Consider the following 67,434-nt stretch of genomic DNA (forward strand, 5'->3'; position numbering starts at 1 on the left):
GCATCACCACCACCCGGCTTAACCAGTTTGTTTTTTAATATGTTCTGAAGTCCAAAACTACTTATCTTTGTGACTGAGAAAACTATTCCTTTCCTATGTCAGTCTGGATAATGAAAAATACCCTAGTGTTATTTCTATTCATCAGAATTATACAGATTAAGCAGAAATCATCTTCCTGACCACCCAGCGTTATATGTGTGCTCAATAGATGGGATATTTATATGAGATAAACACACAAGCAGTGGGAAAACACCCATAGCTGTTATTAGGGAAGAAATGAAGTGACACATGAGAGAAATTACAGACAGGAGCAAGCGGTCATTTACAGCCAGCGACCCATGGCTTTGTCTAGTAGGGCTCCACAACAGGGAGTTTTAAGTCTGGTGGGTTGACTGGCAGAGGCAGGTGGATCTCTGTGAGTTCAAGGCCAGCATGGTCTACAAGAGCTAGTTCCGGGACAGGCACCAAAGCTACAGAGAAACCCTGTCTCGAAAAAGAAAAAAAAGAATTCCTTCTTTGAGCTTTAGTGTCTGAGTATAAACCTGAGATAATAACTTCTCAGAAATTTGGAGGGTAAATTAGACACATTGATTTTCTTAGTTCGAACACACCTTAGTTCAAATAAAACCTCTATGGTTTTATTTGCTTGTTTTTCAGACATGATCTCAAGCCCAGGCTGGCCTTGAACTCCTGATTTTCCTGCCTCTGCCTCCCAAGCCCGGGGATTACAGGCAAGCCCCATCACCCCCTGTCTTTTTGGGTTTTTCGAGACAGGGTTTCTCTGTGGTTTTGGAGCCTGTCCTGGAACTAGTTCTTGTAGACCAGGCTGGTCTCGAACTCACAGAGATCCGCCTGCCTCTGCCTCCCGAGTGCTGGGATTAAAGGCGTGCGCCACCACAGCCCAGCCCCATCACCCCCTGTCTTGTTCAGTTATAGATACTGAAAGAATCTGACACCAGAGAATTTGATCTTGGAAAATCATTGGTTTAGCTGTTGTAGATGGCCTATATTTAACTTACCTTGAAGGCCATCTTGGTTTTGGAAACATGGGAAGCAAGGCAGACCTTAAAAAAGAAATAAGATTGTTTAAGAGGTAAGTTTTTTTTAACATGATAAAATAATATTAGGACTTGGGTATAGTTTAGTGGCAGAGTGAATGTTTAGCTTTAATGAGGCTGTTGGTTTGGTTCTTAGCACCAAAAGAGAGAGAGAGAGACAGAGATGGGGGGACGGAGAAAGAGAGAGAGAGAGGGAGGTAAGGAGGAAGAGAGAGAATATTAACTGCCTTCAATTATGCCATCACTGAGGAGAAGGCCTGGAAATAAACAAGACGAAGCAAAGCATTTTCAGGACACGGCATGTGGGGGATGTGGGTGTTGTAGATCAAATCAGCCAGAGGGACATTTCCGATTACAGGAATGATTAAAAACATTTTAAGAATATAAATGGCAGCTGGGCATGGTGTCACTTCCTTGCTGTCACAGGAGTGCGCGTGCGCCACCAGACAGCTTACAAGGGCTCGTCCCTGATTTCCTATCTACTGCCACTCTTGGGTATTCCCTTTGCTTCCCTGTCACGGGGAGGTGGCGTCTTCCCTGCTATTTAGGGCCACGTTTCTCTGCTCCTGGAGTCTTTAAGACATTATTTTCTAATTGCTACCTGTTCCACCTCATAAAAATTTAACACCTTCAACACGTTTACCTACTGTGCGCTTTGGGGGGGGGGGCACAACCTACGGGAATAGCTAAGATGTTTTTTGTCCTGCTTCCCTAATGAGAATTCATCACTGTGAGCTCATTCTTCTTCCACACATTCTCAGAATTTTCTCTCCGCCTACAGCAGTGGTTCTCAACCTGCGAGTCGCAACCCCTTTGGTGCTGAACAATCCTTTCACAGGTATCAGCTACCCTATATATCATATGTATATCATGGTCCATAACAATAGCAAAATTACAGTTAGAAGAAGCATCAGTGAAAATTATTTTATGGTTGGGGGTCACCACAACATGAGGAACTGTATTAAAGGGTCCCAGCAATTGGAAGGTTGAGAACTGTTGTGCTACAGGGTCTTCCACCGCTTCCTACAGGGTCTTCCACCGCTTCCTACGGGGTCTTCCACCGCTTCCTACGGGGTCTTCTACCGCTTCCTACAGGGTCTTCCACCGCTTCCTACGGGGTCTTCCATTCTTTCTGTCTCTTGCTCGTCCTCCCGATCACCCTCTCCAGCTCTCCTCCCGTCTTCATCGTGGACTTACTTCCTGGAAGACTCACTGTGTGTCTGCCTGCCCTTTGCCTCTGTCTCCAATGAACTCTCCTTCTCCATGCACGGAAGAGCTCAGATCTCCGCATCACCCTCAGAGACTCATCCTTCTGCGCTCCCAGGTGAGAGAATGTTAGCTGTGTTAGCCCGGTAAAAGCAAAACCAGGTGCCGAATGAAACTTTGCCCCTGCTCTGTGGAGGCATGATGGGAAAGTGAGAGTTATATTTTAATAGGGCATGTGTGATGGTTATGTATACCATAACCAAAATAATTAATACATCTACATATCATCTAGCAGACATTTTATTCTTTGTATGCCTGGTATTGTTTATATTATGCTTATTTTAAAATGAATACTGATTCCTTATGAGAACACCTGAATTCTCGTAGTAAAATTCAGGCATATGTTATTATGTTCTGTGCAGATTTATGCATCTTATAAGTAAGGTCTTGTATACTGTGACCAATATTTCCCCTTTTCTTCTAACCCGAGTGCTGCTGCTGGTGCTTCTTCTTTTTCTCCTCCTCCTCCTCCTCCTCCTCTTCCTCCTCCTCCTCCTCCTCTTCTCTTTCTCCTTCTTTTCCTCCTCCCCGCTCCTTCTCCTCCTTCTCCTTCTTCTTCGGTTTGTTGAGTCAGGGTCTCTCTGTGTAGTCCTGGCTGTCCTGTGACTCAGTCTGTAGACCAGGCTAGCCTCAAACTCACAGAGATCCACCTGTCTCTGGGGCATCTTCTTTGATTACTAACTTTGATGTAGGAGGGCTCGGTCCACTCTAGGCAGTACTGCCCCTAGGCAGGTGAACCTGGGGTCTACACAAACGCGCTGAGTAAGGCACAGAAAGTGACCCAGTGAGCAGCTTGCCTCCATGGTTTCTGCCTCTGCTCCTGCTTGAGTTCCAGCTCTGCCTCCCCTCAGTTCCGACTATGATCAGGGTAAAGAAGCAACAAATGAAGAAACAGAAAACCAAAAAAGAAAAAAGTTCCTTTCTTCCTCAAGTTGCTTTGGGTCAGTGTTCCATCACAGCAATGTAAATCAGATGAGGACATGCTAGCTCCCAGGAACCATTTGACTGTTAGATCAACTTTTCTTTTCTTTAGGTTCCATATAAGGTGGAAAGCAGCTAAGGAAGTCACCAGTGTCTGTCTCTGCCCACACATACACACACCAACCAAACAACTGATTAACAACAACAACAGCAAAAAAAGAATGAATCAGATATATAACTACAGAGCTCCAAAGATTTCTGTAAGACGAGTCAGGCCACACACACACACACAGAGCCCTTTGTCTTTGAGACAAGGTTTTACTATACAGCCCAGCCTGGCCCTGAACTCATAGAGATATGCCTGCCTCTGCCTCCCAGGTACTGGAATTAAAAGTGTGAACCAACCACGCTCTCTAAGAAAGCTACAGGGAAAAAAGGGGAGGGCAGTATAGCATGGGTTTTTTTCTTTTCTTTCCTTTTTCTTTCTTTTTTCTTCCATGTTCACTATTTTATTTATTTCTCTTTCATATATTACATCCTGACTGCAGTTTCCCCTCCCTCTTCTCCTCCTAGTCCCCCTCCCCCATCTACTCCTCCTCCATTTCCCCTCAGAAAAGGACAGGTCTCCCAGGGATATCAACCAAACATGTCTGAACCAGGCTTTTTCTTTTGGGCCACAAACCAGCTCCCAAATCATACCACAGAAACTCATCAATAGCTGTTCCTGTTTGGCCTAGCTTCGGCACATTTCCAGCTAGCTCTTTTAACTTAAATTAACCTGTTTCTCTTTACCTTTTACTCAGAGCTTATTACCTTTCTTATTTCTGTGTATCTTACACTGCTTCTCTATGTCTGACGGCTGGCAGTTGCCTAGCTTCTTGACTCAGGCGTGTCCAGCATGTCCCTCGTTCTCTCTTTCTTTTCTCGTTCTTCCTCTTCTCTCTTCTTTGGAGCCTAGATTTCTCCTATTTATTCTCTCTGCCTAGCACCCTGCCTATCCCTCTTCTGCCTACTTATTTGCTGTTCAGCTTTTTATTAGAGCAATTGGATGTTTTATATAATTAAACAAATGAGGCATAAAAAAAGTAACACACCTTTACACTTAAAGTAATAGAACACAGCTTTGCCTAGTTAAAGTGATAGTCTACGACACGTGGCATATCAAGCTGCAATAAGACTAGGCACCTTCTCTCGAATTAAGGCTAGGTGAGTTAACCCAGTGGGAGGACAAGTGTCCCAAAAGCAGGCAAAAGAGTCAGAGACCACCCCCACTCCCACTGTCAGGAGTGCCACATGAGCACCAGGCTAAACAAATGTATAAAATAATTTAAAACAACCCACCAAATAAAAACAACCCTCCAAAGGCACACAGTGCTCTCCTTGCTGGTCCTTCCTTTTCCATGCCCTCTTCTCCACCCTAACATTCCCATCATACAGAGTTGAGGGTGAAGGAAAAGGGAAGAAATCTTCTACATCGTTCAATATCAAGTCCTCTCCGAAAAACTGAGACCGTCTCAGGAGAGGGCTGTATCAGCAGAAGAGCACCCATGATCCCAAGGGAGAACCCTCCGCAACTGGACTCAACTCCAGCTCAGGACACTGTCAGAAACCAGCCGACCTGTTCAAATGTGGAGGTGGAGTTCGTCCTGAAAGGTGGAGTAAGGATTGAGGAAAGAAATAGACAAGAGACAGAAGACAGAGTTGGGAGGGCGTCCACTGAATACTGTTATCTGCCCAAATTTATTTCTCATAGCTCGAATATACCCCAAGCCGAAGGGGAGGGCAAAAAGACCTTCCTACCGTGACACAAGGAACAAACGAGTGTTAGCTAATTTCTTAACCCTCAGAACGGCTAATGGCCACACCCTAAATCAAACATCCTGTTATCTGGGCCTTGAGGATCAAGGCACCTAGCAACCACACCTTAGATCAAATATCCAGTTATCTGACCTTAAGGATCAGATAACTTAGGTTTGAACTCTCTAACCTTAAGTCAAGATGGAACCGAGTCAAATCTGTGGGCTCCACAACACTGTGGATGGATGGACAGAGCCTTGACACAGCCATCTAGTGCCACAGTCACGCTTGGGGACTCTGTCCAAACTCGTGTGAACCCGGAGTTTGGAAGCTCTAGTTTGTGTCTCTGCTGTGGTCTATTCAAGGCATCCCAGAAGCACGAGGGAATTGACGCTATTAGATTTCACAGGGCAAAGTTTCCCCCGCCACACCACCAGACACCAGATACCAATGACCACACTCGGAGAGGGAAATTATGGTTGTCCTGCAAGTAGAGACAGGTGGGTATCCAAATTAGTAATTAGAAAAGTAAATATTCCATTATCTTCTTTGAAATCATATCCTATGGTCACACGCTTAAAATTACATGGTTAATAATGACTTTCTTATGAGCAAATGCCTCAAGAAACTAATATGAGTTTATATAGCCTATTGCCATACATGAACTCCAAGGAATAACACAGCAAAGACACTAGAGGCATCACCCCAAGAACTGACTGCAAAGTGAGGCACACTGGCCTGGGAGAGAGAACAAGGATGGGACTCTTGTGTTTGGAAAAAGTTTTAAGAAGCATCTTTGGCTATGGATTCAAGGGTCACCCTGCTTGTCCACATTCCCGGGGCATAACCCAGTGAAAGAAGCTTTGATCAAGAAGTTAAAAGTTGCAGAGACAGGTCATGGGAATGTAGGAGTTGGCTTTTGGCGCAGACAGCAGGCACTGGAAGTCTGGACCGAGAGTTTAGCTTTGAAGTGTACACCCGTGCCAACGTGAACTTCCCACTGCAAAGGGCCAGACCAAACCAAGGCCTTGATCCTTCTTGTGCCAAATGGAGGTAGATCATAGCATCAGAGGACAGATTTCAAATATGATGATGAATTTTCTCGATTAAAAAGTAAGGAAAGGAGCTAAGCATGGTGGCACACACCTTTAAGCCCAGCACTCTGAAGGCAGAGGCAGACGGATTTCTGTGAGTTCTAAGCCAGTCTTGTCTACAGAGTAAAACTCTTTCAAATAAATAAATAATAAACAAAAAAATAAATAGGATGGGTGGGAGAGAGGAAGGGAGGGAGGGAAGCATCTGAGAGGATGTATTGGAAAGTTCTTTTCTATTTCTGAGGAAGTTGTGTGAATCTACGAACCTCTACAAGCCTGGAGCCAGCTTTATTATTCGGGAATGTGCGTCTCAAGGACCTGGTAGATTTGCAGTATGCGTGCAAAGGGAGACAGGGCCTCGGTGTCTAAGCTTTGTTTGAGGGGGTGAGATCCTACCTAACTCAGACAGGCACTTCCTTTGCTCTGTGAACTAGTCTCCTCTCAGAAAAATACAGGAGGAGCTGGTTTCCTCATTAATCCATCTAAGCAGACACAGATGCTCACTCCAGTTCCCAAGCGGGTCTAGGATGTGCTGTGTAAGACACAGGGCATCATCAAGTCCTCGTACCTGAGGCTTGGAGGAGGGGCTCGTCTGTTTTATTTAGAATTTGTTATTTGTTTCTTTATTTTAAACTTTGTTTTTTTGTTTTATGTGCATGAGTATCTTGCTTACCTGAATATCTGTGTACCGCGTGCAGGCCTGGTGTCCACAGAAGCCAGAAGAGGGCATCAGATCCCCTAAGAGTAGAGTTGTAGATGATTATGAACCATCCTGGAGGGTGATGGGAACATCCAGTGCTTCCAACCTCTGAGCCATCTCTCCAGCACCTGTAACCCAGACCAGCCTGGAATTCCCTATGTAACATGAGGGTCTTTGAAATGTTGACAGTCCTCCTTGTTATGGTTTTGGTCCCTTTAAGAGACAAGCCACACCCATTCCCCTCCCCATCCGCTGAGGCAGGCTGATCTTCAGCTTCTGGCCTGAGCTCGCTCTCTTTTCCACCTTCCTCTCGGAGAGGCAGCTTCGCTTCTGCCTCTCTCCCCACTTCTCTGCTTCCCCCCTTCTCTGTCTCTTTCTCTTTCTCCTCCTCCTCCTCCTCCTCCTCCTCCTTCTCTCTCTCTCTCTCTCTCTCTCTCTCTCTCTCTCTCTCTCTCTCTCTCTCCCTCTCTCTCTGTCTCCCCCTTCACCTCTCCTCCATAACCCCCTGAATAAACATTCAACCTCACCCTGCATGTCGTGTCTATCCATGTTTCTGTCTTCTGCCCGCCCGCCATGTGTCTCCCTGCCTGGGACCAGCCATTGCTCTTGGACCAGCAGCCGTCTCTACCTGGGACCCACTGCCTGCTGCCACATGGCCCGCCACCACTGCTCTGGGACCAGCAGCCGTCTCTGCCTGGGACTGGCTGCTCCCAGGGCCCGCTGCCTGCCACCACATGGCCCACCGCCACCATTTGGGACTTACAGCATTTCTGCTGCCTACTGCCACGGGGATCTTGCAGCATTTTTTAAAAAAAGAACAACACTCCTGCCTTAGCCTTTCAGACACTGGCATTCGATGTGGGGTACCTGCCTTGGGGTTAGCTGTCATTTACTCTGGGGACTGTAGTGGGCTGTACCTGTGTGTCTGTATAACGTTCCTCTCGTCTTCGCAATTTCTTCGCCTGTGATGTACATCACACTCCCGTTTAAGGCTCGCTCCGTAAAGAAAGTTGTCTTCTTCCTCTGCTACTGTGATGGAGAGGTTTCGAGGGTTGGGAGAAGATTTTTATATATATATGCTCCCCGACTTGAGGCGTAGCTCAGTGGTAGAATGTCTGTGTAGCATACATGAGTTTCTGAGTTCAATACTCAGCACTAGAAAAACAATTACAACTTGAACGTATCTTCCAAATCTACCACATTGCTTGAAAACCAGTGAAAAATGAAGGAGGGAGCAGGCCTTGGGAAATGAGGATCCTAGTGGGAGGCAGGGTCAGTGGAGGAAGCAGTGGGTGTAAGAAATGGAAGGGACTTCCCGGAGGGATGCTGACGACCCATAGTGAACAACAGTCAGTTAGGACGGAGGGCTGTGTGTCAAACATTGTACCAAGGGTTTGAACATACTAACTCATCACGCTTCTGCAGCATCTCAGGACCTCATAGCACACAGAAGCAGCAGAAAACTGGTCCCAAGGCGCTAGAGAAGCAGTTTTGAATTAAGGAATCATTTAGTAGATGTGAACCGAAACTCTTCGAGAAGGCAAAACGGGATCTATGAAAACGTCTGTGGAAGAGGACCACATCCTGCAGATATGAACCACGGGGAATGTACAGAAAATGTGACACCAAGACATTGAAAAAGGGGGGCTGTCACTTGACAGACACCCACTCCAGAACACAGAACGTATAAACAGAAATGGGCCTAGATGTGGAACGGTAATCTACCCAAGGACCAGGCATGCCTTAAGGTCTGGAGGCTAGAACCCCTGCAGACTGTCCCTACCAACAATCAGCATGCCAGGCCCAGGAAACGGATCTGCCTGGCCCTAGCCTATCCCAAGCCACCAAACTATAGCAAAGAATCCCTAGCAGCATCCCTCTAAGTTCATGGCTTTCTGAGACCCAAGACCAGGACATCGCTTGGGAAGAAAATCCAGCCTGCGATCCACTGAAGTCTCACTTTCCTCACTGAGAGGAATAAATTCACGGGACCCACCCATACCTGCTGGATGCCAGGCTGCGGTTCTTGGGTGCCTGTCCTTTACTGCACCCACTGTCTGAATGTAGACATCTCCGTTGAGAGGTCTGGCCCGTGATACCTGGCCTATTTGAAATGTTAAAGTCTTGATTGATATTCAGGTGAGTGGGGGAGAAGCTAAGGGGGGGGAAGAAGGGAGGGGTGGGATTTTAAGTCTGGAAATGCTGTCTTTTCAGGCTCAAGGCAGCCTGGGGATCCCTGGGGATTTATTGAAGAGCAGATTTCAAACGCAGTAGAGAGCAGGAACAGGGGAGTGGGAGAACCGCACGCAGCTGGTCTAGCAACTGGGGCATCCCCCCAGATCCTCCCAGGTTCACCTTCTAGAAGCAGTCCTCTGGTTTCAGCCCAGAAAAGAGACATTTCCCCCCTCCATTTGAAAACTGGGTTCAACCCCTCTGCAAGTTCTCCTAAAGACCCAGAGGCCTTGGGAAAGCTCCTAAGCCCTCTTGGCTCCAGCCAGGATGCTCCAGCCCTGAGAATCCCCTATAAGTCTAGGGCAGCAGTTCTTAACTTGAGTCGCGATCCCTTTGAAGATACTTTCACAGGAGTCGCCTAAGACCATTGGAAAACAAGATATTTACATTACAGTTCATAACAGTACCAAACTTAGAGTTATGAAGTAGCAACAAAAATTATTTCATGGTTGATGGTCACCACAACATGAGGAACTGTATTAACAGGTCGCAGTATTGGGAAAGTTGAGAAACACTGATCTAGAGAGTCCCCTGTCATAGCTAACTCTATCCCTCCCCCCAACACGCGCACGCATGCACACACACACACACACACACAAACACGGCCAGAGCACCTTCAGTTTCCCTCCCACCATAGCTAACTCAAAGGCACAGCCTTTCCCCAAAGCCTGCTAGACTAGCAGGTTCAGGCTAGTCTAGGGCGGGGACTAGGGAGGAGTGCCTAGAATTGTGAGGGCGGGGACACAAATCCATCTTTTAAAGCCTCGGAACTGGCCCCGAGGCCACGGTGGCCCTGGGCGGTCTTCGAATTGAGCTTCACTTGGGTTGCCTCCGGAGAGGCCGGAGGGCGCCATGGGCCGCTACCGCGTCCGTGTGGTCACTGGGGCCTGGCTCTTCTCGGGATCCCTCAACCGAGTGGAGCTGTGGCTGGTTGGGGCGCATCGGGAGGTGAAGCTGGAGCTACCGCTGAGGCCCGCGCGGGGCAAGGTTAGCGGGCAAGAGCTGGGTCCCCCAGTGTCCGGGCTGGGCGTGGGAGGTTGGCAAGGGACAGGAGGCTAGGGGCTGTGACCTCACGACCACAGTGGAGTTTTGTGGAGGTAGGACACCGGGAATGAGGTCAACAAGTGGCATGGGCTGGTCTCCTTTTCCCGGACCCCAGCCCAGGCAGCCTCTGATTCCTCCTGAATAAAGTGCCCCAAAGCCGATGTAAATACAGGACTTGTGGTCAGTCATGAAGCTCTTCAGAGCTCCAGCGTGGTGGGAGCTCAGCGAACAGGAGACAGGTGATGATGATGCTCCCTGGTCAGCGCGCTGTTGGCTCTAGACTCCCAACAAAAACGGAATTCCTTAGACCCACCAGACAGGTTAGGGGTGGAAGAGGGAGGGAGAGTGGGAGTGAAAGGTGTTTGACGGCTGCGGTAAACTGAGGCTCCACAAAGGGCGGTTCCGTCTCCGAAAGGCTTCTCCCAATTCCTGCTACCAAGTCTGGCGAATCTGGTCCCCACAGGAGGAAGAGTTTGACTTCGATGTTCCTGAGGACTTGGGGCCACTGCAGTTTGTGAAGCTGCACAAACAGCACACAGTGGTGGACGACGCCTGGTTCTGCAACCTCATTACCGTTCAGGGGCCCGGAACAAGTGCAGAGGCGGTGTTTCCCTGCTACCGCTGGGTGCAGGGAGACGGAGAACTGAGCCTGCCCGAGGGGACTGGTGAGCAGGCAGCAATTCACCTTGGGCAAGTGGGCGAGCACCTGAGGGAAAGGAGGTGGGCGGGGGCGGGGGAAGGAGGGGGAAGGGGGGAGAAGAACCTCAAGAAAGGATGGACAGGCGCTGGCTGGTACAGTGAGTTTCCGGGATGCAAGAGGAAATGGGAAGAAGTTATGAATTCCCCAAGGGTCTCCCAGAATAAGTGATGTTGCACTTGAACTAAAGAGGGTACTAAGCGATCTGGAGACCCTGTTTTCCTAAATAGGAAGTAGGTCACACAAAGAGAAGCAAAGAGCAGGACGAGTTCTGTGATTCAGAACAAGTTAGGACAGGGACAGGTGAAGAGCTCACAGAACAGGAGACTGCCAGCAACAGACAGACAGACAGCTAGGAAGGGATGACGGGCAGCTGGTTTGATTGGAGTAGTGGGGACCACCTGGCAGCAGAGAGCATGCACAAGAGTCACAAGACTTCAAATATTTACCATGGGAAACAAGAAAAGGGGGGAAGGAAACCCAGGGTGGTACAGGTGAAAACCGGAAACAGCACGTTGAGACAAGGTGGCAGCAGGGACGAGTCAGTAACTGGAGAGCGGTGATCTACTTTGAAAAGTGAAGCCAGGTGAAGAAAGCAAGGGTGAGGGTGTCTGGATGCTTACAGTGTGAGGTCAGCCAGAGCAACGGGTAGCAATAGATCGCTGCGGTGTCAGGGACCAAGATTTTATTACCTAATTAGGGTGAGATCCCCCAATTCTAGACATCGATGAAATAAGGTCAGGAAGGAGATTGTGAGCTTAAGGTATGAGGAAACATGGCAGATATCTGGTCTGGAAGGAAGATGTGGGTTGAAGTCAGTGAAACTGTGAGCCCAGGCAAGACCCGGATGAATGCCTGGGGATCAGTCAAATGAGGCAAAGCCAGAGATAAAGACAACAGAACCCAACAGAAAGCATGGACTAGCTGCAAAAAGAGGGCAGGAGACAAGCGGAAGCGTGCTCAGAACCAGACAAGAAGTATGGCTAATTCTGACTTTCCCTAGCCCGCCTGGCAGGAGACAATGCCTTGGATGTCTTCCAGAAGCATCGAGAAAAGGAACTGAAGGAAAGACAACAGGCCTACTGGTGACTCTCAACCCACAGCCTCCCAACTGCCCACACCGCTCCCTGCCCCACCCCCACCGCTCATCTCAACCCTTTCCCTGAAGCGTTGTTCCCAACTTCTAGCTGGGCCACCTGGAAGGAAGGCTTACCCCAGACCATAGCCGCAGACTGCAAGGACGACCTACCTCTGAATATGAGATTCCATGAGGAGAAGAGGCTGGACTTTGAATGGACGCTGAAGGCAGGGTAAGGAAAGGGCTAGGAAGCTTCGGGCATGGGAGCAGGGGGACCAAAGCGCGGTGGTATTTAGTGAGAAGCTAAGGGTCAGATGATGGGGTCATGTCTTAACACCTGTCCTAGGGTTCTGGAAATGGGTCTCAAGCGTGTTTACATCCTCCTGAGAAGCTGGAACCGTCTGGAAGACTTTGATCAGATCTTCTGGGGCCAGAAGAGTGCCTTGGCTGGTGGGTGGCTTCCCTGGATCTCCATAATCTCCCAGTGGTCCCTTTACATTACCATGCATGGTTCCTGGAGCTCCTTGGCAAATTAACATATATCACGACTGATATTCTCACAGAAGCCCCCAAAATGACAAAAATTAAAAATGGCTGAGCGTAGGATATTCTAAATCCCTGAGGTCCAGTGGGAAGAACAGAGACATCTAGGCTGCAGTAAATTCCCTCCTTTCTGTGCCCCACCCCTGCACCACAGAGAAGGTTCACCGGTGCTGGCAGGACGATGAGCTTTTTGGCTACCAGTTCCTCAATGGTGCCAACCCCATGCTGTTGAGACGCTCTACCTCTCTGCCCTCCAGGCTGGTACTGCCCTCTGGGGCAGAGGAGCTCCAAGCGCAGTTGGAAAAAGAACTCCAGGTATCTTCCCCCGGCCTGGCACTGCTCTCTCATCACTAGTGTGTAAGACCTAGCGAGGTTGAGATGCCAACGTCAGATGGCAGAAAAGAAGGGACCCCCTGGTGCACGCCTTTTGCTAGGAAAAAGAGTGTCTGAAGAATGGTGACGTCATATAAAAGCCACAAGGACTCCTGTATGAATGGGGGAGAGAGATGGATCCCGAGGGCACAGACTGGGTGCAGAGATGTTGAAAGGAATAACGATTCCAGTGATCTTGGCAGGGAAAAGGCAATGCCTGCGCTGTGGAGTGGGGAGGTTTGGGAGGTTTTCTGGAAAATTTCGGAGTTGAGTTTGGGAAGGATGGACTGGTCACTGGAGGATAAGCCACAATGTGCTCATTGACAAAGAAAGCACAGGAGGCTCTCTGGAATCTTCCTCACAGAGCGGAAGAGGGATTGTTGAGCTGATGGGAGCCAAGAACAGAAGGCCACCTGGGAATGATAGGACAGGGGGCTGACCACCTGCACAGGGAGTCAGGGCGCTCGTGCTTGGGAGACAGACTGGACTGGGCAGGCCTACTCCGAACCCAGATCTGCTACACATATCCCCACACAAGGCGTCTACCCTCATCCGGGTGGTTTGTGTTCTGAGCTGTTACCTTAAGATTAGAAGAACCAGACCAACCAGACACTGTAGCTATGACAATGGGACTCGGGAACCAATGGACAACAACGACAAGAAGCTGGTGTGTGACCTCTGAACTCTAAGAATGGATGCATTCCTTTCTCCAGAATGGTTCCCTGTTTGAAGTTGACTTCATTCTGCTGGATGGGATTCCAGCCAACGTGATCCGGGGAGAGCAGCAGTACCTGGCTGCCCCTCTTGTCATGCTGAGGATGGATCCCAGTGGGAAGCTGCTGCCCATGGCGATCCAGGTAAGGCTCCTTTAAGTGCCTCATTCCTAATGCTGGTCTCGGTCACTTAAACCTCTGCATCCGGAAACCCGATGTCCAGGTGCTTGGCTCCCCGGTCCTGTCTCTTCTGAGAGCTACCCTCCTTTCACAGCCTAGTCCCCCCAGCTCATCCAGACAGAAGTGCTTGTTCACGAGTCACAGAAGCTGCAGGGTGTGGTGGTGTATACCCCAAATCCCAACACTCTGGAGGCAGAAGGATCATGAGTTCAAGACTGTCCAAAGATAAATGACAAGTTTTTGGGCCAGCCTGAGCTACATAGTAGGATCTTCAAACAAACAAATGGCCTCTTGAGTCCTCACTCTATCACTAACAATACTCAAATATCAGCATGCATCTCATTCACCTCAGGTACTCGTGAAAAGCACAGGTTTCTGGGTTGGTGTAGCTCAGTGCACAGCACTTATTGCTCGCGGCATCTAGGTGGGGCAGAAGGGGGTTTGTTAAGTCCCATCCCCAGACTTTCTGGTTCAGTGTATCTGAAATGGATGTAAAAAGTGCTTTCCTTACATGTTCCAAATTAATGCTAAGATTAAGTAGCTGAGGACCACACTGAGAACCATTCTTTAATCTCGGTGTCCTCTGCGTCTAAATATCCATGGTTGCTGGACTCTTTCACCTACTCCATCAATCATTGACGAGCACTGCCAATAATCTTCACATCCACCTGTTCAGGTGTGCTGGTCTCTGAGACAGTCTCACTGGACTTTCCCATGTAAACCAGACTTGAAACTACAGAGATCCACCTGCCGCTGCTTCCTGAGTGCAGGAGATTAAAGAGGAACCGCCACACCTGGCTCCCGTCCTCGCAGCTTCCGCTCTCCTTCATCACCTGCTCTCTGAGCCTCACGTTTCCCCCACACCACCACTAGGACCTCCTTTCTGGACCCCTGCTTCCCGTCTGTCCTGTCCTGCGTTCAGCCTGCCCATCTTGGCACTCCAGCTAGGAGAGCAGAATGTCAGGTTTCTCATTCCTTCCACTTGAGTGTGAGGCACTGGAAGGAACCAGTTTAGCTTAGTCAGGGGTTTCTCCAGGAACTGTGGCCACGTCGTACACAGAGGGGGAGTTCCATCAATACTCAATTTCTATTTCTCCCAGATTCAGCCTCCCAGTCCCAGCTCCCCAGTTCCAACATTGTTCCTGCCCTCAGATCCTCCACTGGCCTGGCTCTTGGCTAAGATATGGGTCCGAAGTTCAGATTTCCAACTTCAGGAGCTCCAGTTCCACTTGCTGAACACTCATCTGGTGGCCGAGGTCATCGCTGTCGCCACCATGAGGTGCCTCCCGGGACTGCACCCTATCTTCAAGGTACCTCTGTCCCATCTCCCTTAGAACCTAAGTAAGATGTTCTGAGACAAAGTCTCTAGCTGGACCTGGAGCTCACCCTTGTGGCTCGGCTGGCTGGCCAGCAAGTCCAGGGGATCTGCCTTTCTCCACTCTCCACAACTCAAAAGAGGTAGATACAACAGCAAAACTCTTCATAGCAATCTCTGAGTGAAAAGCGGGGGACAGAAACTGTACCAACACCTTGGAACTTACTTTAGTCAAGCTGAGTCATTTAACATCTCTTAAGGACCATGATGAGGGCAATCCCTGAAATTCCCAAACATCTGGCAGTATCTCTGTGGGCTTACAATATAGCGGAGACACTGCTAGCTGGGAGTGGAGGGAGCCAGGTGGGGGTGGGGGAGATGGCCAGTGGATACAAGGTTTGCTGCTCAAGCCTGAGGACCTGAGTTTGAATCCTCAGCTCCCATGCAAAACCCAAGCATGGTGGCTCACCTATAGCCCGAGCAGCTGGTGGTGGGAGGGCAAAGGAAACCAGTTCCAAAGGTTGTCCTCCCACCTCCACAGGGGCACAGTGACACACACACAGTCTCAGGCAAATAAAATAATGTAATATAAATAAAAAGATTTGAAAAATCTTGATAACATTTCACATACAAAGATCACAAAACTGCAAGCATGCCGGGCGGTGGTGGCGCATGCCTTTAATCCCAGCACTCGGGAAGCAGAGGCAGGCAGATCTCTGTGAGTTCAAGGCCAGCCTGGTCTACAAGAGCTAGTTCCAGGACAGTCTCCAAAGCTACAGAGAAACCCTGTCTCGGAAAAACAAACAAACAAAAAAACCCCTGCAAGTATATAAAAGGGGGTGATTGTCAGGCTAGTATAAAGGAAAACAGGGTGTCTGTTTTAGCTACATGGTGTAAGGGGGTGATTGTCAGAGCTAGGGTAAAGGAAAACGGGGTGTCTGTTTTAGCTTACATGGTGTAAGGGGGTGATTGTCAGGGCTAGGGTAAAGGAAAACAGGGTGTCTGTTTTAGCTACATGGTGTAAGGGGGTGATTGTCAGAGCTAGGGTAAAGGAAAACGGAGTGTCTGTTTTAGCTACATGGTGTAAGGGGGTGATTGTCAGAGCTAGGGTAAAGGAAAACGGGGTGTCTGTTTTAGCTACATGGTGTATAAAGCACTGTCGGAGTATTCAAGGTAGGAACGTGGTAAGGAAGACAATTAAGTCCCAAGCCCGGCCAGTCTAGCTGTGACCCCTTCGGGTAACACAGGCTGATTAACAGAATCCTGGATTTCATTTCCTCCGTGTTGCACCTGCACCTGCTATTCCGTGTGTACAGTTAAAACCTATATTCACACTTGACACTTTCCCCTCTGGCTCAGTCTCCTTCAGTCTCCATCCGCCCTAACAATTACATCCCATGGCAAACTGCTGTCTGTCACAGGACACACAGTAGGGCTAAATGTGCTGATGTCCCAGGGGTACCTTACTTTGACAGTCAGGGTCTAAGTCCTAAATCATACCTTAATATTTTCCAAACGTCCACTTTCTTGTTTTGTTTTGATTTTGAGACGGGGGTCTCACACAACCCAGGCTGGCCTCCAGCTCTCTCAATCCAAAGACCTCCTCGGTCCTCCTCCGTCCACCTCCCTCACGCTAGGATCAGAGGCATGCACACCACACCCAGATTAAGGAGTGCCAGGAACTGAACCCAGAGGCTTTGTTCGTGCTGCTCAAGCATTTTGCCAAGCAGTTACATCTCCAGCCTAGCTGTGCACATTTCAACTGTGACAGAGGGTCTGTCAGGTTGTTAAGGGACAAACGGCATAGGCTGTAATGTGCCACATGCTAAATGCTATCTAAAAGTCCTTGAAATTTGTGTCCGGAGTTGTTCCCAGTCATCTTTTCTTCTCCTGTGACTTGGGGCATTCTGTGACACTCAGAATCTTGTGTGAGTTGTCCAAAAATATCTCAGACTAATGTGAGTTGCCTTGATATCTCAAAATCAGAGAGATCACTTGGGCCATTCCTGTGTTTGGCTTGAGCAATTCAGATAAATACCAAAATTAGACGAAATATGAATATTAGCTGTGTAAAAAAGAAGACAAAAAAGAATGCATGAGAATGAGGTGGAGTTTTTATGAGAGCCGAGGAAAAGGAGAGAGGAGACCCAACAGTACCATCAAGGCTGGGGGACAGAATGGACGCTGAGACTTCTACCGTGCAAGCAGACAGCCTCATATACCCTCCCCACAAGCCACTCCCGAAGAAACCCAAGCGTCAAATAGGCAAAGAATAAAGGTGCAGTTTTGATAAGGAATATTCAGGCTAATTTAAGCTATGAGTATATAAATGACAGAATATAAGAAAACCAAAAGGCGCTGAGAGCTCCTACACTCAGGGTGGAAATAAAGAGAATGAATAACAGCTACTATTAGGTATTACAAACACATCACCTACATAGTTACACATGGGAACGGCTCCCTCAGGTAAGAGCCTACTGTTGCCCCCTGTTGGCAGGTTGAAACATTGCATGCTAAGTAGTAATTAATTTGGTACCAGAGTGGTAAGGTGTGGTTTGAAATCCTCGTCACCACGGCTCTAGAGGACAACTCCTGAGGAATTTAGAGAATGTGAATAAGTGACCAGAGAAGGCCTCGGCATGAACGAAAGCACCAAGAGGACAGTAGGACCTTACACTTGGTGTCAGGTCCTACAAGGAAGGTCTCGAGCACAGCCCCCTTTAATCTCCACCCAGCTCCTAGTTCCCCACATCCGTTACACTATGGAAATCAACACACGAAGCCGGACCCAGCTTATCTCAGATGGGGGAATATTTGATCAGGTAAGGGTCGGGGGGTATGGTGCCACCTCATCACCCGGATTCCGTTGATGGCCTGAACACTTAGGGATGCCAGACCAACTTCTGTGAAATCTCAGTCTTAACCTATGAGTCCTGTCCATTCATATGTGTGACTTCAAACCTGAAAACTCCATGCCTGAGCACCGTACAGCACTTGGCTTTCTATCCCCGCTTCATCAAGACTTGTCAACTTTCTTGTCCCAGGTAGTGAGCACAGGTGGAGGGGGCCATGTTCAGTTGCTCACTCGGGCAATGGCCCAAATGACTTACTGTTCCCTCTGTCCTCCTGATGACCTGGCCAACCGAGGCCTGCTGAGAATCCCAAGTGCTCTCTATGCTCAGGACGCATTACAGCTCTGGAAAGTCACTGCCAGGTGAGTGAGATCTGGCTTGCGACAAAAAGTGTCTCTCCAGGTGGGGTCAGTTGTCAGGTTTAAAAGGAGAGACTAGACTAGACTAGGGGCAGGACACAGGAGAGGAGCTGTCAGAGCAGAGGCTGGGGATCTGGAAGAACCAGGGTTTTGTCTGGAGTGACTAACAGTCATGGGCAGTTAGAATGACTAACTTTTACCGCTTTTCCTTACATCGATATATCCAAGTCCTGGGGTGTTAATCACAGATGCTTGCTTAGCACGAGCAAACCCTTCATTTTGATCCCTAATGCTGCAATAAATTAATTACTTGAATTTTTAAATGAAAATTAAAACTTCAAAACACAAATGTGATAGGATCCAACCCTGGCGCAGTGAGAGCCAGCTGAGAGGTGGCCCCAGAGGCGAGAGGTTGGAGCCCGTGTTCTCAGCTCAGCTTCCTTCTCTGGGCAGGTACGTGGAGGGAATGGTCCACCTCTTCTACCAGAGTGATGAGATTGTGAGGGGAGACCCAGAGCTGCAGGCCTGGTGTTGGGAGATCACTGAGGTGGGACTGTGCCATGCCCAGGACAGAGGTAAGATCTGTCCCAGCGACAAGGGTCCCTCCCCAGACCTGGGGGACAGAACTCTCCAGTCACACCCGCCCTTCCGTTCATGACAGCGTCCTCCATGCCTCCAAACACCCAGAAGCATCCTATACCTCGGTTGTTCTTCTAAAGAGGCCCCAGCCATCAGCTGACAATCAGTTATATCTAGAACCTGCCATAGTTGTATATTGGACTCAGCTAGAGCAGAACCACAACCTGCTGGGGTTTATGGAGCTCTGCGTTCATGGTTCCCTATTTTTCTACTTGGAGATATAAATGGAAAAAAACTTCCCACCAAAGCCCATCATGTCCCACCATGGCTATTCCTTTCCCTCCTGCCGGCTACTGTCCACGCACAGAGGGTTCTGGCACGCTGTACATTTGCCAAAGTGCGATGTCATTCTCGATGCCAGACAATACCATCTGCACGCTATGGCTCAGATCTGAATTCAGCGTCCCGATTCTTGGGGCTCAGGTTTCTTCAGTTAATCTGGTCCTCACTCTCCAGCACCCCTCCCACCAGTCAGGGTGCAACCACTGCTTACAGTCAGCTTCCATCCTCCTCCCTAACTCCGGAACGAACCAGCCTTTCCTGGGCTAAGCAGGCTTCTGGCTCTGAGGTTTCTTCCAGCCACTGCCCCTCCACACTTGAGACTACCACCTTGAATCCCATCCACTGCGTCTTAATGGCACAGTGGAACCACCACAGCCAGACCCTGCAGTGCAGCAAACACCTGTCCCCTAAAGAAAACCTCTCCTTGAGGAAGCATGGGGTTTAACACCCCTACTCTTGCAGGACCAAGCTCTCTCTAGTTTCTCAGTCCTGATCCTTTGGCTTCAGATGTCCAGAAAGACCTCTCCCTTGCCATCTCCGCAAGCAGTACTACATCTTGAAATTCACAATAAATATTCAGCGTCTCAGTCTGCTGGGATTGAAATAATGAAGGGGAACAAATGGTGTGGCTTACACGTCAGAAGTTTATTTCTCACCATTCTGGAGGCTGAAAGTCTCAGGTCAGAGTGCCAGCATGTTTGAGTCTGGCAGATGCTCTTCCAGATGACACAGGTCACTCTCATGGCACCATGTGGCATAGAAAGAACAAACTAGATCTCTGTCCTGTCTCGCAAGGACACTGCCATCACTCATGAGAGCTCTAACCTCTGACCTTATAAACTTCCAAAGCCTCCTCATGTCCAGACCTCATCACACAGGCAAGCAATTTCAGGATAATAGCTTAGGGGTGGAAACACATCCATTCCGTACCATAAATATTAGCTTTATCCTCACAAACGGCGTCTCAGCCCCTCCTCTCTCTATTCTCTCTCAATGCACAGCTCACTTTTGCCACATGCGCTGCTGCACTTAGAGGAAGTGTGCTAAAGTTAAAACAGTGAGAGGAGAGCCGCCGGGAACTGCGTTCAGAGTCAGTCTTTCTCCCCCTGGACAGCCTCAACCAGCATTTAGCCTCCCTTTGATGTTCTTATCAGAAAGCAGATGTAATTACAAGAACCAGCTCAAATCAAAGCTCCCACACACACTGCAAAATAATTGGCATAAGACAAACTCAGAATTTTATTTAGTTTTCTTGTTTTTTTCAAGACAGGGTTTCTTTGTATATCCTAGTTGTCCTGGAACTAGCTCTGTAGACCAGACTGGCCTCGAACTCACAGAGATTCTCCTGCCCCCCCCCCTCCAGTGCTGGGATTAAAAGCATGCACCACTACCACCCGGAAGGACTTTGTTTTGAAACAGGGTCATTTAGCCTAGCTGGGTCTCAGACTTACTTTGTAATGAAAGCTGGCCTTGAACTCATGTTCTTCCCGCCTCAACCTCTGAAGTGTTGGGTTACAGGCATGTGCCACCAGGCCCAGCTCAGGACTTCTCTTATTCTCCATTGTATAACTAAGAGACTATAATTCCTTATCTAGAAATAGGAAAACACGTTATTATTATCGTTGTTGTTATTATTGTTATTTTGGTTTTTTGAGACAGGGTTTCTCTGTGTAGCCCTGGCTGTCATGAAATTAGCTCTGTAGCCCACTCAGGCTGGCCTTGAACTCACAGCGATCCACCCACCTCTGCCTCCTGGGTGCTGGGATTAAAGCGAGTGCCACCACCATCTGGCACATCATTAATTCTTTTTTAATTGGTTTATTATGCATACAGTGTTCTGCCTGCATGTATCCCTACAGGCCAGAAGAGGGCACCAAATCTCATTACAGATGGTTGTGAGCCACCATGTAGGTATTGGGAATTGAACTCAGGACTGCTGGAAGAGCAGCCCGTGCTTTTAACTGCTGAGCCATCTCTCCAGCCCCTACATTAACCGACTAGGGATGACTGACTGCCCAGCCCTTAATCTTCCACAATAACAGTATCTATTATTTGCTGAGCACTATCTAAAAACAGATCATTTTGATGCTTTTTTGTTGTTTGTTTAAAGACAGGATCTCACTGTGTAGTTCAGACAGTGGTGCGGATGGCCAGGAACTCACTGAGCCTCCTGCCTCTGAGCTGGGGTTACATCACACACCACTGCATCCACTGTGCAGATGGAAACTGGAGTGTGGAGAAGTTAGGTGACTGACTGGTCTTCCGACACTGTCCCTATGTTAATGCAGTTCCTATGTTGTGTGACTCCCGACTACAGAATTATTTTGTGGCTACTTCATAACTGTAATTTTACTACTGCCATAAATCAAAATGTAAATATTTGACATGCAGGGTATCTGATATGGGACCCCTGTGGGGGTTGAGACCCACAAGTTGAGAACCTCTGATCTAAAGTAACCAAGATGGAAGAAATTAGGCCAGTGCTGAAACCTATATCTGATACAAATATAGCTACATAAATTAAACACACACACACACACACACACCCGTCCTAAAATACACAGCATCCTGCGTTTCTTTCCTCTTGCTCTGTCTCATTTAAGTCCTGTTCTTTCCCTGGCCAGGTTTCCCTGTCTCCTTCCAGACCCGGGCTCAGCTCTGCCATTTCCTTACGATGTGTGTCTTCACATGTACGTCTCAGCACGCCGCCATCAACCAGGGCCAGGTATGGAGTTCAGGGCCCAGGGCCCAGAGAGCGCGTGTCTGGACCTTGGGCTATCTAAGGGAGAGGTGGGAATTCAAATCCTAATGTCTGGGTGCTAGAGTAGCTTCTTTTACCAGCTGGACTGGTATGGCTGGGTACCCAATGCTCCGTGCACCATGAGGATGCCTCCACCCACCAACAAGGAAGAGGTGACTATGGAGATGGTGATGGGGTCGCTACCTGATATTCAGAAGTCCTGTCTTCAAATGACCATCACATGGCATCTGGGTCGCCTCCAGCCAGACATGGTGAGTAAGGACCAAGGAGAGGGAAGTAACAACTGGGGAAAAGGTATCAGCGTGAGGGGCTGGGTGTCTTCGGGCTGGAAGCTGAATGATTCATTCTGTCTCAGGTACCTCTAGGACAACACAAAGAAAAATATTTCTCAGACCCCAGGACCAAAACTGTGCTCAGTCAATTTCAAGCAGATCTGGGAAATTTGGAAAGAGAGATCATAGCCCGGAATGAGCAACTCGACCTGCCCTATGAATACCTCAAGCCCAGCCGCATAGAGAATAGCATCACCATCTGAGCCCGAGCTGCCAGCACTCAGAACAATCCCATCAGCACCAGGGCTGCCACTGCCCTCTTGATCCTGTGCCTTTTTACGTCTGCTGCTAAGACTAATCTCTCCCTCAACTAAACACACTCCACATCAGCATCTGCCACAGGGCACTAGATGTCCTGCTGTAAAGAGGAATAGTTTCATCTCTGTAGGCCATACACGTTCTACCACTCTTTCCCAGCTCTCTCCCTGTACCACTAAAGCAGTCACTGACATCATGAGTGTGACGATGTTCCAATAAAACTGTGTGTGGACACTGAGATGTGAACCTCACAAGTCACCAGATAGGATTTTGGCTTGTTTTCCTTCAGCCATTTATAAGCAAAAACAACGTCTGGTGGCGGTGGTGATCAGCTTTAATCCCAGCACTACAGAGACAGAGAGGGCAGACCTCTGGGTTCAAGGCCAGCCTGGTCTATGGAGAAAGTTACAGGGCAGCCAGAGCTGTTACACAGAGAAAACCTGTCTCAAAAAACAAAACAAAACAAAAACAAGCAAACAGATGAAGATAAAAGTGCACAATTTCAGATTAGATCTGGTCTAACCTCATACAGGCCTCAGGCCAAAAATTCCAGTTTAAAAAGCATCCAAGAGGCTGAGGAGAGGAAAATGATATTTCTGGGTGAAGTCAACTATTACAGCTTAGTCTCTTCTGCCCTCATATTCGATGGCCAACATGTAAATTCCTGACTCTCTTCCTTGACAATTTCCCCTCCAGCCCTATTTTTCCAGTTTGAACAAATACCCTGAATATCCCTAAATAAAGGTGTTACTGGTCCCAAATAAAAAGCTTTCTCCAACAACTTCCTTCTGCAACAGTCACTAGGAGAAATGGAAAACCCCTGTCTCAGGCCTGTAACCCCAGTAATCACTGTTTCACAAGTTATCCTTCACAGCCATTTTGAGACTAATATCCACAAAATAAATTTTTAAAATGCCACAAGATTCTAGTCCATGACAGTGTTCCTCGCTTTGGTCCTGGAGTCTTGAGATTAAAATGTATTCTCGCAATCATTCTGTGACTATTGTCCTTACTAGCATGGGTACACCAATCTCCGTGCAAAGTTTTTATTCATTGGTGGCTTTGAGCTTGAACCCCAGCCCTGGAGAGGAGGGAGTGTTCTTTAAACATCTGATTACCCTCAAATTATTACCAAATTTGTTTTGGAAAGGAAGGCTTTGTGTGTGTGTGTGGTTTTTTTGAGTTTTTTTTTTTTTTTTTTTTTTTGGTTTTTCGAGACAGGGTTTCTCTGCAGCTTTGGAGCCTGTCCTGGAACTAGCTCTTGTAGGCCACGCTGGCCTCGAACTCACAGAGATCCACCTGTCTCTGCTTCCCAACAGCTAGGATTAAAGGCGTGCGCCACCACCGACCGGCCTTATTCTTGGTTATAACATATCTTGTGGTGGGTTGGATGAGAATGGCCCCATAGGATCATGTATTTCTGGTCACCAGGGAGTGGAACTGTTTGAAAGGATTACAAGGATTAGCAGGTGTGGCCCTGACAGAGGAGGTGTGTCATTGGGGTGGGATCTGCCAGGCCCCATCAGTGCTGCCCTCCCCACCAGATCAGGACGTCTGTCTCAGCTACTGCTCCAGGCCATGCCATGGGTGCTGTCACGCTCCCCACCATGATGAGAACGGACTAAACCCCTGAAACTGTAAGCCAGCCCCTGTTCAATGCTTCTTAAGCGGTACCTTGGCCATGGTTTCTCCTCCCAGCCCTGAACGGTAATCAAGACACATTCATCTTACGTCCTGTCTTACTCGGTGTGCCTGCAGCATTTTTAGTGGAGAGAGAGGCAACAGCGACTTCTTTGTGTCTTTTCTCCTTTCTCCCCCACATTTAGCAACTCCACTGAGCCTGCTTTTCTTTTTCTTTTTTTTTTTTTATTTTCGAGACAGGGTTTCTCCGTAGCTTTTTGGTTCCTGTCCTGGAACTATCTCTTTTTTTAAAAAAAATATTTATTTATTTATTATGTATACAATATTCTGTCTGTGTGTATGTCTGCAGGCCAGAAGAGGGCACAAGACCTCATTACAGATGGTTGTGAGCCACCATGTGGTTGCTGGGAATTGAACTCAGGACCTTTGGAAGAGCAGGCAATGCTCTTAACCACTGAGCCATCTCTCCAGCCCTGGAACTAGCTCTTGTAGACCAGACTGGCCTCGAACTCACAGAGATCCCCTTGCCTCTGCCTCCCGAGTGCTGGGATTAAAGGCGTGCGCCACCACCGCCCGGCGAGCCTGCTTTTCCTAGCCCCATATTTTTCCTGAACGTGACGTCTGGAATGATACTGTATTGCAAGGGAAGCATTTCCAGAGTCAAGAAGGCCGAGACTAATGAAAAGCGTTCCTTCAAGCAGGATGTTAAGGCTCAGGAAGGGGCTCCTCTTTTTTCCTCTCAAAGTGTCAAAGCATCTTTCAGAAGGGAGACCAGGATAGAGGCGACAGACCTGCCCAGAGAGTAATTTCACCGTCTCGCTTACCGTTTTCCCCATTACAGAAGACCACCGGAGGCTAAGGTATGTGTGTGGGGTGTGGAATTAGATGATCCCGAGCTTCTCGACCTAACGAAACAGTCCCTTACTGAACTCTGCAGGCCCCTATTCTGAAGAGGGTCTTTCCTGATGCCAGGTTAAAGCTAGTTCCTGGTCATGTGATCTGTCAAGTCGGTCACGTGAGATGCCCGCGCCTTCCATTGCAAGACGGGGTAGGTGAAGAGGAAGAATCATCAGGCCCTAGTTCCTGCAGCATTCACGTCCCTGCCACCTAGGTCAAGGAGGATTTGTAAATTGCTGCTTTGGCTTCTGACACCGTGTGCTCCGCCTGAGGCTCGGCCCGCCGCGTGGCGCAGCGCTCTCTTCCAATCGCCCCCCTCGGAGTGGTCCACGCCTAAGGCCACGCCCCCGCCGCTCGGTTCCGCGCAAGTCCCCGAATCCAGCAACCTGTCCTCGGCGTCTCCAGGCTTCCCTCTCGCCGCTTCTGCGCCTCGCTCAGCCTCTAGCGGTTCCTCCCTCTCTCCTCCATGGCGTCGCTCCTGTGCTGTGGGCCTAAGCTGGCCGCCTGTGGCATCGTCCTTAGCGCCTGGGGCGTGATCATGTTGGTGAGCGGGCTGCCCCGCGAGAATCGGAGCGGGCCTGCGGGGCTCCGGGGTTGACGGGTTGGGAGGCCAGGAACCCCCAGGACTTTGGAAGTGGCAGACAGATTAAGGGTCTGGCTAATGAGCCGCTGGAAAACGAGCCGGAACTTAGATCGAAAAAATTGAGGACTAGAGCGAAAGGGTGATGGGGCAGGACCCTGGGAATGGGTGCCAGCGCCGGTAAATTTGCGGACCCCTTGAGGTAAGCAAGAGGTAGGCTCCCGAGACATGCTTGAGTTGGATGAAGATGAGGAAGAAGTGTGCTTGCTCCCGAAAATGCTAGCTGAGGCCTTGCTTTTCCAGGGCTCACCGGGCTTCACTTTGGAAATATGAAGTGCTGGGTTCCCCTCTTCTCTTCCGCCTAGTCCCATGATAATGACGCGTCTTGGAGAGCTGCTTGCTATGCCTCCTTGAACCCAGCCCCTCTTTCCAGTGTCCCACCTGACGCCCTATTCCAGACTCCTTTGAGGCCTCCGAAACCAGCTACAACCACCCTACTCCTAACCCTTTTTACTGTTCTGTTGAGCCAACATTAGAAATGGGAGGAGCTTAGGAAGCGACCAAGAGGTAAGAATTTGACAACCTGCCTATTCCTTTGTTCTTTCAGATAATGCTCGGGATATTTTTCAATGTCCACTCCGCTGTGTTAATTGAGGATGTTCCCTTCACAGAGAAAGATTTTGAGTAAGTGGTCGGGTACTTAGGTGAGGCTGGGTGCAAATGAGAGGGAGCCGGGTGTAGGCTCAGAATTATGTGGGGGACACTGCTGAAGGTTGGGGAACTGCAAGAGGAGAGCTGCCCTCTATAAAGCAGTTCCGTGGCAAACTGTGCTTAACATGCAAGGTCCTAGTTTCAATCCCCAGCACTAAACCGTTTTAAACAAAAAGCACTTAGGAGCAGTCTTGCAAGCCAGGCTTCCGTGGCCACCCCAATTCTACCAGCTTAGACGTGACCTCTCCCAATATTCTGCCTGCTTGCGCCTTAATCTACCTCTGCAAAATGGATCCCATGATAGAGCTGGCCCGGCATGATTGTCAGAAGGACCAAGAGAAGTCAAAGCGTTTAGCGTGGTGTCTGGCTCGCGGGCCGTGCGCACTGGTGCTCTGAGTGACTGACATTTCCCTGCTTGACTCGCCACCCCCAGGAACGGCCCGCAGAACATATACAGCCTGTACGAGCAAGTCAGCTACAACTGCTTCATCGCCGCCGGCCTCTACCTCCTCCTCGGCGGCTTCTCCTTCTGCCAAGTTCGGCTCAATAAGCGAAAGGAGTACATGGTGCGCTAGAGCGCGGCCCGGCTCTCCCTCCCCACCCGCTCCCCTATTTAAAGACTCCTCAGCCCGTCTGTCCCACCCATCTGGCGTCCCCTGGGACCTGCAAATTCTGCTCCGGGCCCGAGCGTGCCCTGGACTACAATAAAAAGAAGCGATTCTCCTAAGCCTGGTGTCCGTGTTTGCAGGGAGGGGGCGGGCCTGGGCTTTGAAAGACTGAGCACAGCTTCAACGAGCAGTCCTGACCCTTCGACGGAAGTGGACTGAAGCCAGCCGGAAGTGAGGCGACGTCTTCCATCTCGTCTTCCTCCGCGCAGCGAGGCGACGCGAGTGACGGGGGAGAGGTCGGGTTTTGGCCAATCGACTGCGAGGAGGGCGGGACTTCCTGCGCGGGAGCCCAGCGGCCGGCCGCCCGGCTCTCCGTGGTTTCCAGCTCGCGTGGTGGTGGCGGCGGAGCGTCTCCGTGAGGAGGTGCGCGGGGCCATGACGTCAGCGTCCACCAAGGTTCGACCTCCCTCGCGGACTGCGCTCCCTGGCGGCCACGGGAGGGTGGGCCCCCTGCCTGGTTCCCGGCTGGTGCGCGCTGGGCGGGGGGCGGGCGGATCCGAGGCTGGGCTGGGACGGCGCGCCGCCGGCCCCCCGTAATGCTGCTCCGCCCCCAGGTTGGAGAGATCTTCTCCGCGGCCGGCGCCGCCTTCACGAAGCTCGGGGAGCTGACTATGCAGCTGCATCCAGTATCGGACTCTTCCCCTGCCGGGTACGTGAGACCAGCCTAGGACCCGGACGCCGCGAGCAGACGCTTGGATTCAGTCACAGACACGACCCTCTCTAGATCTAGCAGGGAGCTTGTATTAAATCCCGTGTGCCAGCGCGGTGTAGTTGCTAGTCATTGTTGAGTTAGTGAATGGCAGGTGACGATACTGCCAGATCCGCAATCCCCCACTGCAGACCGACAAACTGTCTCCCACCCACCCCGAGCCGCGTGGAATCCCACGCTGCTGCTACACATCTTTCAAGGGTTCCTTTTGTAAGGCCCCTACTTGTTGCATTCGTTTCCGTGGGTTGTTTAGAGCAGCTGTTACGTGATGGAGAGAGATGTTTTCAGGTGGCTCTGGATGCAATTTCATGTGGCTAGCGGTTTGTCCCCAGGGCTTTTCTTAGGGAGGTCCTCTTTAGGAATCTCTGAAAGGTGCCCCAGAGACTAGGGGAAAGAGGCTGTTTGGCTGTGGACGGAATAGCCTGTGGGCTGGCGCCACACACTCCTCCTTCCATTTTTGCTATCACCCTTCTCCCCTTCCGACAGCGCCAAGTGGACCGAGACGGAGATAGAGATGCTGAGGGCTGCTGTCAAGCGATTTGGGGACGATCTTAATCACATCAGCTGTGTCATCAAGGAACGGACAGTGTGAGGGAGGGTGGCTGGCAGAGAAAGGGGAGGGGCGGGCAACTTTCTTCTCCTTACCCATTGTTCTTTCTCCGACTCCCCAGCTCAGCATCTTTCCTACTTTGTTGCTAGTTTCGTTAGCATTTCCTTGAAGACTGAAAGACCATAATAATTGTGGCAATTGATCGGAAGTTGAGGAAATGCAATGGTAATTAGGACCTTCAGAGAACTTTCTTTTCAGGTGCCCAGATACCCCATGGGTGTATTTGATGAGGGTTCCCTGGCTATTCTATAAATCCTTTGAGACTAGCATTTCGAGGGTTGCATTCTGAACCGGTTAGCTGGTCAGGATCCACGAAAAAGTCTCAATCTGCCTTTATCTCACCACAACATACCTGGTGGCCTTACACATCCACATCTCTCTCCCAGAGGTTCATGAAAAGGGCTTTTCTGGCTGCTCTGTTCAGGCAGGCCATTCTTCATAACCCTGAGTGGGCGCAGAGCTGCTGGGGTGGGGGGGAGGCCCTTATTACACATGGATTAGGGCCTTGATCTGGATACTTACGAAGAAACTCGTAGAATTCCTTCAGAATGGCCCATTACTCCTCCCCTCCCCTCTTCCCTCGGTTTCTCTGATGACTGCCTCCCTAATCTGCTTCCTCTTCTCTTCAGGGCTCAGATAAAGACCACTGTAAAGCGAAAAGTATATGAAGATTCTGGCGTCCCTCTGACAACTGAGTCCCCCAAGAAAGGGCCCAAGAAGATGACATCTGGGGTCCTCTCACCTCCAGCCGCCCCTCCACCCAGCAGCTCCAGTGTCCCTGAAGCTGGGGGCCCTCCCCTAAAGAAACAGAAGGCTGGTGAGGGCTGTGGAGTTGCTGCCTAGGGTAGGGGCTGAAGGTCCTATTTGAGATTCAATGAGAACTGGGCCTGGGTCAGAGAAGGACAGGTGGTGCTTCTGTACTCTGGTGATCCCAAAATGGGCAGAGGGCTGTATAGAGCATGAAGCTTTGAAGACTGGGAGGAGGGAAAGCAGTCAGGAGACCTAGAACCTAGCCTATGCCCCTCCCAGATGTGACACTCAGTGCTCTGAACGACTCCGATGCCAACAGTGACCTGGTGGATGTAGAAGGGCTAGGAGAAACTCCTCCAGCCAAGAAACTCAACTTTGACCAGGGTAGGAGTCCTCCTCCTCCCACACTGGCTGGGGTGGGGAAGAAGTACTCACCTGGACGGTAGGGGAGGGACCAGCAGAAGCCCCTTTCTTGTGCAAGGGCTTCAGAAGGGAAGGTACTCAGTGCAGGGGGTTGGGTCAGTTAGTGATGATGCTTGAGAAGGTGAGGGTTTTCTTAGAAACACATCCGTGCTTGCTCCATCCCGGTCCATTTCCTCCCTGTTCCAGACAGCCTGACCCTAGACTCTGGTCTTCTCTCCACCTCTGCTGATGCTCCTCTCCTCTCCTGCTGAGCCTTCCGACTCTGGACCCTCCCTGTTCACCGTGGACCTGTGGATCACCTGGGACTCTAAGCAAGGACTGCATGAGAGAGGGTCAGAAAGCCGCTGGAGCTGGCCGCCCTGTTCCTGATAAACCTGTGCCCTCACCCTCTGACCTCCGTCTGCCGATGGACATTTTTATACAGAAAACTATAATAAAAAACTCTCTCAGTATGGTGCTGCCAGCTGCCGTTCCCTCTCCTCTGCTTCTCCCTCGGGGCCCGGCCCCTTCTCAGTAGCTCTCACCACCCTGCCTGGAGCAGCACAGCCAATACTGGCAGACTCGCTTCCCAGTGCCAATATTTCTGTGCTGCTAGAGCCAGGAGAGCTGGGTGTGGGCAACAAAGACTCTACTTTGCTCTGGAGGCCGGAACTTATTCCCAGGGTTGCTGACAGCTAACATGAGACTACCTGGGGGTTTAGAGGGGCTCTTTCCGTGTTTCATACCTCCCCCCTAGCCAGGACCTCATCACTACCACAGATGGGTTTTCTTGTGCGGCTTCTCCAGGGTGGCCTCCCAGGGCCAGGCCTCAGCGGTGCCTCCCCCACCCTCGCTCTAACACCACAGTGTGGTTTGGACGTGGCCACAGTGCCGTACAAACCACAGTGTGCTGCTGGGGCGGGAGCAGGACTTGGATGGGTGGAAAGGAAGATGGCACAAGACAGTGCCATGAAGACCCCCACCAAGAGTGAGAAGATGGAGAAAGTGTGAATGGCAAACATGGCCCCAAAAAGGGTTGGAAATACTGGGAATCTGCAATAGCTTAGCAGGCAATAGGGAGGCTAGGGTTCAGTCTGATAAGCTTGGAACATTCTTGACTTCTGTAGAAATTCAGCTCGGGATCCTTAGGTTAGGGGCAGAAGAAATAGGGGTGACTAGGGAAGACCAACAAACTGCCTCCCGACAGAGGCAGGGACCCAAGGCTTCCTGTGTCCATTCCTCCCTCGCTAGGTCAGAACCCAAGAGAAATGCTAGAAGAGACAGGGCCAAGGACAGCAGGATTGGGAGTTGGCAGTCCAGAGGTGGTGGGGCTGGAACACGGTTGAGAGAGGGGGGCCGGAAGTCACCCTGGGCCCTGGGCCTGCCACAAGATGGAGGCCAAAGGCAGGAAATGGAGGCCAGGGAGAAAGAGGAGCAGCAGAGCCCAGGAAGAGGCCCATCTGAACCTAAGGGCTAAGAATTCAACCCCAAGTGCTGCTGCTACTCCCCATGGTCCCCCAAGACCCACGCCCCACCCCCACAGCAACACTCATTAGCCCATTCACCAGGCCCAGGCAGGCAGGCCCACCCCTGAGAGCCACGTTTAAGCAAAGACAAACATGTCTCTCCCCACCCCCAACCCTAGGCCTTCCCTTAGCCTTTTCCTTCTGTCCAAGATTTGATTTTAAAAAGAACCTCCCAGAAGGCAAAAGTTTCTTCTAGAAATTAAAAACAAAAAACAGTGTAATACGCAAATATTAACCTCCCATCTCTCATCCCACCCTTCACCACCAGCACCACCAAGCTCCGACACACCCCCAAAACTCTTAGCAATCAAAAAATCTAAGATGGTGAGTGTAAGCAGTCTTTTTAGGCCCCCTGAGGATGTCAGACCCTCTCCAAGACTACTACCTGTCCTATATCCATCCCTGCCAAGGCCTCCTGCTCCTTACACCCTCCAGAGCCCCCCAAACAACGGCTGCCCTCAGCTCCCATCCCAGCAAAGCTTTTGTGGGGGTAAAAAAATCAAACACTATCCTAATGTCTGGGGATATTGGGGGACTCTCAAGTCTCAGGCTTTGGTTTCAGTCTGGAGGACTACATCTTAGGGGTACAAGAGAAAGGTTCTCTGGTCATCCCCCCAATTTCAAGAGTTACAGAGCCCAACCCCACCCCAGCACGCACCTCCAAACCTCCCCCCCAACCGCCACGTCTCTCCTGAAAACAGGGGACACTTTCCTCCCCACTTACCTCAGCTACTCTCCCCTGAGATCCTGGTCCCCTATTTTGAAAGGAGCAAATTTGGGGGTGCATCCCTCACATTTGGGGTGCAGGAAAAAAGAGCCGCCCCAGTCGCATCGCTGGCCTCCTTCCTCTCAGCTGGCTCAAGGACTGGGGTGTGCCCTGGGGAGGGGGACCCCCACAAGAGAGCTCTGGAGGGGTTCCTCCACTCCCAGTCAGAACTGGGGACACCCCCCCAAAACCCGTCCCAGCCCATCCGTCTCCAACTCGGCGGGAGAGGCAGCTGCAATGCCCCAGTCAGATTCCCCCAACACTACATTCCTCACCCCATCTAGAGGGGTCCCGGGGCCCCCAAAAAATCCCAAAAAAATCTAGGATGTTGGGAAGACGGTTCTGGACTAGCTACCCAAATTTGGGGTCCTTAGATACCCCCGTTTTTTCAGGAAAATTCTGTCTTTCTCCTGCCTCCCGCCAGCCCTGCTCTGTCCCGATGCCAATTTTGGAAGTCACTCCCTCCTTCCTCCTCCCCGTTTCTCCAGGCCCCCCCGCTTGGGGGCTAGGGTCCAGGACACCTGGCTTCCAGACCGGGGGACACTCTTTAGAGGGCTAGGGGCCAAGAGGTCAAGCTCATTGCCCCTGTCTCAAGGAAGCAGGAAAGCCCGATTCTCCCCTCCCCTCCCCTCCCCCCTGGCTGGTCTCGGTGGTGGTTTAGGAAAGCCTGGAGGACTGGAATCTGCCATTGCTATTGCACAGGCAGTTTTTTTTTCCTTGGGTTGGGGGGGTGGGCGGTGGGAGGGAGAGAGGGGTGGAGAGCCGAAGAGAACAGGGACCTAGGCGGGAATATCTGGCCTGGCTTACCCTCTAGCCCCTGCTGCCGTTGGGAACCCCTCCCCCCTCAGTTCACCCTCACTCCTAGTCCTCTGTCGGCTTTCTGTTTGGGGCTTTTATCCTAAAAAACCAGGGTGCAAGAATCACCTCCTTATAGTCCACTACAGTCCCTCCTTGCCAGTTTTAGCAGCACTATATTGGTCAGAAGCACCCACTTTAACATGAGACACCCCATTTTCCTCCACAGATTTTTTTTCTTCCATAAGAAATTGGGGTTCAGAGTGTGAAGCCACCTTTCCCCCCTCAGCTCTATAAGCCACGTACTAATCATTCTATGATGAAACAAACTGCTTTTTCCAGGCTTCTCCCTTCAAATTCAAACTATTTGGGGGTTCACTAAAATAGAACTTTCTGGAATCTGGGGCGAGAGGGGGCTATCAGCAAAAGATAACCTAAACCAGAAATGCACCCTAGAATAGGTGAGCCTCCAAATCAATCTCAATTTACGATCCATCTCCGCTTCACCAAGTGTGGCCAATGACAAAACACCCCGAAGTCGGACACCCCCAAACTATCCTACGAGGGGGGGTTCTCATAGTCTCTCCTCTGGAAGAGCTCCAGACCTAAACAGGTACACAGGAATATCCTCCCCTCAAAATGAGTTTCCACAAGATTCAAATATAAAACTTTGTCCCCCTATCAAGTTCTCAACTATTAAAGCCTTCAAACTTGCTCCTAGCTTCCTGCTCTGCCTCCAATTTAATGTAATTTTGCTTCCTAAAAGCTCCAAGTTCAATTTTATGTCCCCAAACAATCTCATTTAAACCTTGAAACAGAGAGCACCTGGAAGACTCTCCCAGTAGACCAAAATAACAGAGATGGATAGTCTCAAATCATGGTCATCGGAACCCCCTCCCCAAACCTTTAAGACCAGTCCCATGCTTCCAGCTTGCTCTTAGCTCTCAAGACTAAAAATCAGGCCCCATGGACTCTATTAGCATCCTATGACACCCCAAAACTGACCACATACCTAATTCCAAGCGAACATCAAAGGGAGCCCTTGATGTTTACACCTCAAAATTGGAGGTAAAAATTGGATAGAGACCAAAATAACCCTGATAAAGTAAAGACACATTTTCATCCCGAATCCTTAGGTTATCCCTGATTCTCAGCTGGTCTACTGTTTTGTTTGTTGTGGATCTGCTCAAAAACAACAAACAAAAAAACAAACAAAAAAGTCCCTGGAACAGGAGAGAGAGGTCTCAGGCCTAGTTACGCTGCTCCACCGTGAGTGTTCCCTCATTCTAGGCCAGCTGCGTAGACTCCTGACCCCATAACCACAGAGCTCACGCTCTGCTCCTGGGCTCAGCTCTGACCTCTCTTTTTAAAACGAACCTTGTCTTCCCACCACAAGGCTCCCCAAACAAAATCTAAGGGGTGTGGTCCCTGCCCATCTCCTGGATGGAGGACTTAAAATAAGGTTACCCGCGTTCTTCCTGCCTTTCTCCTCAGTCCTCTCGTTTACTCCACCCGATGTTCAATTAATGTTCACTCAAAACTCTACAGACATCTGGATAGCAGTGTCTGTCCAATTAGAAAAAGATAACCCGGTGTTCCCAGGCTCAAGACCCCACTCCTTGTCCCAACCTCTCCCCTCATTCCAAGGTCAATTCCACACGGGTTCCAACTCGAGTTTCCTTCGGAGATCCTAACTCTCCTGTCCTCTACCTAGTGCCACACTAAGAGACAGAGGTGCAGAGTAAACTCTTCGCCAAGAGAAGGCAGCAGAAGGTTAAGGTAGCCCAGACTGCAAGCATCCAGCTCTCTGGTTTGAGCACATCCCCAGCCAGGAGGAGACCTAGGGGCGAAGCAAGGCTTGTGCTCGTCCGCCCCCTCGTGGAAGGATGCAGACATTGCCGAGCTTTGCCTACTTGCCGCGCTGGACCCCGGCGTCCCGCCAGACTATAAGCGCAGCCGACAGGCGGGTGCTCGAGGCCCTAGTGAGCTAGGACTGACGGAGAGCAGCAGAGCTTTGGGCGGGAGTCTGTCTTTCTGGATTCCTAAAAGGGTTCAGAAAAGAATCGGGAGTAAGAGGCCGGACGCCTAGGTCTCCCGAGCGTCTCTCGGTCCCCACCCGGGGCTTTCCCCACCTCCTCGAGGGGAAGCAGCTGCAGGAGCCGTCCGGTCGCAGGACAATGGAAGGAAACGAACTAGAAATCATATCCGCCCTCTTCTTACTCCGCCTGGTCACCCCCCCCCCCCCCTTTGTGGACCCTGCCTGTCAATCACGCCTCCTCCCACTGTTTGAGATCCCCCTCGGGAATCCACTACTGCCTGCCCAAACCCGAGAGCTTGGGCTCTCTATTTGCTCCCTGAATTCAGTACATTAGAAAGCGGAGGTTTACGGTATCCCCTTTCTCCTTCAACAGGCTCTTCGCATCCTCTTCCAAAAGCCAAAACTCAATTCTCGCTGTCCCGGGTCCTCCGACGACACAAGGCTCCCATATTACCACCTTCCATACCACTAACCGCCTCCCCAATTCTAATATTCTCATTCTCGGGTACCCATTTAACGAACCAAAGCCCCCTATGATACGACCACCCCGCGATACAGCGTTTGAGACAGAGACCCCGCCCCAGGCTCACCATCTGGAGAGCGAAAGAGGAAGGAAGGATACGAACCCACGGGTTCACCCCACCTCTACCCCCGCCCCCGACATCCCGGCCGGATAAAGGAGCCGAGGCCGAAAGAGAAGAGAGACCCCGCCCCCCTCGAGGAGAGAAGGCGCAGCCCCTGCAGGACAGGGGTAAGAACCAGACCTTGAAGAAATCAGATTTCTGGGTCCCCAAAGTGGGTAGGGGTTTGTTGATGGTAATAAGACTTGAATCCCAGAAATTGTTCTAAAAAGAGACTGGGGAGTATGGGATCTAGCAATGGCAGTTGCATGGGCATGGAAGGGTGTGGGCTGCAGATCATATGAGGTCCTCGGGCAAGGTCTGATACCTGTGACCCAGGCGCGCCAGAAAGCAGGGAAAAGGAAGGTAGTCGATGAGGTACCTAGAGTGAACCAGCGCGCGACGTGTGGGAGTGCGGGAGCCCTCGCGCCCATCCTCCAGGCGGAGGTACGAGAATTTCTAACTTGCTCTAAGAACTCTGCGATCCAGCAAAGGGAAGGAAGCTACCGCTGAAGGCAGAATGAACGAGATGAATTAAGTGGGGCTGTTGATGCTGGGCCCCCTATCTGATGGCGTTGGCTCTATGAACACCCCGGAAAGAAAACATCAGCAGAAAAGGGATTGTGTCCTAGGCGTGCCTGGATCCCCTAACTTTTTTCGTGGCTGGCGCAGGCCTGGGTCGCTATGGGTTCCACAGCGGCCCCAGAGGGAGCGCTGGGCTACGTCCGAGAGTTCACGCGCCACTCCTCCGACGTGCTTGGCAATCTGAATGAGCTGCGCCTGCGCGGGATCCTCACTGACGTCACGCTGCTGGTTGGCGGGCAACCCCTAAGAGCGCACAAGGCAGTTCTTATTGCCTGCAGGTTCGAGGGGGTAGGGCTCCTGGGGCTAACTGGGTAGAGAACAGAGTCACAAGGCCGTTCAGAGGCAATCCAATGCGGGAAGGAAGTTAGGAATAATGGTCAATAATGGTCCGCACCTGTAATCCAGAACTGGGGAAGCGGGGGGGGGGGGGGCAGAAAAGAGAAGCATGGGGAAGCATCCAAGAATTGGGGTAGCAATACTAGTGGGGCATCCTGTGTCTCCTTCGGTCTCCCACCTCCTAACATGTCCCAATTGCCCTCTCTCCAGTGGCTTCTTCTATTCAATTTTCCGAGGCCGAGCAGGAGTCGGAGTGGATGTTCTCTCTCTGCCCGGCGGGCCAGAAGCCAGAGGCTTTGCCCCTCTTCTGGACTTCATGTACACTTCCAGGCTTCGCCTCTCTCCAGCCACTGCTCCAGCCGTCCTGGCGGCTGCTACCTATTTGCAGATGGAACATGTAGTCCAGGCATGCCACCGCTTCATCCAAGCCAGGTGAAGGAACCATGGGTTTTTCTGTTCTCCGTGAAAGCGGTGCTCCGGGTATTATGGGCAAAAGCAACGATTAGGAAACGGTGTTAATGACCGTCATACTTTTTCTAGCTACGAACCTTTAGGCATCTCCCTGCGACCCTTGGAAGCAGAACCCCAAAGCCCCCCGACAGCCCCTCCACCAGGCAGCCCCAGGCGCTCCGAAGGACACCCAGACCCTCCTACTGAGTCTCGAAGCTGCAGTCAAGGCTCCCCAAGCCCAGCTAGCCCAGACCCCAAGGCCTGTAACTGGAAAAAGTACAAATTTATTGTGCTAAATTCTCAGACTTCACAAGCAGGGAGCGTGGCTGGGGAGAGTTCTAGTCAATCCTGCCCCCAAGCCAGGCTCCCTAGCGGAGATGAAGCCTCCAGCAACAGCAGCAGCGAAGAAGGCCCCACGCCTGGTCTCCAAAGCAGGTAAAGAATCTGTAACTCCCAAGAGTTTTAGAGGCTGGCCTCCTTTAGCAAGCAGAACCATTAACGTACTACCTGGGGGTGGGTTTCAGAGAAACTAACCCACTTTAGGGACCTGACCAACTGCCAGAGGGGATGTGACTTATTGGTCAGTATTAGTTCCCTTCCAGAAGATATAGGTCCATATTTTCCATGAAAAAAGCACCCCACCCCTGTGTGTGTGTGTGTGTGTCCCCTAACCTTTTCTATGGCTCCTACCATCTGCCTAGACCATGTCTAGCTGCTGCCACTGCACAGTTCAAATGTGGAGCTCCAGCAAATACCTCCTACCTCTTCACACCCCGGGCTCAAGAAACTTCTGGATCAACTTCTAAGCACGCTCACCCACCACCAGGTCAGAGCCCTTCTTTCTTTCTCTTCCGGCTTCTCTGTATAGCTGTGTCAGGTCAACCTGGATCAGAAGACCTCAGAAAAGACCTGTTTAAAAGTCCCCAAACTTGACCGCATGTTAGACCCTTCTGTGATGTTTTCACCTCGTCAGTCAGAATGTCCGAGAGTGGGGACCAATCATAAAAAGGAAAAAAAAAAGATCTCCGTGTCCTTCCAAAGAACAGTACAGTTTGGGAATTTCTGGCCTAAATAATCTGCCCAGAGTTTGGCAGGGCCTCTCTGGCAGCCTGTCACCCAGAGTGAGGGAAGAAGGAAAAGAAACAAAGCTCCACCCACTTGCAAGAACCTCCACATGGTGTCACCACTATCGACAATTCTAAACATACTCCTGAATCAGACACCTCACTGACTGTACGGCTGGGAGTAAGCCAAACGAGTCCTCAAAAGCCTTCACAGGAACTTAGGGGTTAAAAGGCGCACAAATCCTGCCTGGTACCTGGGAAGGCCTTAATAACTAAGCTTGTCATTGCTCTCCAGGAGGTGAGTTTTTCAGCTGCCAGAACTGTGAAGCTGTGGCTGGGGGCTCATCAGGGCTGGACCCCTTAGCTCCGGGGGACGAGGACAAGCCCTATAAATGCCAGCTGTGTCGATCTGCCTTCCGCTATAAGGGCAACCTGGCTAGTCACCGCACAGTGCACACAGGTAGGAGGGGGTCTTGGTCTCGGTGCCCTTCGTTCTCTCGGGACGCTCTGACTGTCTTCCTCCCTACTTGCAGGGGAAAAGCCCTACCGCTGCTCCATCTGCGGAGCACGTTTTAACCGACCAGCCAACCTAAAAACGCACAGCCGCATCCATTCTGGAGAGAAACCGTACAAGTGCGAGACCTGCGGCTCGCGTTTTGTTCAGGTAAGGAGAGGGCAGGAAGGCAAGTGGGAGGAGTGGAGAGGGTTCTGCCCCTCCCCGAAGCGATCTCAAGGCTCCGCCCCCCTCAGGTGGCACACCTCCGCGCGCACGTGCTGATCCACACTGGAGAGAAGCCCTATCCGTGTCCCACCTGCGGAACCCGCTTCCGCCACCTCCAGACCCTCAAAAGCCACGTTCGCATCCACACGGGGGAGAAGCCATACCATGTAGGTACCCTACAGGGCCTAATCGTTATCCCCACCCCCCAAATGCAGGCAGGGCCAGGTCTTGCCACCGCTGCTAGGTTTCTAAAGAATCCAAGTGAGTCAGGGACTTGGACTGGGGAGAGGGGAAGGGATAATTATATTCTTGGACTAGGCAGTGTTGTCCCAAGGGGCTAACAAGTGTTAATGTGTCTGTTAAGTAAGGCAAGGCCCATCTCCTGGGCGCCCCAAGGGAATTAGGGGTGTGAATGCTAAAGGGCTGATTGTCAGCGAGAGCTGGACAGTTCCCCCTTCCCATCCCAACTGAAGGTGGTTGGGGGAAGGGTAGGGCCCTCACAGATCTGTCCTCCCACAGTGCGACCCCTGCGGCCTGCATTTTCGGCACAAGAGTCAACTACGGCTGCACCTGCGTCAGAAACACGGGGCTGCTACCAATACTAAAGTGCGCTACCACATCCTCGGGGGACCATAGCTGAACCCCCACCAAGACCACACTGACTGCCAAAGGGGGCTGCCAAAGCTGCAGGCCCAGGCTTGGCTTCCCTGGCAGTCTTGATATGAGTGTGCCAGGCCACTCTGGTATCAGGAACTCGTCACCTAATTTTGTACTGAGGAGAGCAGGGGTGGCAGATCCTGGCTAGATCTGCCTCTGTTTTGCTGGTCAAAACCTCTTCCTCACAATCCAGGTTGGAGCTAGGGGCTGGGGAAAAGGAGAGACGCAAGGGGCTTGCTCTCTTCCCGGGAACCTTCCCCTACTCCCCTCCCCCACTCCAAATGGTTTATCTGTAAATATAATTTATTAAGGCCCGTGGGTGGCCCCAGGGCCTTCGTTCTGCTTGCTTTTCCGACTTCCGTCTTCCGAGACACGGAAGGTGAGGGCCCCGCTCTGCTGGCAGGGCTTCCTAGCGCTTGGCTCTCTCCTTTGACATGAGTGTCTCGCGTTGTTTTCCTTGTAACCGTTCTCTCTGGAATCGTCCTTTTTCTGTTTGTTTGCTTGTTGGTTTGTCCCTTCAGTTCTAGGATGCGACCTTTTGCTTTCCTAGGGCAGACCCTGAGAACATGTAAGATTGGGTAAGGAATCCTCTCTGGTATTCTGGATGGTGCAAGTCCGGTAGCAGACCAGACATGGAAAGAGAACGTTCAGCTCTTCGAGGGTGATGGGAACCTTTTTAGGTGGATAATAAATTCCTCCTGAAGGCTGGGAAAGTGGGGCCTAGATTCCTCGTCATTCTAAATGGAGGTGGGTAGTCTCTCTGGCTAGAAAGCATAGCAGCTAAACTGAACCATTGCTCTTTCCACCCGGGTTTGAATGCACTGTGCCCATCTCTCAGAGTCTGCCTCAGGGTCTGAGCTGAGCCCATGATCCTCCCACTGAGGTTGAATTGGTATTTTCATGGGGAGAGAGCTAAAGATCTGTACCAGAGATTATAGAACCTGTTCTTATCTGTCCAGTTCCTGAGAATGTCACGACCTAGGGAGAATTCATGCCATTCCTTGCCTTGACTACCAGTCTGACCCATCCTTTGCTGCAGGAGAAGCTGCAGCAAATGTTCCTTGGGGTTCAATATGCCCTTCGTCTTTGAATGTGTGTTTTTGTTTTGTTTTATTTTGGTTTTGGACAGCTTCTGGAAAGTGACCAGATTCTAAAAATTTCCTATTTCACGGGTGCTTGGTAATTCTCTTACCTGAGAGTCTGGGTCTGTGACTCAGTCTTCCTCCACTATGTTCCTGTCTGTGACATTGGACTTTACACTGGAGACAAAGGGGCTGAGTTCCATGCTGGTCATTGAGGACTGTCATTGGAATTACATGTTTCAAGGCTTTCAAAGCCTGGTTGATGGGTTGGCCAAAGACCCATCCCATGTGAACAGGTTGCCAGATGGTGCATGAGGTTAGCCGAGGGCTGCAGATTCTGGTGTAGGCCATGCAGATAAAAATGTTAGGGATGGAGTTCCTTGGTTAGATGGAGTGTCTGGAATGTTAGATGATGTTCGGGAGCCTCGATTTGTAGTCCTGCTTCTTGCTGCCCCAGGACCTTATTTGATGATAGGAGTTGAGTAAGAAGACTTGAATCTGTAAGGAATTAAGCCGACAGCTGGGGGCTGGTGAGAAAGCCATTCCCTTCCCCTCCCCATCACCTGAATACAGAATCGAAGGGGGGGGGCAGAGGAGATATTGCGAAGATATTACGGTTTCTGTTCAGCAGACTGGATGGGCATGTGGGAAGTGCCAGCGTGAGATGTTTGATCCTGCAAGATCAGATCCATGGAATAAAGAAGCCTCTCTTGCCCTCTGTGTCCTAGCTTGTTTGTGGGGGGAGGGTCACCTGGGAACTTGGAAAGCGGTTCCAAAAAAATAACAACTTGGATTCTGTGTTCATTTCGCTGTTGTGTCCCACTCGCCCTCTTCAATGGTCCTTATTCTCCCTTCCCTGCCCTAGCCTTCCGGCTCATTGTGTAGGAACCAGTGACTTCACGAAGCTTATCCGGAGCCACCTGCATCCTGCTGGTCTGAAGTCACTTCCTGGCCGAGGTGTGGAGGCTGTAGAGAGAAAGTAGGAAAGCAAGAGCCTGGGAAATGTATCTGCAAGCACGGGTTCTTGTGACCCAGGCACCCCTCACAACCATCACCAGAGAAAATGGGTAGGGCTCGGGTCCCCTAAGAACGACAGAGGCGAGTCAGAGCAGCTAGGAGAAGGCCGAGTACGTTAGTGCCCGTGTGCCTGCTCATTCTCCCAGCCCTAATATCTTGGGATCTAGCTAATGTCCAATACACAAGTCTTTTCCCCCTGACCTGTGTGTCCAGGGTGGACAGGTGTTTTCTAGCCCAAGGCTAAAAGTCACTGATTCTAATGTTGCCTCCCTCTGGACATTGCCTCACCTGTGGCAAAGGTGAGTGTGATTGTGCTTCTTCAGTCTGATGTTCTCCCTGATAATCTAGTTTAGTGACTGCTTAAGTTTCTCTTTCTTTCTTTCTTTCGTTCTTTCGTTCTTTCTTTCTTTCTTTCTTTCTTTCTTTCTTTCTTTCTTTCTTTCTTTCTTTTATAACCTAGGTTATACTTGAAAAACAAAAAAGCAGCAAAAGTCCCCGTGACCTTCCATTCTAGCTTGTCCCCCACTGAAAATAAGACCAGCTACTATTACCGCCTATTGAATGGCAGATCCTAAATAAAGCATTCTAGTGAAGACTTACTCATTTAACTCTGGGCGGCCCTAAAAAGTAAAAAGTATTCTCCCCAGTTTACAGGTGAGGAAACCAACTGAGAAATTAACTGTTTTGACCAAGTAATAAGTCATAAAGTTGGGCTGGAAAGATGGCTCAGGTTAAGAGCACTGACTGCTCTTCCAGAGGTCTGGAGTTCAATTCCCAGCAACCACATGGTGGCTCACAACCATCTGTGATGAGATCTGGTGCCCTCTTCTGGCCTGCAAGTATACATGGAAGCAGAACACTGTATATGTAATAAATAAATCTAAAAAACAAAATAGGTCATAAAGTCAAGGTTGGGACTGTGCCCTGGATCTAGAGATCTCAAGACTGGACTCCTGACTCCTGAGATCTGACTATTTCCTATACCACTGGCAGATCCCTTCTTAGGAGTCTACTTATAACAAGACTGCAGACCCATAGTGTTTTGGTATAGTTATTTCGTTTTCCATCTATGCAACTGAAAAAATATGGTTTGGTTTGGTTTTGCTTGGTGCAAAGGATTGAACCTGGGGACTTCCACATGTTAAACCAAAAACCTCTTGGGTTTAGGAAGGGGGCTTTTAGTTTTATAAATTTAATGAGCTAATTTATTATTGTGCATATATGTATGGTGTTTTGTGCACATGTACATAGCATGTGTACATGTGGAGGTCAGAGGACAACTTTGTGGAGTCAGTTCTCTTTTTCCATGTTTCTGTATGTTCCAGGGATTGAACTCAGGACATCAGACTCCCAAAGCAAGTACTTTACCTGCTAAGCCATCTCTCCAGCCCCTCCCTGGGTCTTTGAGACAAACTTATGTCCCCCAGCCCCCAGGCTGGCCTGAGTTTCTTTGCTCCTGTGAATTTAAGTGACCCACATGGGTACAGTGCCTGTGGAGGCCAGAAGAGGGTGTCAGATCCCCTGGAACAGGAGTTACAGGCCTCTGTGCTGACCAGTGTGGGTGCAGGCAAGAGTTGAACCCTGCTGCTTTGAAAAGCCCGACGAGCCATGTCTCCAGCCCTTACAGTATGATTTCTTAAAAGCATAGTTCCTTGGCCCATGCCCCTCTTTTGCCTCCTTCCCCACTGGTCTGGATATGAATTCTGAACCCAAGGTTTCAAGGTCAGAGTCCTGGGGAGCCCGAGGTACATAATAAAGGAACAGAAAAGCCCAAGCCATGGCTGTCACGAGGTGAGGGCGTGCTAGTGGCCTGGCGAAATGTAGGAGGCTGACTGACTGCTCCGTGACCGGGGCTATGGCATGTCTCCTGTGTACATCAGTCTGAGATCAAAAACTGGTTAGGAAAAGGCCATTACTAGAAGGCACAGGGAAAGTTTCCAGCGCCGCGGAGGAAAGGGTAGGTGGTACTGGGCAACTCTGGATGGTCTGATGGCCGCCCTTCCTCTCCCCCGTTATTTTTGGTCTCGGTGACCTGCAAGTTTCCTGTCTATGGGTACAGACACTGAAGGAACGAATCCTCATTACAGAAATGAATGCCAGGAGTCCAACAAGTCTGCCCCCCCCCCCTTAACATAGCACTAGGGATTGAACCGGGATCTACACAAAACTGTATACTACCTTTAATTATTTTAAAATTTTGGGACAGGGTTTAGGTTTGCCCACGCTGACCCATGAGTTTGCCTCTGCCTCTGGAACAGCTGGAATAACAGGCTGGGCTCTCCCGTCTTCCCTCTGCCTCTGTTCCTCTCGGACCCAGCGGTCTAGAATTTTCAAAGCTTTGCTAGCCGCCCCAGGTGCTATCAGTTTTTACTCTTACTTCATAACCTATCCCTTCGTACCCACGCTCCCTGGCAATTCTTGGATGCCTCACTAAGCAAGTGGGTTCCTGCCTGCCAGGACCAGTTTATCCACCACCAGCTCTCATTGGCAAGTCTTGAAAAGTGAATGATCCCAGCACCCACAGAACCCTCCCCGTAGGTCCCTTGTCACGTGGGGCCTATCTTTGGCTAGTCCCTCCTTACGCATGCGCCCCTCTCACTGCAGGTTCAGAACAATGCTGTAAATCCCGCCCACCCCCTCCGGACCCACCCCCTGCTCCGGAGACCTGCAGCCTAATTGGCGAGCTTGGGGTTGGATGTTGGCCCAGTTAGGCAGGTGCTGAATCCTCAAAGATAACACAATCCCTAACCAGACTCTCTCCTTGGCGTTGTGGCTCGAACCCAGTTCTATTCTCTAGCTTCTAAAGAAATCATTTGGCACGGGTCTGGATTCTAGCTGCGGGCTAATCGGTGGCAGTGGCAGGTCCCAGCTCGTAGACCTCCCTCCTCTTGAGGGAAAGGCGCAGGCGCCCCATGCTTTCTCAGTAACTTCCTAGCGACCAGCCACATTTCGGCGCCCGAGAGTCCTGCGGGGTGGGTTGGTCAATGTGGGCGGTTTGAAGCCTTGATCTCGCAAGGGCTCTCAGGGGCTGCAGCTTTGTTCCTTTCCGAATGGCGCGCAGGGCTGAGCCCCCCGACGGGGGCTGGGGATGGATGGTGGTGCTCTCAGCGTTCTTCCAGTCGGCGCTCGTATTTGGGGTGCTCCGGTCCTTCGGTGTCTTCTTCGTGGAATTTGTGGCGGCGTTTGAGGAACAGGCAGCCAGAGTTTCCTGGATCGCTTCCATAGGGATCGCGGTGCAGCAGTTTGGGAGTGAGTGCTGCGCCTGGGTGCGGTGGCCTACGACCCTCGGAAAAGAGGGAATTGGGGAACCAGAACAGGGAAAGGCGAAGGGTCGGGAGGATGCTGTGGGAGGACGGCGGAGACCACCTCGCAGAACCCCTTCCAATTCCCCAGGCCCAATAGGCAGTGCCCTGAGCACGAAGTTGGGGCCCAGGCCTGTGGTGATGACTGGGGGCATCTTGGCTGCGCTGGGAATGCTGCTTGCTTCATTTGCTACCTCCTTGACCCACCTATACCTGAGTATTGGGCTGCTGTCAGGTGAGACCCTGGGCAAGGGCAGAAGGCCAAGGCCTAGATCTTAAGCCTCCGGATTTTCACCTTCTTCCACCTCTGTCCAGAAAGGCTTAGGGAGAACCTGTGCCCTGAAGGGAATTCTTAAACTGAATGACTAAATCAAAGATAATGAATCCAGAAACTACTACAAGCCCAAACCCATCGGAATGGAGTGTAGTGGGAGAATTTCTTTAAGATTGTGCTAGGTATTGACTGAAATAGAAATATCATTGGCCTATTTTAAAATAATAATAATAAAGCTTACAATGCTTTTCGATGTTTATACACCTGGGTAAAGGAAGTTTAATGCAGCCAGAAATGGTAGAGTTGGGGCTCTAATTCCAAAGCTCTGTTTTAGTTATTTTAGGAGCATTATCTCTTGTCTTCCCAGATCCCAGAAAGCAGTGGTTCTCAACCTGGTGGTTGTGCCCCCTTGGGAGTTGAACGACCCTTTCACAAGGGCTGCATTCAGATATCCTGCATATCAGATATTTACATTACGATTCATAACAGTAACAGTAGTAAAATAAGTTATGAAGTAGCAACGAAAATAATTTTATGGTTGGGGGGATCACCACCACATGAGGAACTGGGTTAAAGGGTCACAGCATTAGGAAGGTTGAGAACCACTGCCCTAAAGTGTGTTAACCCCATTTTGCAGATCAAGTAACTGAGCCTGGGAGATTAAGCAGAACAGGCAAGGTCACACAGCTAGAAAGTATCAAAACCAGCACTAAAATACCCAGGTCTGTGTAGTCCAAAGCAGGGGCTGGTCTTCTGCTGGGTAGTATTGGGATTACTGGGTGTTCTGAGCACCCCCAAAGTCCACAGCCACCACCCCCCTTTTTTTTCTTTTTGGCAGGCTCTGGCTGGGCCCTGACCTTCACTCCGACCCTGGCCTGCCTCTCCCGTTACTTCTCTCGACGTCGATCTCTGGCCATGGGGCTGGCATTGACTGGAGTGGGTCTCTCTTCTTTTGCATTTGCCCCCCTCTTCCAGTGGCTGATTAGCAAGTATGCCTGGAGGGGAGCCCTCTTGCTAGTGTCTGCCCTCTCCTTGCACCTGATGGCCTGCGGTGCTCTCCTCCGCCCACTCTCCTTGACTGAAGACTCTTCAGTGGGTGGCCCTGGGGCCCAGCTCACCTCCCTCCTCCATCATGGCCCCTTCCTCCGTTACACTGTTGCCCTTACTCTGATCAACACTGGCTACTTCATTCCCTACGTCCATCTGGTGGCGCATCTGCAGGACCTGGGCTGGGACCCACTGCCTGCTGCCTTCCTACTCTCTGTGGCTGCGATTTCTGACCTTGTGGGCCGGGTCGCCTCTGGTTGGCTGGGAGATGCAGTTCCAGGGCCTGTGTCACGACTGCTGATGCTCTGGACCACCCTGACTGGGGTGTCACTAGCCCTGTTCCCTGTGGCTCAGGCTCCCACAACCCTGGTGGTTCTGGCTGTGGCCTACGGCTTCACGTCAGGGGCCCTGACCCCAGTGGCCTTCTCCGTGCTTCCTGAGCTGGTGGGGACGGCAAGGATTTACTGTGGCCTGGGACTGGTACAGATGATAGAGAGCATCGGGGGGCTATTGGGAGCGCCTCTCTCAGGTAAGGGGAATGGGGCTGCCAGCTGGGCCAGGGATGTCATGCTGCATAATCGGAGGAAGGAACTATCCCCACATACTAACATATGGCATATGTTAATATTGCCCTCTAGTATGTTACAGCATACAGTCTGCAGAGCCAATCCTCACAGCCCTGAGGTGGGTTCGCAGGAGGACAGAACTTGGGTCTGAGAAGGTCTGAGTGAGAAGACAAAACGCAACCCAATGAACTGCAGGCTGGGTTTTTAGAAGACCTAGCCTGACCTAACATTGTCTTTTTTTCCCTTTGACCCACTGGGCCCCTGCCCAAATGTCTGGTTAAAGGTCTCCATGCTCAAGATGCTAGAACCTTCTGATTTTTAAACACCTCCCTCTTAACTATTAACTGAAGGTTTAGAAGAGGCACTGCTGCAGGAAGAAACCACACAGATCCGCCTGACTTAACACAGATCCCCAAATACCTACAGGCTGCTCTCCCTACAGGGAGGCTGTTGAGAAACCAGAGTCTCGTATTCATTCCGTCTTACCTTGGGAATTGCATCTCTTCTAAGACAATGGATCTTCCTTTGCCCCCAAGTGGGATCTAGGCCATTAGCCCCAGTGTGCAGGTCACCCATGTGTGTTTCTTTTTCTGTCTTGGACCCAGGCTACCTCCGGGATGTGACAGGCAACTACATGGCTTCTTTTATGGTGGCTGGGGCCTTCCTTCTTGCAGGGAGTGGAGTTCTTATCACCTTGCCCCATTTCTTCTCCTGCATCTCAGCTTCTACCTCCAGACCCCAGGACCTTGTAATAGAGGCACCGGAGACCAAAATTCCCCTGCCCAAGGAGGAGGGCTTGGGAGAGGACTGAACTCCACCAGGAGGCAGTGGTCATGGAAAGCCGGAGCTTGACAGCACCAGGTCCTCTGCCCCGTCAAGGCGTCCTCAGAAACACAGTGCCTTAGGATCCTTGATCTGCCTCCACCAGAGCAGACCTGGGGTTCCCGCGATTGATGTGCCAACCCTCTGTATTTTGTTGATGACTTTCACGTCACCTCCTCTGTTCTCCCCAACTTTTCTGAAGGATCCAGGAGATCTCAGCCCACTGAGTTCTGAATCAAATCTGAAAATCAAAGGCCAAGAGTCTTCTAGTGTTTTATATGTGATTTCTGGTCTCGCTTGGATATAAAGCAAATAAGGAAACTGAACAGTAATTGTAACCTCAAAAAGAACTGGAGGTCCAGATGCTTGGGGCAGCTAACAGGTCACCGCTGAACAAAGGAGCAGAGATGTCTGTGAGCCTGCTGACCCAGAGTTCTTCCCTCCCGTCCATTCCCTCCCTCTTCTCCACCACTCCTGTGATACAGAGGGAAGAAATCGAAGAGAAAAGTCTGTGTGTGGAGGAAGGCGGCTTGGGAGCAGAAGCTGCAACCTAAGATTCTTGTACTTTTGAGACAGAGCCTCACCATGTAGCTCAGGCTGCTCTTGAACTTGAGTCCTGGCCTCCACCCAAGTACTGGGATTACAGGTGCTCACAACCGTACCGATGGGTTTTTGTTTCTCTTAGGCTAACAAAGGCAGATCAAAATGCAAGAAAAAGCATGAAGTTTGGAAGCTGGAAAAAAAAATAATAAGCTCAGCAGTTAAAAGCACTTCCTGCTCTTCCAGAGGGCCAAAGTCACCCACACATGGTGGCTCACAACCACCTATTAATCCAGATCCAGGGGATCTGATGTCCTCTTCTGGCTTCTGTGAACACCCACACATATGTGGCATACATTCACACAAACACACACACATAGCATAAATAAAAATCAATCTTTTTAAAAGTAGGTCTGGAGAGAGAACTCAGCAGATTGCTGCTGTTCCTTGTGGTGACCTGTTTGGCTCAGGGCATTCACACCAGGCAGCTCACAACTGCCTGGAGTCCAGCTCCAAGATCTCCAAGAGATCTGGCTACCACAAACCCACATAAATAAACATTTGAAGTATGAGATTTAGATATGCCCGTTAGCAAATTGAAACTGATAAGCTCACAACTTCTCAAAGACCTTCTTAAGGCAAGGATTTGAGCAAAGGAAAACTGTCTGGATAGGCATCCTCCTCACCACCAGGGCCCCTGGGGCCCTGTTGCTTTCAGATGGTTTTTTGTTTTTGTTGTTGCTTTCCAACAGAGTCAGATAAAAAGCCTTTATTAGGGAAGGTGCTCAAACAAGTAAACGATCAACAAGTGGTTTCCCGGGTGGGATCAGCGCCCCCTGCCGAGAGCAGGGAGGCCTGTGGAACTGGGAGCAGCTCCCCTCTCTCAGGGGGAGGGGTAGGTGGAGGTGAGACTGGACGGCAGGTTGGGAGGGCTCTGGGCAGCCCCATGTAGATGAAGCTGCCAGAGAGGATGAAAGAGCTGCACACCAGGAAAGAGGCACTGAAGTCTCCTGTCTTATCCCTTAGGAAACCTGAGAAGAGGGATAAAGGAATTTAGAGGCCTGGCATCCCAGGGGCAGACATCTTGAGCGAATCTTCAGACTCAGCCCTTACCTGACAGGGGAGGGCCCAGGAGTCCCCCGAGGCTCATCAGCATCATCACCAGCCCTGTAGCCTGTACCACACCTCCAATGCCCACCAGCCCCGGGAGCACACCGAAAACCAGCGGGGCATAACTCCCGGCGCTCAGGCCGTAGGCCCCAGCCGCGGCTAGCAGGGGAGCCCCCCAACCCTCCTCCGTCTCCCCAGTGGGCACTAGTCCCACTGCCAGTACCCCTAATCCAGTCAGAGACCCAAACACAACCAGAAGGCGCGGAAGGGGCACCCAGCCCTGGTCTGCAAGCCATCCGCTGACCAGTCGGGCACTCGCATCTCCCACTGCGGCAACAGCCACCACCAACGCTGCCCCGTAACCCCCCATACCCTGATCTAAAGCATGCGGACCCAAGTGCACATAGGGGACGAAGTATCCGGCCCCAATCAAGGCGGTGCCCAACGCAAAGATTGTAAAGGCTCGGCGCCTGAAGAGACCTAGGCCAAGGGCAGCTAAGGGAGTTCGAGGTGGGGCTAGGGGGTCACCAGAAAGAGCCAAGGGTCGTAGCAAGGCGCCACAGGGTGTGAGGTGGAGGGTGACAGCGCCAAGGAGGAGCAAGGCACCCCGCCAGCCGAAAGTATCAAGGAGGAACTGCAAGGCAGGTGCTAGGAGCAGCGAGGATGCCCCATTACCGGTGAGAGCCAACCCTACCGCCAACACCCGACGGCGGGAGAAGTACCGAGAGAGGGTACCCAGGGAAGGGGCGAACACCAGGGCCCAGCCGGAACCTGCAAATGGATAGGACAGGATAGGGGTACGAGGATGATTTTCCTAGCATTCCTTAGCCCTGCTTCTCTACTCCATGTGCACGAACACACACACACACACACACACACACACACACACACACACACACACACTGCGCTTTGTTCGGCCCCCTACCCCACAAGAAGCTCCTGTCCGCATTATCATCCCTGAAGCATTACGAGCATCCCATTCTTACCAGCGAGGAGGCCCAGGCCGAGGTAGAGATGTAGGAGGCTTCGGGCGAAAGCCGAGAAGACCAAGCCAAGCGAGGTTAGGACGCCCCCAACCATCACCACGGGGCGTGCCCCCCAGCGAGTGCTCAGGGCGCTGCCCACTGGGCCTAGAAGGGGGCGAAGTCAACGAAGACATGCCCCGGGACCCCCAAACTATCTCCAACACTTCTCATTGGCTGTTTTGCTTGGCCTGGTAACTCCTCCCTTTGACCTCAAGACCCACTCTTCTAGAACTTGGTTCCACCAGTAGCTCTCAGGTTGTCTGGTAATCAAGCCTGCTGTCTCCCATCACTACCTTCACGGCCTCTCCACCCGGTTCCCGCCTCCCACCTCGGGGCCCCCCCTCACTGGCTGCCTGCTGCACGGCCAAGGCCAGGGCGCTGACCCACGCAGTGTCCTGGGCGCTTCGTTCAAAGTGCTCCGCGAGGTCGGGGAGGACAAGGCCCAGGGAGCGTAAGAGCCCGTAGGAGAGCCCGTTCACGGCGAATGCTGCGGCCGCCACCACCCAGCCCCAGCCCCCGTCCGGGGGTCCGGCCGGCTTGGGGGTCATCGCCGTCTGCTGGGGTGGGGAGACACCTGTGAATGAAGTCTCCACGCCTGGGCCTCCGCGAGGGAGCTGACGTCCCTGAGATCCAGCCTCGGGCTGCTCGCCCAGGGTGAGCACGTCGCCCCGAGCATGGGCGCGGGAACCAGGCCTAGGGATAGAAGTCTTGGGTGCGCGTCAGGTCCTGGAATGGGGGAACAGCAGGATCCCCCAGGCCAAGGCTCCTCCTTCCCGCACCCTCTTTCTCTTACCCGACCTCTCCCGGCGTTGGGAGTAGGGACAGGGCGAAGGTGGGTTCGGCCGGTTTTTCTCCGCGTTCCTGGCAGGCAGTTTTCTGCCGAGCCGCCAGCCAGTGCAGAGATGGAGCCCAACTTGGACCGCTCTCTCCGTAAACAGAGATCACCACAGGGGCCCGAGCCACCTGGGACACGGGGTGGGGGTGGGGGTGTGAGTACCGAGGGCGGGGGCAAGCGAGACAGCCAATCCACCGAGCCTGGGCCGAGGCCTGACGCCGAGTCCCACGGGGATTGAGTTATCCACACGCAACCCCCAGTCCTGGATAGGGAACCGCGAGGAATGAGTGGCCGCGCCCCGCCCATCCCGGCGCCGCGGGGCTCACGCCCACGCACCTGCAGCCGACTGCGCACGCAAGAAGAGCCGGGTTGCAATCAGTGCTCGGCCGGCTGCCCACGCGTGAAAATAACGGTGGTCTCTAAAGCCTGAAAGAGTTCTTCCATTCTCGGATTTGTTGCTGAGGATCCTGTAAATCTCCGACATCAAATCACTGGGCCTCTAATGGACAATACTAGCAAGCCCTCACGGGGAATATGACTTCCCACTACCAAGACCTGTGATGTTCCAGGCAGTCTACACACACACACACACACACACACACACACACACACACTTTGTCATTTCATTCTTACAATAGCCCTATGACGAAGTTGCTATCCCACTTTACAAATGGATGGAGTAACTGATGCTTAAAGACTTAGCTGACATACCCCCCAAATCGTTCAGCTTCAAAAAAGAAAGCGGAAATATTTGAATTTAGGTTTAGCCTACCGTGGGAGGATACAGGGCGAATAGACCTAGGAGTGGAAACAGAGCCTGCACTAGCCGAGGGAAATAGCCTGGAGACAGATTGATGTGAACATCCCTGGAAAGGGCAGCGTCTAAGCAGAGCCACCGTGAGTAGGATTCTAAACAACGGTGGCTGGGAGTAGATGACATCTTTGCCGCCAGAATCGCTAGAGGCTTAGGCTAGATTTTTATAAGCAAAGTTAGAGTTCACAGAGACGAATCCAGGTGTTTTTTCGTTTGTTTGTTTGTTCTTTGAAGACTCCAGCGAGCATCCTTCTTGACAAGGTCACTCTGGCTTTCCTTCAGCCAACGGACTCAATAGGTGTGCTCTTTTGGTTTAATCATTAAACAATGTCATTGAAATTTCAGCAATTTGCAGGTTGGAGCATATATCAACGCATAGCCACAGGATGGCAGTGTTTCCTAATTGATGAGAAAGCATCTGCCTAGAAAGGGAAAAAAAATAGCTCCAAAGTTGTGAAACTGGAAGACTAGAGAAGGCAGACAGACTTTCAGCAGCACACCTTTGTGGGTAAGGCCCCCAGTCACCAAGGGCAAGCGGAACTACTTTTCTCAGCTCTGCGTTTTAGCGTAAGTGGTTTCTATCTGCTGAAATGTCCAAGTACAGTCGACCGTAAGAAAGCAGCCTCACTGGTCTCACCAGCCAGGGTCACTAGGGAGGCAGGGAACTGGTTTTCCGAGAAGGCTGCCGAGGACTCTGCTGTAAGTTGAATCAGGCCAAGCGAAAGGAATCGCTCTCTCCATGGTGAAGTAGAAATATAGTCGGGGAGGAGACTGGGGGCCTCTGGGTCTGGGTTGTACCAAGTAATGCTGTGTACCATGGCAGGACGAGAAACCCAAAAACCTAGGATTATCAGTTGTGAAAGGGTGCATTCTTCTTCTGCCTGATGTTCTTAGCCGGAGCTGTGTGTTGTTCGTGGAGGTAATATAGCATTGGAAAAGCAGACCCCCAGCAAGGCTTACTGAGCCTGACTCTCAGCTCTCTCGCTTAGCTATCTGATTGCAAACAAGAGTCTGTTTCCTTGTTTTCTTTGAAATGATTATAATAATAGTTACCTGATAGGGTTGTTATGAGGATTAAATTTGTCATGGTGTGTGCATGCGCAAGAGACTTAGAACAGTGTCTGAATGTGATCTGTGCTAGTCCCACCGTCAACACAGTAACTCAGGGCAACTTGACTGGACTCCACAACATCGCTTTCCTTTGCCAGGTGGTTACTACGGACTCAAACTGCTCTAGTAAATTCAAGGTCAATGAACCACATCAATCTGGCGAGCTTTGGTAGAATCACATGGGTTATAAAGCATGAATATTTATAGGGAAATTAAATGAAAATTGTGACACATTTCCTGGTGGGGGGAAGGGGCTCATGAAGCCCAGGCTGACCTCAAATTCACTGCATAGCAAAGGATGACTTTGAACTTCTGCTACCTCCCACGTGGATCAGTAGAAAAATCCCACATCTGGCCGTTTCTCCTTCCAAGCAAAACATATGACCATTGTCCGTTCTGTCCACTGAAGGATTTCCCTTTACCCGTGCCCTTTAAGGCCCCCCAGCCCCAGAGAGAGACAGGAAGGCTGCAGCTGTCTACTCTTTGGCAGTGCCTGCACAGCATGCATACTGTCTGTAAGCCAGAGCCTAGTCTTCTCTTCCTTAGTCAACAAGCCATAAGGCACACCCCATGAAGCTGTAGGGTGTGCTTGGGGACAGAAAGCATTGTAAAAGAAGCAGAAAGCAGAGGCATTTGGGCAACTTCTTCATGGAACTTGCTTGTGCCTTCAGTGCTCGCTCAGTCCCAATTACATATACCACTTCCGTTTGATAATGGAGGGCAGCTGTGTATAGCCAGCTTTGTGGCTTGGTGGGCCAGATAATATCCAGCTCGTGACGGACAGCTCAGGCCACACGGTTATCTGGTAGTCTGTCATCAAAAGTTCAGTTTCTGGGGCTAGAGAGCTGTCTTAGGAGTTAAGAGCACTAGCTACTCTTCCAGAGAACATGGGTTCAATTCCCAGCACCCACACGGTGGCTCACCACACTGTCTGTGGTTACAACCTTCACACAGACACACGTGCAGGCAAAACAGCAATGGATATAAGATAAAAAGTAATATATATATATATTTTTAAAGTTTAATTTCCACTAAGGCTCAGTAGCAGGCCAACAGTTGTCTGCAGATGGTGGAGAGCCAAGGGCCTCCACTGTGATTCACCTCTAGGGGCCTGCCAAAGGCTCCAAACCATGTCCCTATCTACCACTGCCACCTCAAGTACCGTCAGGGCTGCCGGTTCACATGGGCCAAGTGATAAAGCAGCCAGCACAGCAGCCTGGACCTGGTGAAGAGCCTCCTCCTGGTCCACACAAAGCTGGCAGCTTTCCAAGTCAGTTGGTTCATGGACCGGAGTAACACACCCAAATGAGGGATGTGCTGTGTCCAGAATCCAAATGGGCCGTCTAAACGTTGTCCTTCTGTCTAGGTGATGGGAAGGGTCAGGTCCAATTACTTATCCTTCACCTTAGAAGGAATATCTCTGCATGCTCCACGCTGTACTCCTAAAAAAATTCGCTAAGGTAGAAGACCCTTGAGTTTTGGTTGGATTTAGTTCCCATCCTCTGATTTGCATATGTTACCAATGAGTTCTAAGTGGTTGCTACCTTCTGCTTACTTGGCTCAAACAGCATAATGTTGTCAATATAGCGGACCATTTTGTGGAAGGACAATGTGATCAAGATCGCTTTGAATGAGGCTAGAGAATAGATATACCTTTGAGGTATATCTGTAAAGGTGTACTACCAGCCTTGTTAGATGAAGGCAGTCTAGCGGTCCTTGTGTACATGAGCTAAGGAAAAAGCATCTTCTCGGTCACTACCTGCATCCTTGGTGCCAGAAGATGTGTTAATTTGTGCAAATAAGGACACTCACATCTAACAGCAATTACTGTGGGAATCTTTGCTTCATTAGGTTTGTGATGAACCTGCCGTTCTTCATGATCTGTCTTCTGCAGAGATCAAATGGGAGAGTTAAAGGGCAGTGTAAGGACCACCACCCCTGCATCTTTCAAGTCCTTGATGGTGGCACTCATTTCTGTCACCCCCATCAAGATGTGCCGTTGGTTTTGGTTTGCCTTTGTAGTGCTGAGGATGAAACCTGAGACTTCGTGCACATCCCCTCCAGTCCACAGCATCATTGTTACACACACATACACACACACACACACATGAATGCCTGTGTTTATTCTGTTCCTTCAGAGAGACCCCTGCTTGATACAGAGAATTTTGCTTTTTCATCGTGACGATTTTGTTTTCCTCACATTTTCCAAGTCTGTGAGAACCTGACGACTTCCTTATCTTGACTCTAAAACCAAAAGAGAAGTCAAAATAAGTTGTATTCATTTTTATAAAAGGTATCTATAGAGTAGTAATATACACCTATAATCCTAGCACTCAGGTAGTAGGGACAGAGGGGTGACAAGTTCAAGGCCAGCCTGAGCTACAAAAATAGTACCTGGGCAGCTGTCTTGTTGTAGAACACTGTCCTTAAAGGATGACATGGCCATTACCATCTTTGACATCAGAGTACCCATGTGAGAGGCACACTAGCATTTCCTTAGGGAAGCGTGAGGGCTCGCAAAACTCACGTGGAGACGTGGGTAGATCACCGGGAGGCACCATGGCAATGTGTGAGATACTCACCAGGCCGCAGCACCTCTCGAGAACATACAAGGGCCGAGTGACTGCCGCAGAAAAAGATTCTTCGCTGCTAATGCTGCTACCCTTTCACCCCTTCAGGGCATGTGTTGCAGGCTTGGGTTTGTTTTTGCAGTGATGAAGATGAAACCTGAGCTTTCTTAAATTCTTCCTCAACCATGCTTCTGTAAATAACCCCAATTAAATTCGTTGACTCACCAAGCTATATTTCAATGGCACCTTTTTGGGGGGAGGGGTGGGGATGACAACAGAATCTCGCCATGTAGCTCTGACTGGCCTAGAATCTCCGCATGTAGTAGGCTGTGCCGGCCTCGGATTCACAGAGCTTCATCTGATGATGAAACTGGGTTTAAAGTATTGGGGCTAAAGGTGTTTGCCGCCATGCCTGACTGAAATGTTTCTTTTGTCAGTCTTGAGTGTCCTTTGGGGGTGAACAGAATTTTTTTTAACATCTCCCCTGGAAAATTATCTCAGTTGGCAGCCAAATAACCATATGAAAAAACCAAAGAGGAGCCCTGTCTCCCGCTCTGGGTGGCACAGCGCGCAACTGAAGATACTGTGTGCAGGTGGAGCGGTTTCAGAGGTGACCCCGACATAAGCGCCCTTCCCTGCTTGGCTGTAGCAGCAGTGGTGCTGTTGCTAAGATGCAACTAGGACTGTGTCCTCCGAAGTGTCTGTGGAAGGGATCCCAGCATGGCCGCCCTCCTCCATGGCGTGGATGACACACCTCCTTGATGAGTAGAGTCCACCACAGAAGTGTGAGAACCATCACCCGACACCATCGAATGCTTGACGGTGGAGAATATTCTGCAGTCCCCTAAAATAAGTTCCCAAGAAGCCTTTGGTTTCAGTTGTGTGACCTTTGCTGTGACAATAAGGCATGAGGATCCTGAGAGACAGCTCATTGGGCAGACACTTGTCACCATGCATGGTGACCTGAGCTTGTCCCCTACACCCACATGGTTGAAGGAGAAAACTGATTGCCACAAGCTCTCCTCTGACTACATACGTGCGCATGCACGCGTGAGTGTGGGGAGTGGAGGGAAGCCGTACATGCAACTGTGGCTCAACTGTCTGCCCACGAAGAACTTGCTCACCTAAGGGAGAAACTGCAACCTGAAAACCATGTTTGGATTCTGTTGTTTTCAATAGCCTCTTAATTGGCAGGACATGCGGAAAACAAGAGGAAAAAAGGGAAGGCATTGACTTGCTGCTGCTGGGGGTGGGGTGTGTGAAGAATCTAAGGGAAAGAGAATACAAATTAAATCTGTTAAATAGTCCCTCCTGAGATCCCAAAACTTGGGACCCATAGGAACAATCTGACGGGGGGGGGGGGTGAGGGGGAGAGAGAACAGGAAATGCCCTTCGGGGCCTTTAATCCAGAGGAAGAGAAAGCCCATAATTCAGCAAGCAGCTAGAGGCCTTACACATGGTCCAGTGCAGAAAACCCTGACAACCGCAGACTCCTCTGGACTGCTTTAACTAGAAAAGACTTCACCAAAGTATCATACAGTGCCTGCAACCTTAGCTGGAGAGACTATGGAACGTGGGGGTGGATGGGTCAGTCCGAATGCTGTGGAAGCAAAGAAACTGAGCAAGACAGCTCGCGACTCCTGCATCCTTGACTCAGAGGCTGCGTATCGGAGATGATATGAGAGAAACCAGGCCTGTTAGGGGCACTTGGTTATTCCTGACTCTGGTCCTGTGAGTATCGGGGCTGGAAGATCATGGAAGGAGGAGGAGCATTACTGAGGCCCTTGGGTGTAGGAGAGGCAGTGTTTGTGGTTAAGTTCCCTTGACCTGATAGGGCTGTGTGCACAGGGGAGCCAGGAAAGAAGCTGGTGAGCAGGGACCTCAGGCCTGTGGTGCCTAGTGGTTTGGCCGAGCCCCGTGGTGAGCTATTTTCTTTAGAAGATAGGAGGAGCCCTGGCAGATTTGAGTGACTGTTGCTGGTGCACAAAGCATGCCCATGAAGTGCTAAAGCAAGCAATACAGGACAAGAAAAAGGAAAAGCAGACCCAGGGATTTTCCAGGTCACTCAAAAGCGAATGTGGCAAGATTTTTGTGGAGTTGGAGTCCCTAGAGGGAAAAGCTGTCCGAAAGCCAGAGTCAGTGCTTGCGAGCCTCCTTGGGGGTAACAGGAGTGAATGAAATGACAGCACAGTAAATGTGAAACGGAGTATGTTGTCCCCAGGGGTGGGCAGTTCTCTCCCCAGAGGATGCTGGATACATTTTTTTTTCCCTCCTAGGGCGGAGGTTACTCACCAAGCCCAGGCAAATGTGACCAATAGGAAGGAAGCAACCACTCTAGAGCCTATCAGAGTAGGAAGTCAGAGCCTGTGTGGCAACCGATAGTGCAGTCCCACTCCCGAAGGCCTCACAGCGGATGAAACAGTGGGAGCCAGACTTAGTAAGCTCTTCTGGAGTGAGGACATGTGTGGATCCAAGGTGGGGAAATGGAATGGCTGTGGAGAATGGCCGTGGGTATAGAAACCCAAATCAGACCACGCCTCTCATCCAAGATGCCATAACCCGCCTTGCTCTTTGGAGGGAACAGCTGGTGCAAAGTAATGAGATTTTTTCAAGCGGTCGTGAACCTTCCTATTTTCTAGCATCACCTTCACTGCCAAATCTCAAGATCAGTTGGTGCTTGCTTGAAATGGTTGGCGGTGGGAAATCGGAGATCCTGCCCACCCTTTGCAAAAAGGTTTCATTATCTGATGTTCAATGTGTTTTACAGGTTTAGAAAAGCATTGAGAGTGGAGTAAGCACCTAAAGGAACAAGGGTGAGAAGCAGTTCACACAGGGTGCAAGGGTCAGGCATCATGGTGGTATTTAGGGGGTTTATGGTTGCCTAAGATGTAAGTGACATCCAACAAGATGATTGACAAAAATCCTACAACCAGTGCCTATAACTTAAAATAATGGTTAAAGACTTTGAATTAAGGTACCTTGCCTGGATGAGAAAAAAACTGTAAGGGTCTTTTTGGTTTGGTTTGGTTTCTGGTTTTGGTTTTTTTGAGACAGGGTTTCTCTGTGTATCCCTGGCTGTCCTAGAACTAGCTCTTGTAGACCAGGCTGGCCTCGAACTCAGAGATCCACCTGCCTCTGCCTCCTGAGTGCTGGGATTAAAGGTATGCACCACCACCACCTGGTTCTGTAAGGTTATTGAATGAAAATCTCAGTGCCAGAAAATGGGCCTCCATCTTATGAGACGTTGGTCAGAGATGTCCTTGAGGCCTCCTACACAAGACTGGCTATTACCACTGTCTTTGGGTGCATGCCAGCACTGGACTTGGAGACCCTACTGCTGAAGATACCATACAGTTTAGTGGCAAGCTATGGAGAAATCAGACTGGAGTTGAACTCAGAGATCCTTCCTTGATCCCTGGCTGTTGTGGTGCCAGAAGGAACTCTGCAGACGGCTGCGGGGCGAACTGTCATCCACGATCTTGTTCGGTAAGGACTCTGCATGCAATACTATGGCATGCCAGGCAAGACGCGCCCACTGGCACAACAGGGGCACAACTGTTATGAGAGCAACCACCTGCTTTCTGTTGAATCGCAGGCCCACTTTCCAGAAAGGGACACATGTTTGGTGTCTTAGGACAAACGTCCCTAGTGGAGAAGTTACTGCGGTTGTCTTATGAAATGACTATGATAGGCCTGTCCGTCTGCCTTCTAAACATTGTGTTTACACCCTAGGCTGCTGCTCTTGTGGTTCTTTGTAGAGAGGTGGAGGTTGCTGCTCTTGTGGTTCTTTGTAGAGAGGTGGAGGTTGCTGCTCTTGTGGTTCTTTGTAGAGAGGTGGAGGTTGCTGCCGAGAGTATGAATGACTGACGGTGGTGTAGTGGAACCATGCTCAGCTTTAAGTGGGAGAAAGCAACCCTACGTTCACATCACCTCCAAGGCTCAGGGAACGTGGAGAGGAGAGAGTGGAAAAGCGTAAGAGCTGGAGAGAAGAGTGGAGTGTTGGAGAACTGTGTGCTCGGGGCACGACAGGGCTGCTTCTGTCTTGGAATGGTGTGACTGCATGAGGTACTCACATGATTGGGCCCACTAATGCCCCCCATGCGGAAGTGCTCAGACCTCACAGGGGTCACGAGGTAGCCTGAGCGGTGTGTGAGGGCCTCATGAGATGTCTCCGGCGCCCATCCTTCCTTGGGGACACATAAGTGGCTAATAATTGCTAGGGAGGGGGACATTTTTCCATGGTGTCACCTGTAGCTTGCCTGTGCTCCTGTAAATAACCCCAATTCAACTCATCACTTCCCCAAGCTAGACTGTTTTCTTTGCTCTGTCATCATTGCACTGTTCTGGGGGTGAGCGGAGTTTATTCACACTTCCCCAGGAGAAGTCATACACCACTATATCCAGAAGGCCCTGGCTGAATAGCCATGGTGTGTGTGTGGTGTGTGTGTATGTGTGTTGTGTGTGTTTGTGTACGTGTGTGTGGTGTGTGTGTGTGTGTGTGTGGTGTGGTGTGTGGTGTGTGTGGTGTGGTGTGTGGTGTGTGTGGTGTGTGTGTGTGTTTATAGACATCTATCATATCCATCACTGGGCTTAGGAGTAAGGATACATGCATAAATAATAATTAATCTTCCCTCTCCCAGCTCCCACAATCAAGTCAGAGGAATAGTCATAGAAAAAAGTCTCAGCACAAGGAAGACAAAGAAAACTACTCTGGAGTGGTACACAGAGAAACTGGCTCGTTTAGCTTGGGCCTGCTTGGAGGCTTCACAGAAGAGGGTCCTTGAGCAAGGCTTTGAAGGATGAGTAGGAGTTTGCCAGATGAATGTGGCGGCAGGGGCAATCCAGGCAAATGGCACAGCTTAGAGAAAACCGAGACCGGTGAAGTAACTTGGCATATTGTTTTGGTTTGCAGAGCTATGAAAAGTTACTTTGTAGGGCAATGGTGGTAGGGCAGTCTTGGGGCAGGGAGGCCTGTCTGAAAGACCTTGAGGCCAAGAAAAGGAATGTCAATGTTTTCCAAGAGATATGTCCCCCCTAGTTTCCAGGGAAGGATGAGTCACTAAAATGGGAAGCTGGACATGTGAGAGAGGAGTCATGCCACAGTCAGAGGAGCGAGAATGTGGAGGATAGGCTTTTACACATGAGAAGCTTCTCAAAACGTCATGTTTAATGTTGAAACTTCAGAGGGAATTTTACATTTTCCTTTGATGAATATTTATAGTAAACTAATACTTACAATGCTGTGATACTTTAATACAGTTCCTCAGGTTGTGGTGACTCCCAACCATGAAATTACTTCATAACTGTAATTTTGCTACTGTTACGAATCGTAATGTAAATACCTGTGTTTTCAGATGGTTTTAGGCGGCCCCTGTGAAAAGGTCGTTTGACAACTGCCCCCATAGGTTGCAACTCACAGGTCAAGAACTGTTGGCCTGATATATTTGTTTGTTTGCTTAAGACAGGGTCTTGTTATGTAACCATGGCTGCTCTGAAACTCACTTTGTAAGCCAGGCTGGCCTCAAACTCGTGATCCTCCTGCCTCAGCCCCCTGTGTGTTGGGATTATTAATATCACCAGCAGGCACTGGCTTGGTCTGTCTCTGTTAACCTCCCTCAGAACCCTTCTAGCCTGCCAGGAAACTCTGCTTTTGTCTTTGTCTTCCTTCCCCCATGTTTTCTTGTTTCTACAACACCAGGCCCCGGAGGTTGGATCTCAGATTCTCAACCTCTGGGTCGCCAACATGTGAAGACGGTAAAGGTGAAGGGTGAGATTCTCAACCTCTGGGTCGCTCACATGTGAAGACGGTAAAGGTGAAGGGTGGGATTCTCAACCTCTGGGTCGCCAACATGTGAAGACGGTAAAGGTGAAGGGTGGGATTCTCAACCTCTGGGTCACCCACATGTGAAGATGGTAAAGGTGAGGATGAGCTGCCGAATGGGACAAGACTCTGAAAAAGAATGACTGAGTGAGTGGGCTCGGGGCCCGAAGTGCCACAGGCTGTGGAGAAAGCACAGAGCTAGCTGAGGAGCCAGACAAGGGCTTTAGGAAAGCCATAGGGAGATCAAGGACTGTATAGGCATTATTTATGTTGGGGTCACAGGATCTAGGAGCATGACTGCATTAGTTAACTCTAAAATGGCTTTCAGAGGAACCCTGTGAATGCTTAAGGCCTTCTGCCTGCAGCCTCTGTGAAGCTCCGTGCAGCCCAGCTCTTCCTGTGCCCACGTACCAGGGGCACGATCTGCAGAGGTGGCTAGGAGTCGAAGAGCAGGCATGCATGCCATCCACAAGAAACACAAAAAAGACAAGTCTTCCTGTGATCGCTTGGTTTCTAGAACTTAACGGATGTGCCTCTCCCCTCTCATTCCCCAGTCGTCCCCGCCCCCCTCCCCACCTGCTGTCACCCCAACTCATCCAGTGACCAGGTCACAGGAAGTCAGCATGGAATTCAGCCTTCAGATACACAGCCTACAGAAGAACATGGCCTGGGAAGGAAGTAAGGCCACACTGGCCCAGGTTTCAGGTTCAGGACCACAGGAACACCACTGAGATAGGGAATGGTGCAGGATGGTTGTGGGGCCCATTGTCATCACAAATCTGTCTGGTGACTACATGAATTAGCTGGATAGAAAACCACATTGAGTCCCCTGAGTCTGTGTGTGCGCGTGCGCACGCATGTGTGTATTGGGGGTGTTGCTGATTGGGTTGACCAAAGCCTATGCTGGGATAGCAGTCCTACCCTGCATGACCACCCTCTCAGCTCCTTTATCAAATCTGTTACTATCGCCTCTTCCCACCCAGTCCCCATCTGTCATCTCCCCCCACTTCCCACCCCTATTAACATGCTAACAGTTTGTCCTGAATTCCTCATGAAGGCAATCTCTGCTCTGACTTTACTTATTTGAAATATTTTGGTTCTAGGACTTTGGCCAATGTCTATGTTAGAGCTTAAGGTCTGTGTCAGATTGTTAAAAATCCATGGACCGGGTTGGAGAGCTGGTTCAGTGCTCTTGCAAGAGGGTGGGTTCTCAGCACCCACATCAAGCAGAGCACAACCACATGGAACTCCAATTCCAGGGGATCTGACACCCTCTTCTGGTCTCCCCGGGCACCTGCATGCATGTGGTGCAAATAAACTCACACGGGCACTCACACATACACATATAGATAAATCCTTTTAAAAACCCATAGATCCAAACTCTAACATAGTTCATGAACGACATGATGGTTACTCACAAAACCACCAAGACACTACAGACGGGTCTGGCAGGACAGGACTGGCACTAGACTAAAAGTTGCTCAAGCCACCACTAGGACACTAGGTGTCGCTGCTGGCAGCCGGCTGCAGACACTGGGTCTCACGACCTTTGCTACTCTTTGGAAATAAATGTTCTCTGCATCTTGGCAGAGGAGCTCCCAAATTCAAGTTCAAAGCCATGGCCCTGACCCCTTCGGCCTTAGTCCTGTGTGCTTCTCCTCGGTCGACAGAGCACCAGGAAGGCGAACACATGTGTTCCGTGTCTGCAGATAGATGGTTCTGCCTCCTATTAAACTAAGGTAGAGCCCCGCACGGAAGTGCGCACCAGTTGGTCCAGCTGCTCTGGAGGCCGAGGCTGGAGAACAGGTTAAGTCAGGAGCTTAGGGTCAGAGTAGGAAACACAGCAAGGCATTTTCAATGAAAATTAAATGGATTAAAGACAAACAAATGTAACAAACAAGCAAACTAAGAAACAAAAATGTCATGAGGTGTACGCGTGTGATTCCAGAAGAGGGGGAGAGGTCCCAAGGCCAGCCTGGGCTACATGATAAGATCTTGTCTTAAAAATAATACACAAGCCGGGCGATGGTGGCGCACGCCTTTAATCCCAGCACTCGGGAGGCAGAGGCAGGTGGATCTCTGTGAGTTCGAGACCAGCCTGGTCTACAGAGCGAGTTCCAGGACAGGCTCCAAAGCTACAGAGAAACCCTGTCTCGAAAAACAAAAAAAAAAAAAAAAAAAAATAATACACAAAAAGCCGAACAATAGGTGAAGGGGTTTCTACAAGAAAGGAGCTCGGATTCAAGGTAGCTTACGATGTCTTTTAACTGTTTTAGTCCAAGTAAACAGATTGTCTCAATCCGAGGAATGGAGGACTCTGAATCCTGGCAACAGCATATGTGTATCCTGCAATGATATCCGGGACCTGGTGACTTATGAAGAGTATTGTTCCTGACTCCCACAGTTCCTTGGCATCTCTAAAAGCAGGTTAACCTGGGATGGCCCTCTAGTGGGAGGAGACGTAAGGGCCCCATCACAAGCCCAGGTGCGCAGTAGGGTCACTACTTCCTAGTATGGCCGTCCTCCAGTTCATTTCATCCTAATTTTCTCTCTACCAGTTCTCACCCCCTACTTCGCCCCCCAGTTCTCTCTCTGCCTCAGGCTGTGCTGCTTCTCCTGTTTGAAATGAGAAGGGCGTCAGACTAGAAGGAGCCAAGGAGTGGGTCTGTCGTTTTCCTCTCTGCTGGGCCCATCTTTTCAGTTACCACTGGGTTTTCTGTGCCTAGTTATCTAACTTTCCAGTCCCAAACCGGCACCTTAGCACCTAACTTACTTGGCCTTTTAGAGGATGTGTTTAGATAAACCTTAGATAACCCCACTGGGATGGGGGGCTTGGCCTGGCCAGTATCTCTACTTAGCTGAGTCATGTCAACCAGGACTAGAAGCCAGGAGTGGGAGGAGGCAGGGAGTCGGGTAACAGGTTTCCCTGCAGCTGTGGGAATGTAAACGAGACACCCTGTGGGCACTGACAAACCAGAGCAGGCCCGAGGTCAGTCAGCCCGGCTTGAAATAACAATACTCCAGGCAAAAACATGCCTAGTCCAACACTCCAACCAAACAAGTGTGCATAGCTCTCCAGGACCGAGGAAGCAGGGGACCCCGCTTTCTTCATCAAGGCAGATGCCTGCCTGGGTGAAATTGGAGCCTTGACTAACCTGGGAAAGTCCCCAGTCCGCAGGTTTCATGACCTGGCGGCGGTTACACCCTTTTTGTTTATCCACTGGGTTCTCTTTTCCCTCTCAGCGCTCCTGCTCTGAACTGAGTTCCTCTTATCTGTCACAGATCTCCTCTGCCCTCGTCCGACCTGGTGCTATTTCCTCTGAAAGCTTCCTCCTGCCCGCTCTGTTTTTCAACCTTTCAAATACCCTGGCAGCCGCTCTCCCTAGAGATTCCTTCTCTCTAGCACATTCGGACAAATGGCTTCACCGGCCTTTATGTAACTGAATCTAACACTCTCGCCCGCCGCGGTGGGCGCTGCTCTTTGCTTGAGCCCTAACCAGGACTCATTTGCATGGAGGCTGCTCCTCAGTCAAAACATATTCCTGAGGGTGGTGTCAGGATCTTACCTGGAGGTGAGGTGAGGCAAGGCATTTGGCAACTGGAGACCTTCTGGTTTATAGGAAATGCGCTTACACCTCACTGGATCTAGGGATTTGGGAGATAAGAAGCTGATGCCAAAGGCTTTGGAGCAGATGGAGTGGGGCCAGAGAGGTCTCAGAGCAGCAGAGTCAAGCGTGGCTAAGAGTCTGTACTGAACACCACCATATATAAAGCCTGTTAGCTAGCCTTTCTTTTTCCTTCCTTCCTTCCTTCCTTCCTTCCTTCCTTCCTTCCTTCCTTCCTTCCTTTCTCTCTTCTTCCTCTTCTCCCTTCTTCTTTTTGGAGGGAAGGTCTCACTGTGTTGCCCAAGCTGATCCCAAACTCTTGGGCTCAAATGATACTCAACTTCATGAGTAGCTGGAACCTCCAGGTGTGTGCCACCTCCCCTGACTTCTGGGTGGCTCTCGGGAGGCTTGTGGTTTCTGAGTTTATTTCCTTGTTGTGCTTAGGCAAAGGTGACTTGTCCCTTGGGTAATCAGGGCTTAGAGCTAACCTTTCTCCAGTGTTTACAGAGCTAACCTTTCTCCAGTGTTTACATAAGTGCTTGAGGGGTGGACACCTTTATGGGCTCTAAAGTATGGAAAGGAAAATTCTAAAACATTCCATGCTTAGATATGTGTCTACAAAACATAACAGTAGCCCATCAACACCTTTGGTGGATTCTGTGTTTCTAAAGTGTCTATATGGAAAGTTACTTAAAGGCTGAATTTCTTTTCTCTTTGTCCAAGACTCCTCTTCATTACGATCCATAATGATTGATGGGAAATCAGTCAACGCTAGGCTCAGGGAGTCCTCCATAAACAAATGTGTGTTAATAATACACATCTTTTCAAAAACTTAACAGCCGCTGAGCTGGGCAATGCAGGCAGATAAGCCTAGTTACTTGAGAGCCCAGGGCAGGGAAATTAACATTTAAGACTCGCCTGGGCTACAGAGTGAGCTGCTGGTCAGCCTGGGCAATTTAGTAAACCTTTGTCCCCAAATAAAAGGTGAAAAGAGCCTGGCGTGATGGTGCATGCCTTCAATCCCAGCACTCTGGAGACTGTAACTGGATGACATACTGAACTCCAGGCCAGCCAGGGCTACACACTGAGACCCTGTCTCAAACAAGCAAAAGTAAAAGGCCCAGAGAGACAGCTTAGCAGCGGAGTACTTGTTTAAGGTGTGTGAGGCTCTGGGTGCCACAGGAAATGCATTAGCAGTAAAAGTATTATAGTCAGCATGGAATATGGGTTTCAATACACACAGTCTCAAGGGGCACTGCTGAGTGGTGGTTAGAACATGAATCCAGAAAGGGGGACAGCTGGCTTCTGGCTCTGTCTTAGTCAGTTAGCTGCGGTATGAATGAGAGACAGTATTTACTCACACTGTGTCACGGTTCCCTAATCCATGAAAAAAGGATGGTAAATTCTGTGATCTGAATGTCTGCATCCCTCCAAACCCCATATGCTGAGATCTAATTTCCAGCACAACAGTATCAAGAAGTGGGGACCTTAGGAAGCAATTAAACAAAGCCCAGGTGAGTGAGATTACTGTCTTTGTAAAAGGTCTGGGAGCTTGTGCCGCCTCCTGCTATGTGAGTCCTTAGCTGGAAGGTACCATCTGGGAGACAGAGAGATGGCTCTCTGTGAGACACCGACTCTGCCGGCTTCTCGGCCTCCAGATTGGTGCTTATGACAGTTCCATCATTTATAAGTTCTTTTCTACCGGATTTTGTTATAGCATCTCAAATGGGTGGGACAATAGCTTCTTTGTTATTAATTTTTATTGACTTTGTGTATTTCGCACGGTGCATTCCAATCCCACTTACCTGCCCCTCATCCCTCCCATCCCCCCACTCCCGCCCCCTCACACCCACCCTCTGCCCTTGGCGCCGAGATCCTGCCGTTTTGGATCTGTAGGTTCATCCTCTTCACTTGCTTCAACAGTTCGTAGGTCCAGTGCATGCTACTGAGGGGATTGGGGGTTTGGGGAGGGGATCGGCTTTCCTGCTCTCATGCCCTCAGCACTGGATCGCTCGTGCCCTCTGACAGCAGGGTCGGTTCTAGTGTGCCTGCCCACCCTCCTGTGTGCTGCAGCTGGTGAGGGGCAGGGCTAGACCACTCTCAGGATCCTGGGGCCAGCTCTCTCTCCTGCCACAGGTAGCAAGGAGTGGAGGGGGAGGGTATTTTTCATTCACCCATGCCACCTACCACACGGCAGGTGAGGGGTTTGTGGGATCAGCTTTGTTGCTCTCACACCCTCAGGGCTAGCTCCCCTGCGTCCCCAACACCAGGGTCAGCTCTAATGTGCTGTCCACGTGAGAGGCATGCCCCTGGTGAGAAGTGAGGCCGTCTTTCCTGAGTGCCGAGGTGTACTCTCCCCTGAGAGGTAGGGCCAACTTGCCTGCTGCAGTATCCAGCAAGGGCAGGGCCAGCCATCCCAGGGTCAGTGAAAGCTGGGTATGCTCAGCACAGCATGGTTTCAATGACCCCCAGGCTAACACAGGCCATGGGACATCACCACTGACCCCAGCTGCAGCAGGACCACAAACCCAGACGTCATGGCCCTCAGCAGCCACTCAGGCCCAGATGCCACCATTGCTTCTGTGGCAGCCCAGACCACCGAGATCAGCATGTCCCCAAGGCACCGGCACAGTCCCAGGTGGGTAACCAAATCCAGGGCATCCACTGAGCCCTCAGTGGAAACAAGAACCACGGATACCACTCCAGACCCCAGCTGCCAGGATGAGTTTCAACCATAGCCTAACTAAAAGAATAAACCTTCAGGGGCTGGAGAGAGGGCTCAGTGGGTTAGAGCACTGGCTGATCTTGGAAAGGACCCAAGTTTGATTCCCAGTACCTACATGGCATCTCACAGCCTTCTGTAACTCCAGGTCAG

The 67,434-nt window shown here is 50.6% G+C and overlaps 6 protein-coding genes across 14 annotated transcripts; 5 read left to right on the plus strand and 1 right to left on the minus strand.

The window, feature by feature from the left end:
- The first annotated feature begins 9,844 nt into the window (after positions 1-9,844).
- Alox12 (arachidonate 12-lipoxygenase, 12S type) lies at positions 9,845-23,407 on the plus strand. Its single transcript, XM_075991916.1, has 14 exons — positions 9,845-10,055; positions 10,576-10,777; positions 11,813-11,894; positions 11,997-12,119; positions 12,234-12,337; positions 12,585-12,745; positions 13,516-13,659; positions 14,796-15,005; positions 17,746-17,832; positions 18,055-18,224; positions 18,675-18,796; positions 21,767-21,867; positions 21,984-22,154; positions 22,259-23,407. The coding sequence occupies exons 1-14, from the start codon at positions 9,921-9,923 to the stop codon at positions 22,436-22,438; spliced, it is 1,992 nt and encodes a 663-aa protein (XP_075848031.1). The 5' UTR covers positions 9,845-9,920; the 3' UTR covers positions 22,439-23,407.
- Positions 23,408-25,433: 2,026 nt separating this feature from the next.
- Rnasek (ribonuclease K) lies at positions 25,434-27,049 on the plus strand. Its single transcript, XM_075991924.1, has 3 exons — positions 25,434-25,575; positions 26,219-26,295; positions 26,756-27,049. Exons 1-3 carry the CDS (start codon positions 25,498-25,500, stop codon positions 26,895-26,897), a joined length of 297 nt encoding a protein of 98 aa, XP_075848039.1. The 5' UTR covers positions 25,434-25,497; the 3' UTR covers positions 26,898-27,049.
- Positions 27,050-27,160: 111 nt separating this feature from the next.
- Positions 27,161-29,934, plus strand: Bacc1 (BPTF associated chromatin complex component 1). Of its 6 annotated transcripts, none has more exons than XM_075991917.1 (6): positions 27,161-27,386; positions 27,545-27,639; positions 28,186-28,287; positions 28,939-29,126; positions 29,339-29,443; positions 29,669-29,934. In XM_075991917.1, exons 1-6 carry the CDS (start codon positions 27,366-27,368, stop codon positions 29,731-29,733), a joined length of 576 nt encoding a protein of 191 aa, XP_075848032.1. In that variant the 5' UTR covers positions 27,161-27,365; the 3' UTR covers positions 29,734-29,934. The 6 variants fall into 6 exon arrangements, with proteins under 6 accessions (XP_075848032.1, XP_075848033.1, XP_075848035.1 ...); XM_075991918.1 differs by having other exon boundaries at positions 29,673-29,934; XM_075991920.1 differs by lacking the exon at positions 29,339-29,443.
- A 5,359-nt stretch (positions 29,935-35,293) lies between these two features.
- On the plus strand, positions 35,294-40,816 carry Bcl6b (BCL6B transcription repressor). The gene is made up of 9 exons (XM_075991925.1): positions 35,294-35,337; positions 35,879-36,069; positions 36,338-36,559; positions 36,668-37,012; positions 37,279-37,403; positions 37,937-38,101; positions 38,175-38,305; positions 38,392-38,529; positions 38,882-40,816. Exons 2-9 carry the CDS (start codon positions 35,891-35,893, stop codon positions 38,996-38,998), a joined length of 1,422 nt encoding a protein of 473 aa, XP_075848040.1. The 5' UTR covers positions 35,294-35,337; positions 35,879-35,890; the 3' UTR covers positions 38,999-40,816.
- Positions 40,817-43,796: 2,980 nt separating this feature from the next.
- Positions 43,797-48,248, plus strand: Slc16a13 (solute carrier family 16 member 13). Of its 2 annotated transcripts, XM_075942393.1 has the most exons (4): positions 43,797-44,367; positions 44,512-44,655; positions 45,533-46,270; positions 46,913-48,248. In XM_075942393.1, the coding sequence occupies exons 1-4, from the start codon at positions 44,169-44,171 to the stop codon at positions 47,116-47,118; spliced, it is 1,287 nt and encodes a 428-aa protein (XP_075798508.1). In that variant the 5' UTR covers positions 43,797-44,168; the 3' UTR covers positions 47,119-48,248. The 2 variants fall into 2 exon arrangements, with proteins under 2 accessions (XP_075798508.1, XP_075798509.1); XM_075942394.1 differs by lacking the exon at positions 44,512-44,655 and having other exon boundaries at positions 43,890-44,367; positions 46,913-48,025.
- Positions 48,249-48,423: 175 nt separating this feature from the next.
- Positions 48,424-50,924, minus strand: Slc16a11 (solute carrier family 16 member 11). 3 transcript variants are annotated; one of them, XM_075991927.1, is made up of 5 exons: positions 50,598-50,924; positions 50,151-50,497; positions 49,766-49,909; positions 48,783-49,550; positions 48,424-48,700 (listed from the first exon to the last, which is right to left on the minus strand). In XM_075991927.1, exons 2-5 carry the CDS (start codon positions 50,350-50,352, stop codon positions 48,471-48,473), a joined length of 1,344 nt encoding a protein of 447 aa, XP_075848042.1. In that variant the 5' UTR covers positions 50,353-50,497; positions 50,598-50,924; the 3' UTR covers positions 48,424-48,470. The 3 variants fall into 3 exon arrangements, with proteins under 3 accessions (XP_075848042.1, XP_075848044.1, XP_075848043.1); XM_075991929.1 differs by having other exon boundaries at positions 50,151-50,511; positions 50,598-50,898; XM_075991928.1 differs by having other exon boundaries at positions 50,151-50,361; positions 50,598-50,719.
- Between the last annotated feature and the right edge of the window lie 16,510 nt (positions 50,925-67,434).

This window comes from Microtus pennsylvanicus, chromosome 11 (assembly GCF_037038515.1).
Source record: "Microtus pennsylvanicus isolate mMicPen1 chromosome 11, mMicPen1.hap1, whole genome shotgun sequence".
Taxonomy (NCBI): domain Eukaryota; kingdom Metazoa; phylum Chordata; class Mammalia; order Rodentia; family Cricetidae; genus Microtus; species Microtus pennsylvanicus.

Bases quoted from the DNA above. Each gene is read 5' to 3' on its own strand.
- Bcl6b (XM_075991925.1), top strand. From the start codon at position 35,891: ATGGGTTCCACAGCGGCCCCAGAGGGAGCGCTGGGCTACGTCCGAGAG. The intron at 36,560-36,667 runs GTGAAGGAACCA...TACTTTTTCTAG, and splicing joins CACCGCTTCATCCAAGCCAG to CTACGAACCTTTAGGCATCT. The intron at 37,013-37,278 runs GTAAAGAATCTG...CCATCTGCCTAG, and splicing joins ACGCCTGGTCTCCAAAGCAG to ACCATGTCTAGCTGCTGCCA.
- Slc16a11 (XM_075991927.1), bottom strand. From the start codon at position 50,352: ATGACCCCCAAGCCGGCCGGACCCCCGGACGGGGGCTGGGGCTGGGTG. The intron at 49,551-49,765 runs GTAAGAATGGGA...ATCCATTTGCAG, and splicing joins CGGCCTGGGCCTCCTCGCTG to GTTCCGGCTGGGCCCTGGTG. The intron at 48,701-48,782 runs GTAAGGGCTGAG...CCCTCTTCTCAG, and splicing joins CCTGGGCCCTCCCCTGTCAG to GTTTCCTAAGGGATAAGACA.
- Alox12 (XM_075991916.1), top strand. From the start codon at position 9,921: ATGGGCCGCTACCGCGTCCGTGTGGTCACTGGGGCCTGGCTCTTCTCG. The intron at 10,056-10,575 runs GTTAGCGGGCAA...TGGTCCCCACAG, and splicing joins TGAGGCCCGCGCGGGGCAAG to GAGGAAGAGTTTGACTTCGA. The intron at 18,225-18,674 runs GTGAGTGAGATC...TTCTCTGGGCAG, and splicing joins CTCTGGAAAGTCACTGCCAG to GTACGTGGAGGGAATGGTCC.
- Bacc1 (XM_075991917.1), top strand. From the start codon at position 27,366: ATGACGTCAGCGTCCACCAAG. The intron at 27,387-27,544 runs GTTCGACCTCCC...CTCCGCCCCCAG, and splicing joins TGACGTCAGCGTCCACCAAG to GTTGGAGAGATCTTCTCCGC. The intron at 29,444-29,668 runs GTAGGAGTCCTC...TCCCTGTTCCAG, and splicing joins GAAACTCAACTTTGACCAGG to ACAGCCTGACCCTAGACTCT.
- Rnasek (XM_075991924.1), top strand. From the start codon at position 25,498: ATGGCGTCGCTCCTGTGCTGTGGGCCTAAGCTGGCCGCCTGTGGCATC. The intron at 25,576-26,218 runs GTGAGCGGGCTG...TTGTTCTTTCAG, and splicing joins CCTGGGGCGTGATCATGTTG to ATAATGCTCGGGATATTTTT. The intron at 26,296-26,755 runs GTAAGTGGTCGG...CGCCACCCCCAG, and splicing joins TTCACAGAGAAAGATTTTGA to GAACGGCCCGCAGAACATAT.
- Slc16a13 (XM_075942393.1), top strand. From the start codon at position 44,169: ATGGCGCGCAGGGCTGAGCCCCCCGACGGGGGCTGGGGATGGATGGTG. The intron at 44,368-44,511 runs GTGAGTGCTGCG...CCAATTCCCCAG, and splicing joins CGCGGTGCAGCAGTTTGGGA to GCCCAATAGGCAGTGCCCTG. The intron at 46,271-46,912 runs GTAAGGGGAATG...TCTTGGACCCAG, and splicing joins ATTGGGAGCGCCTCTCTCAG to GCTACCTCCGGGATGTGACA.